The sequence below is a fragment of the Periplaneta americana genome, chromosome 12, assembly GCF_040183065.1.
Source record: "Periplaneta americana isolate PAMFEO1 chromosome 12, P.americana_PAMFEO1_priV1, whole genome shotgun sequence".
Classification (NCBI taxonomy): Eukaryota; Metazoa; Arthropoda; class Insecta; order Blattodea; family Blattidae; genus Periplaneta; species Periplaneta americana.
In genome coordinates, this window is record NC_091128.1 from 15551819 (window position 1) to 15623907 (window position 72089).

Consider the following 72089-nt stretch of genomic DNA (forward strand, 5'->3'; position numbering starts at 1 on the left):
ATTTCGAGGTAAAAATAGTTCCGGAGCCGGGTATCGAACCCGGTACCTTTGGATTAACGTACCAACGCTCTACCACTGAGCTACTCGGGAACTCTAACCGACACCGATCCAATTTTTCCATCTATATCTACAGACCTCAAAGTGAGCTGACAACCATCAAGCAACCAACTTCGAGTGCACACTATCTCCTTGTGACTTAAATTGTGGTTTTCTGTTAAGGAACAGTGACGTGTATTATGCAAATCAAGATTTCATGTATAACTGCCTGTAAAGTTCATTTTAATAATTACGAGGGAAAATGTGTTCCGGAGCCGGTTATCGAACCCGGGACCTTTGGTTTAACGTACCAACGCTCTACCACTGAGCTACTCGGGAACTCTATCCGACACCGATCCAATTTTTCTCTCTATATCCACGGACCTCAAATTGGGCTGACAACCGTCAAGCAACTATCTTCGAGTGCACACTTAGTCCGTGTGACTTAAATTGTGGTCTTGTGTTAACGAACAGTGACGTGTATTATGCAAATCAAGATTTCTGGTATGACTCCCTGTAAAGTTGATTTGAATAATTTCGAGGTAAAAATAGTTCCGTAGCCGGGTATCGAACCCGTGACCTTTGGTTTAACGTTTCAACGCTTTACCACTGAGCTACTCGGGAACTATAACACACATCGATCCAATTTTTCCCTCTATATCCACAGACCTCAAAGTGGGCTGACAACCGTCAAGCAACCAACGTCGTGTGCACACTAACTCCGTGTGACTTAAATTGTGGTTTTCTTTAAACGAACAGTGACGTGTATTATGCAAATCGAGATTCCAGGTATGAATTCCTGTAAAGTTGATTTAAAAAATTTCGAGGGAAAAATTGTTTCGGAGCCGGGTATCGAACGCGGGACCTTTGTTTTAGCGTACCAACGCTCTACCACTGAGCTACTCGGGAACTCTAACCCACACCGATCCAATTTTTCCCTCTATATCCACAGACCTCAAAGTGGGCTGACAACCGTCAAGCAACCAACGTCGAGTGCACACTAACTCCGTGTGCCTTAAATTGTGGTTTTCTTTTAACGAACAGTGACGTGTACTATGCAAATCAAGATTTCAGGTATGACTCCCTGTAAAGTTGATTTGAATAATTTCGAGGGAAAAATTGTTCCGGAGCCGGGTATCGAACGCGGGACCTTTGTTTAACGTAGCAACGCTCTATCACTGAGCTACTCGGGAACTCTAACCGACACCGATCCAATTTTTCCCTCTATATCCACGGACCTCAAATTGGCTGACAACAGTCAAGCAACCATCTTCGAGTGCACACTAACTCCGTGTGACTTAAATTGTGGTCTTGTGTTAACGAACAAGACGTGTATTATGCAAATCAAGATTTCAGGCATAACTCCCTATAAAATTGATTAGAATAATTTCGAGAGAAAAATTGTTCCGGAGCCTTGTATCGACCCCGGGTTCTTTGGTTTAACGTACCAATGCTCTAACACTGAGCTACTCGGGAACTCTCACCTACACCGATCCAATTTTTCCCTCTATATCCACAGACCTCAAAGTGGGGTGACAACCGTCAAGCAAACCAACTTCGAGTGCACACTAACTCCGTGTGACTTAAATTGTGGTTTTCTGTTAACGAACAGTGACGTGTGTTGTGGAAATCAAGATTTCAGGTATGACTCCCTGTAAAGTTGATTTGAATAATTTCGAGAGAAAAATTGTTCCGGAGCCGGGTATCGAACCCAGTACCTTTGGATTAACGTACCAACGCTCTACCACTGAGCTACTCGGAAACTCTAACCGACACCGATCCAATTTTTCCCTCTATATCTAAAGATTTCAAAGTGATCTGACCACCATCAGGCAACCAACTTTGAGTGCACACTAACTTTTTGTGACTTAAATTGTGGTTTTCTGTTAACGAACAGTGACGTGTATTATGTAAATCAAGATTTCAGGTATAACTCCCTGTTAAGTTGATTTGAATATTTTCGAGGGAAAAATTGTTCCGGAGCCGGGTATCGAAACCGGGACCTTTGGTTTAACGTACTAACGCTCTACCACTGAGCTACTCGGGAACTCTAACCGACACCGATCCAATTTTTCCCTCTTTATCCACAGACCTCAGAGTGCGCTGAAAACCGTCAAGCAACCAACTTCGAGTGCACACTAACTCCGTGTGACTTAAATTGTGGTTTTCTGTTAACGAACAGTGACGAGTATTATGCAAATCAAGATTTCAGGTATGACTCCCTGTAAAGTTGATTTGAATAATTTCGAGGGACAAATTGTTTCGAAGCCGGATATCGAAACCGGGACCTTTGGTTTAACGTACTAACGCCCTACCACTGAGCTACTCGGGAACTCTAACAGACACCGATCCAAATTTTCCCTCTATATCCACAGACCTCAAAGTGGGCTGACAACCGTCAAGCAACCAACGTCGAGTGCACACTAACTCCGTGTGACTTAAATTGTGGTTTGCTGTTAACGAACAGTGAGGTGTATTATGCAAATCAAGATTTCAGGTATAACTCCATGTTAAGTTGATTTGAATAATTTCGAGGAAAAATTGTTCCGGAGCCGGGTATCGAACCCGGGACATTTAGTTTAACGTACCAACGCTCTACCACTGAGCTACTCGGGAACTCTAACCGACACCGATCCTTTTTTTCCCTCTTTATCTACAGACCTCAAAGTGGGCTGACAACCGTCAAGCAACCAACTTCGAGTGCACACTAACTCCGTGTGTCTTAAATTGTGGTTTTCTTTAACAAACAGTGACGGTATCGGAGCCGGGTATCGAACCCGGGACCTTTTGTTTAACGTACGAACTCTCTACCAGTGAGCTACTTGGGAACTCTAACCGACACCGATCTAATTTTTCCCTCTATATACACGGACCTCAAATTGGGCTGACAACCGTCAAGCAACCATCTTCGAATGCACACTAACTCCGTGTGACTTAAATTGTGGTCTTGTGTTAACGAACAGTGACGTGTATTATGCAAATCAAGATTTCAAGTATAACTCCCTGTAAAGTTGATTTTAATAATTTCGAGGGAAAAATTGTTCCGGAGCCGGGTATCGAACGCGGGACCTTTGTTTTAACGTACCAACGCTCTACCACTGAGCTACTCGGGAACTCTAACCCACACCGACCCAATTTTTCCATCTATAACCACAGACCTCAAAGTGGGCTGACAACCGTCAAGCAACCAAGGTCGAGTGCACACTAACTCCGTGTGACTTAAATTGTGGTTTTCTGTTAACGAACAGTGACGAGTATTATGCAAAACAAGATTTCAGGTATGACTCATTGTAAAGTTGATTTGAATAATTTCGAGAGAAAAATTGTCCCGGAGCCGGGTATCGAACCCGGGACCTTTGGTTTTACGTACCAACGCTCTACCTCAGAGCTACTCGGGTACTCTAACCGACACCGATCCAATTTTTCCCTCTGTATCCACGGACCTCAAATTGGGCTGCAACCGTCAAGCAACCATCTTCGAGTGCACACTAAATCAGTGTGACTTAAATTGTGGTTTTCTGTTAACGAACATTGACGGGTATTATGGAAATCAAGATTTCAGGTATGACTCCCTGTAAAGTTGATTTGAATAATTTCGAGGGAAAAATTATTCCGAAGCCGGGTATCGAACGCGGGACCTTTGTTTTAACGTACCAACGCTCTACCACTGAGCTACTCGGGAACTCTAACCCACACCGATCCAATTTTTCTCTCTATATCCACAGACCTCAGAGTGCGCTGACAACCGTCAAGCAAGCAACGTCGAGTGCACACTAACTCCGTGTGACTTAAATTGTGGTTTTCTTTTAACGAACAGTGACGTGTATTATGCAAATCTAGATTTCAGGTATGACTCCCTGTAAAGTTGATTTGAATAATTTCGAGGGAAAAATTGTTCCGGAGCCGGGTATCGGAAGGTGGACCTTTGTTTTAACGTACCAACGCTCTACCACTGAGCTACTCGGGAACTCTAACCGACACCGATCCAATTTTTCCCTCTATATCCACAGACCTCAAAGTGGGCTGACAACCGTGAAGCAACCAACGTCGCGTGCGCACTAACTCCGTGTGACGTAAATTGTGGTTTTCTGTTAACGAACAGTGACGTGTATTATGCATATCAAGATTTCAGGTATAACTCCCTGTAAAGTAGATTTGATTATTTTCGAGGGAAAAATTGTTCCGGAGCCGGGTATCGATCCCGGGACCTTTGGTTTAACGTACTAACGCTCTACCACTGAGCTACTCGGGAACTCTAACCGACACCGATCCAATTTTTCCCTATATATCCACAGATCACAGAGTGCGCTGACAACCGTCAAACAACCAACTTCGAGTGCACACTAACTCCGTGTGACTTAAATTGTGGTTTTCTTTTAACGAACAGTGACGTGTATTATGCAAATCAAGATTTCAGGTATGACTCCCTGTAAAGTTGATTTGAATAATTTCGAGAGAAAAATTGTCTCGGAGCCGGGTATCGAACCCGGGTCCTTTGGTTTAACGTACCAACGCTCTACCACAGAGCTACTAGGGAACTCTAACCGACACCGATCCAATTTTTCCCTCTATATCCACGGACCTCAAATTGGGCTGAAACCGTCAAGCAACCATCTTCGAGTGCACACTAACTCCGTGTAACTTAAATTCTGGTCTTGTGTTAACGAACAGTGACGTGTATTATGCAAATCAAGATTTCAGGTATAACTCCCTATAAATTTGATTAGAATAATTTCGAGGGAAAAATATTTCCGGGACCGGGTATCGAACCCGGGTTCTTTGGTTTAACGTACCAATGCTCTACCACAGATCTACTCGGGAACTCTAACCTACACCGATCCAAATTTTCCCTCTATATCCACAGACCTCAAAGTGGGCTGACAACCGTCAAGCAAACCAACTTCGAGTGCACACTAACTCCGTGTGACTTAAATTGTGGTTTGCTGTTAACGAACAGTGACGTGCATTATGGAAATCAATATATCAGATATGATTCCCTGTAAATTTGATTTAAATAATTTCGAGAGAAAAATTTTTCCGGAGCCGGTTATCGAACCCGGGACCTTTGGAATAACGTACCAACGCTCTACCACTGAGCAACTCGGGAACTCTAACCGACACCGATCCAATTTCTCCCTCTATATCCACGGACCTCAAATTGGGCTGACAACCGTCAAGCAACCATCTTCGAATGCACACTAACTCCGTGTGACTTAAATTGTGGTCTTGTGTTAACGAACAGTGACGTGTATTATGCAAATCAAGATTTCAGGTATAACTCCCTGTAAAGTTGATTTGAATAATTTGGAGGGAAAAATTGTTCCGGAGCCGGGTATCGAACCAGGGATCATTGGTTTAAGGTACCAATGCTCTACCACTGAGCTACTCGGGAACTCTAACCTACACCGATCCAATTTTTCCCTCTTTATCCACAGAACTTAAAGTGGGCTGACAACTGTCAAGCAAACCATCTTCGAGTGCACACTAACTCCGTGTGACTTAAATTGTGGTTTTCTGTTAACGAACAGTGACGTGTATTATGGAAATCAAGATTTCAGGTATGACTCAAAGTAAAGTTGATTTGAATAATTTCGAGAGAAAGATTGTTCCGGAGCCGGGTAACGAACCCGGGAACTTTGGTTTAACGTACCAACGCTCTACCACTGAGCTACTCGGGAACTCTAACCGACACCGATTCAATTTTTCCCTCTATATCTACAGAACTCAAAGTTGGCTGACAACCGTCAAGCAAACTACTTCGAGTGCACACTAACTCCGTATGACTTAAATTGTGGTTTTCTGTTAACGAACAGTGACGTGTATTATGCAAATCAAGATTTCATGTATAATACCCTGTAAAGTTGATTTGAATAATTTCGAGGGAAAAATTGTTCCGGAGCCGGGTATCGACCCCGGGACATTTGGTTTAACGTACCAACGCTCTACCACTGAGCTATTCGGGAACACTACCCGACACCGATCCAATTTTTCCCTCTAAATCCACAGACCTCAGGGTGCGCTAACAACCGTCAGGCAACCAATTTCGAGTGCACACTAACTCCGTTTGACTTAAATTGTGGTTTTCTGTTAACGAACAGTGACGTGTATTATGCAAATCAAGATTTCGGGTATGATTTCCTGTAAAGTTGATTTGAATATTTTCGAGAGAAAAATTTTTCCTGAGCCGGGTATCGAACCCGGGACCTTTGGTTTAACGTACCAACGCTCTACCACTGAGCTACTCGGGAACTCTAACCGACACCGATCCAATTTTTCCCTCTATATCCACGGAACTCAAATTGGGCTGACAACCGTCAAGCAACAATCTTCGAGTGCACACTAACTCCGTGTGACTTAAATTGTGGTCTTGTGTTAACGAACAGTGACGTGTATTATGCAAAACAAGATTTCATGTATAACTCCCTATAAAATTGATTAGAATAATTTCGAGGGAAAAATTGTTCCGGAGCCGGGTATCGACACCGGGATTTTTGGTTTAACGTACCAATGCTCTACAACTGAGCTACTCGGGAACTCTAACCTACACCGATCCAATTTTTCCCTCTATATCCACAGACCCCGAAGTGGGCTGACAACAGTCAAGCAAACCAAATTCGAGTGCACACTAACTCCGTGTGACTTAAATTGTGGTTTTCTGTTAACGAACAGTGACGTGTATTATGCAAACAAGATTTCTGGTATGACTCCCTGTAAAGTTGATTTGAATAATTTCGAGGTAAAAATAGTTCCGGAGCCGGGTATCGAACCCGGTACCTTTGGATTAACGTACCAACGCTCTACCACTGAGCTACTCGGGAACTCTAACCGACACCTATCCAATTTTTCCATCTATATCTACAGACCTCAAATTGAGCTGACAACCATCAAGCAACCAACTTCGAGTGCACAATATCTCCTTGTGACTTAAATTGTGGTTTTCTGTTAACGAACAGTGAAGTGTATTAGGCAAATCAAGATTTCATGTATAACTCCCTGTAAAGTTGATTTTAATAATTACGAGGGAAAAAGTGTTCCGGAGCCGGGTATCGAACCCGGGACCTTTGGTTTAACGTACCAACGCTCTACCACTGAGCTACTCGGGAACTCTTACCGCCACCGATCCAATTTTTCTCTCTATATCCACGGACCTCAAATTGGGCTCACAACCGTCAAGCAACTATCTTCGAGTGCACACTAAGTCCGTGTGACTTAAGTTGTGGTCTTGTGTTAACGAACAGTGACGTGTATTATGCAAATCAAGATTTCAGGTATAAATCCCTATAAAGTTGATTAGAATAATTTCGAGGGAAAAATTTTTCCGGAGCCGGGTATCGAACCTGGGATCTTTGGTTTAACGTACCAATGCTCTACCACTGAGCTACACGGGAACTCTAACATACACCGATCCAATTTTTTCCTCTATATCCACAGACCTCAAAGTGGGCTGACAACCGTCAAGGAAACCAAATTCGAGTGCACTCTAACTCCGTGTGACTTAATTTGTGGTTTTCTGTTAACGAACAGTGACGTGTATTATGCAAATCAAGATTCCAGGTATGACTTCCTGTAAAGTTGATTTGAAAAATTTCGAGGGAAATATTGTTTCGGAGCCGGGTGTCGAACGCGGGACCTTTGTTTTAGCGTACCAACGCTCTACCACTGAGCTACTCGGGAACTCTAACCCACACCGATCCAATTTTTCCCTCTATATCCACAGACCTCAAAGTGGGCTGACAACCGTCAAGCAACCAACGTCGAGTGCACACTAACTCCGTGTGCCTTAAATTGTGGTTTTCTTTTAACGAACAGTGACGTGTACTATGCAAATCAAGATTTCAGGTATGACTCCCTGTAAAGTTGATTTGAATAATTTCGAGGGAAAAATTGTTCCGGAGCCGGGTATCGAACGCGGGACCTTTGTTTTAACGTACCTACTCTCTATCACTGAGCTACTCGGGAACTCTAACCGACACCGATCCAATTTTTCCCTCTATATCCAGGGACCTCAAATTGGCTGACAACAGTCAAGCAACCATCTTCGAGTGCACACTAACCCCGTGTGACTTAAATTGTGGTCTTGTGTTAACGAACAGTGACGTGTATTATGCAAATCAAGATTTCAGGTATAACTCCCTATAAAATTGATTAGAATAATTTCGAGAGAAAAATTGTTCCGGAGCCCGGTATCGACCCCGGGATCTTTGGTTTAACGTACCAATGCTCTAACACTGAGCTACTCGGGAACTCTCACCTACACCGATCCAATTTTTCCCTCTATATCCACAGACCTCAAAGTGGGGTGACAACCGTCAAGCAAACCATCTTCGAGTGCACACTAACTTCTTGTGACTTAAATTGTGGTTTTCTGTAAACGAACAGTGACGTGTGTTGTGGAAATCAAGATTACAGGTATGACTCCCTGTAAAGTTGATTTGAATAATTTCGAGAGAAAAATTGTTCCGGAGCCGGGTATCGAACCCAGTACCTTTGGATTAACGTACCAACGCTCTACCACTGAGCTACTCGGCAACACTAAACGACACCGATCCAATTTTTCCCTCTATATCTACAGACTTCAAAGTGAGCTGACAACCATCAAGCAACCAACTTCGAGTGCACACTAACTTCTTGTGACTTAAATTGTGGTTTTCTGTTAACGAACAGTGACGTGTATTATGTAAATCAAGATTTCAGGTATAACTCCCTGTTAAGTTGATTTGAATAATTTCGAGGGAAAAATTGTTCCGGAGCCGGGTATCGAACCCGGGACCTATGGTTTAACGTACTAACGCTCTACTACTGAGCTACTCGGGAACTCTAACCGACACCGATCCAATTTTTCCCTCTTTATCCACAGACATCAGGGTGCAATGAAAACCGTCAAGCAACCATCTTCGAGTGTACACTAACTCCGTGTGACTTAAATTGTGGTTTTTTGTTAACGAACAGTGACGAGTATTATGCAAATCAAGATTTCAGGTATGACTCATTGTTAAGTTGATTTGAATAATTTCGAGGAAAAAAATGTTCCGGAGCCGGGTATCGAACATGGGACCTTTGGTTTAACGTACCAACGCTCTACCACTGAGCTACTCGGTAACTGTAACAGGCACCGATCCAAGTTTTCCCTCTATATCCACAGACCTCAAAGTGGGCTGACAACCGTCAAGCAACCAACGTCGAGTGCACACTAACTCCGTGTGACTTAAATTGTGGTTTTCTGTTAACGAACAGTGACGTGTATTATGCAAATCAAGATTTCAGGTATAACTCCATGTAAAGTTGATTTGAATAATTTCGAGGAAATATTGTTCCGGAGCCGGGTATCGAACCGGGACATTTGGTTTAACGTACCAACGCTCTACCACTGAGCTACTCGGGAACTCTAACCGACACCGATCCTTTTTTTCCCTCTTCATCTACAGACCTCAAAGTGGGCTGACAACCGTCAAGCAACCAACTTCGAGTACACACTAACTCCGTGTGTCTTAAATTGTGGTTTTCTTTAACAAACAGTGACGGTATCGGAGCCGGGTATCGAACCCGGGACCTTTTGTTAAACGTACGAACGCTCTACCAGTGAGCTACTGGGGAACTCTAACCGACACCGATCTAATTTTTCCCTCTATATCCACGGACTTCAAATTGGGCTGACAACCGTCAAGCAACCATCTTCGAATGCACACTAACTCCGTGTGACTTAAATTGTGGTCTTGTGTTAACGAACAGTGACGTGTATTATGCAAATCAAGATTTCAGGTATAACTCCCTGTAAAGTTGATTTTAATAATTTCGAGGGAAAAATTGTTCCGGAGCCGGGTATCGAACGCGGGACCTTTGTTTTAACGTACCAACGCTCTACCACTGAGCTACTCGGGAACTCTAACTCACACCGACCCAATTTTTCCCTCTATAATCACAGACCTCAAAGTGGGCTGACAACCGTCAAGCAACCAAGGTCGAGTGCACACTAACTCGCTGTGACTTAAATTGTGGTTTTCTGTTAACGAACTGTGACGTGTATTATGCAAATCAAGATTTCAGGTATAACTCCCTGTAAAGTTGATTTGAATAATTTCGAGGGAAAAATTGTTCCGGAGCCGGGTATCGAACCCGGGACATTTGGTTTAACGTACCAACGCTCTACCACTGAGCTACTCGGGAACTCTAACCGACACCGATCCAATTTTTCCCTCTATATCCACTGACCTCAGAATGCGCTGAAAACCGTCAAGCAACCAACTTCGAGTGCACACTAACTCCGTGTTACTTAAATTGTGGTTTTCTGTTAACGAACAGTGACGAGTATTATGCAAATCAAGATTTCAGGTATGACTCATTGTAAAGTTGATTTGAATAATTTCGAAAGAAAAATTGTTCCGGAGACGGGTATCGAACCCGGGACCTTTGGTTTTACGTACCAACGCTCTACCACAGAGCTACTCGGGAACTCTAACCGACACCGATCCAATTTTTCCCTCTGTATCCACGGACCTCAAATTGGGCTGAAACCGTCAAGCAACCATCTTCGAGTGCACACTAAATCCGTGTGACTTAAATTGTGGTTTTCTGTTAACGAACAGTGACGGGTATTATTGAAATCAAGATTTCAGGTATGACTCCCTGTAAAGTTGATTTGAATAATTTCGAGGGAAAAATTGTTCCGAAGCCGAGTATCGAACGCGGGACCTTTGTTTTAACGTACCAACGCTCTACCACTGAGCTACTCGGGAACTCTAACCCACACCGATCCAATTTTTCCCTCTATATCCACAGACCTCAGAGTGCGCTGACAACCGTCAAGCAAGCAACGTCGAGTGCACACTAACTCCGTGTGACTTAAATTGTGGTTTTCTTTTAACGAACAGTGACGTGTATTATGCAAATCTAGATTTCAGGTATGACTCCCTGTAAAGTAGAATTGAATAATTTCGAGGGAAAAATTGTTCCGGAGCCGGGTATCGGACGGGGGACCTTTGTTTTAACGTACCAACGCTCTACCACTGAGCTACTCGGGAACTCTAACCGACACCGATCCAATTTTTCCCTTTATATCCACAGACCTCAAAGTGGGCTGACAACCGTCAAGCAACCAACGTCGCGTGCGCACTAACTCCGTGTGACGTAAATTGTGGTTTTCTGTTAACGAACAGTGACGTGTATTATGCATATCAAGATTTCAGGTATAACTCCCTGTAAAGTAGATTTGATTATTTTCGAGGGAAAAATTGTTCCGGAGCCGGGTGTCAATCCCGGGACCTTTGGTTTAACGTACTAACGCTCTACCACTGAGCTACTCGGGAACTCTAACCGACACCGATCCAATTTTTCCCTCTATATCCACGGACCTCAAATTGGCTGACAACAGTCAAGCAACCATCTTCGAGTGCACACTAACCCCGTGTGACTTAAATTGTGGTCTTGTGTTAACGAACAGTGACGTGTATTATGCAAATCAAGATTTCAGGTATAACTCCCTATAAAATTGATTAGAATAATTTCGAGAGAAAAATTGTTCCGGAGCCCGGTATCGACCCCGGGATCTTTGGTTTAACGTACCAATGCTCTAACACTGAGCTACTCGGGAACTCTCACCTACACCGATCCAATTTTTCCCTCTATATCCACAGACCTCAAAGTGGAGTGACAACCGTCAAGCAAACCATCTTCGAGTGCACACTAACTTCTTGTGACTTAAATTGTGGTTTTCTGTAAACGAACAGTGACGTGTGTTGTGGAAATCAAGATTACAGGTATGACTCCCTGTAAAGTTGATTTGAATAATTTCGAGAGAAAAATTGTTCCGGAGCCGGGTATCGAACCCAGTACCTTTGGATTAACGTACCAACGCTCTACCACTGAGCTACTCGGCAACACTAAACGACACCGATCCAATTTTTCCCTCTATATCTACAGACTTCAAAGTGAGCTGACAACCATCAAGCAACCAACTTCGAGTGCACACTAACTTCTTGTGACTTAAATTGTGGTTTTCTGTTAACGAACAGTGACGTGTATTATGTAAATCAAGATTTCAGGTATAACTCCCTGTTAAGTTGATTTGAATAATTTCGAGGGAAAAATTGTTCCGGAGCCGGGTATCGAACCCGGGACCTATGGTTTAACGTACTAACGCTCTACTACTGAGCTACTCGGGAACTCTAACCGACACCGATCCAATTTTTCCCTCTTTATCCACAGACATCAGGGTGCAATGAAAACCGTCAAGCAACCATCTTCGAGTGTACACTAACTCCGTGTGACTTAAATTGTGGTTTTTTGTTAACGAACAGTGACGAGTATTATGCAAATCAAGATTTCAGGTATGACTCATTGTTAAGTTGATTTGAATAATTTCGAGGGAAAAAATGTTCCGGAGCCGGGTATCGAACATGGGACCTTTGGTTTAACGTACCAACGCTCTACCACTGAGCTACTCGGTAACTGTAACAGGCACCGATCCAAGTTTTCCCTCTATATCCACAGACCTCAAAGTGGGCTGACAACCGTCAAGCAACCAACGTCGAGTGCACACTAACTCCGTGTGACTTAAATTGTGGTTTTCTGTTAACGAACAGTGACGTGTATTATGCAAATCAAGATTTCAGGTATAACTCCATGTAAAGTTGATTTGAATAATTTCGAGGAAATATTGTTCCGGAGCCGGGTATCGAACCGGGACATTTGGTTTAACGTACCAACGCTCTACCACTGAGCTACTCGGGAACTCTAACCGACACCGATCCTTTTTTTCCCTCTTCATCTACAGACCTCAAAGTGGGCTGACAACCGTCAAGCAACCAACTTCGAGTGCACACTAACTCCGTGTGTCTTAAATTGTGGTTTTCTTTAACAAACAGTGACGGTATCGGAGCCGGGTATCGAACCCGGGACGTTTTGTTAAACGTACGAACGCTCTACCAGTGAGCTACTGGGGAACTCTAACCGACACCGATCTAATTTTTCCCTCTATATCCACGGACTTCAAATTGGGCTGACAACCGTCAAGCAACCATCTTCGAATGCACACTAACTCCGTGTGACTTAAATTGTGGTCTTGTGTTAACGAACAGTGACGTGTATTATGCAAATCAAGATTTCAGGTATAACTCCCTGTAAAGTTGATTTTAATAATTTCGAGGGAAAAATTGTTCCGGAGCCGGGTATCGAACGCGGGACCTTTGTTTTAACGTACCAACGCTCTACCACTGAGCTACTCGGGAACTCTAACTCACACCGACCCAATTTTTCCCTCTATAATCACAGACCTCAAAGTGGGCTGACAACCGTCAAGCAACCAAGGTCGAGTGCACACTAACTCGCTGTGACTTAAATTGTGGTTTTCTGTTAACGAACTGTGACGTGTATTATGCAAATCAAGATTTCAGGTATAACTCCCTGTAAAGTTGATTTGAATAATTTCGAGGGAAAAATTGTTCCGGAGCCGGGTATCGAACCCGGGACATTTGGTTTAACGTACCAACGCTCTACCACTGAGCTACTCGGGAACTCTAACCGACACCGATCCAATTTTTCCCTCTATATCCACTGACCTCAGAATGCGCTGAAAACCGTCAAGCAACCAACTTCGAGTGCACACTAACTCCGTGTGACTTAAATTGTGGTTTTCTGTTAACGAACAGTGACGAGTATTATGCAAATCAAGATTTCAGGTATGACTCATTGTAAAGTTGATTTGAATAATTTCGAGAGAAAAATTGTTCCGGAGACGGGTATCGAACCCGGGACCTTTGGTTTTACGTACCAACGCTCTACCACAGAGCTACTCGGGAACTCTAACCGACACCGATCCAATTTTTCCCTCTGTATCCACGGACCTCAAATTGGGCTGAAACCGTCAAGCAACCATCTTCGAGTGCACACTAAATCCGTGTGACTTAAATTGTGGTTTTCTGTTAACGAACAGTGACGGGTATTATTGAAATCAAGATTTCAGGTATGACTCCCTGTAAAGTTGATTTGAATAATTTCGAGGGAAAAATTGTTCCGAAGCCGAGTATCGAACGCGGGACCTTTGTTTTAACGTACCAACGCTCTACCACTGAGCTACTCGGGAACTCTAACCCACACCGATCCAATTTTTCCCTCTATATCCACAGACCTCAGAGTGCGCTGACAACCGTCAAGCAAGCAACGTCGAGTGCACACTAACTCCGTGTGACTTAAATTGTGGTTTTCTTTTAACGAACAGTGACGTGTATTATGCAAATCTAGATTTCAGGTATGACTCCCTGTAAAGTAGATTTGAATAATTTCGAGGGAAAAATTGTTCCGGAGCCGGGTATCGGACGGGGGACCTTTGTTTTAACGTACTAACGCTCTACCACTGAGCTACTCGGGAACTCTAACCGACACCGATCCAATTTTTCCCTCTATATCCACAGACCTCAAAGTGGGCTGACAACCGTCAAGCAACCAACGTCGCGTGCGCACTAACTCCGTGTGACGTAAATTGTGGTTTTCTGTTAACGAACAGTGACGTGTATTATGCATATCAAGATTTCAGGTATAACTCCCTGTAAAGTAGATTTGATTATTTTCGAGGGAAAAATTGTTCCGGAGCCGGGTGTCAATCCCGGGAACTTTGGTTTAACGTACTAACGCTCTACCACTGAGCTACTCGGGAACTCTAACCGACACCGATCCAATTTTCCCTATATATCCACAGATCACAGTGTGCGCTGACAACCGTCAAACAACCAACTTCGAGTGCACACTAACTCCGTGTGACTTAAATTGTGGTTTTCTGTTAACGAACAGTGACGAGTATTATGCAAATCAAGATTTCAGGTATGACTCCCTGCAAAGTTGATTTGAATAATTTCGAGAGAAGAATTGTCTCGGAGCCGGGTATCAAACCCGGGACCTTTGGTTTAAAGTACCAACGCTCAACCACAGAGCTACTAGGGAACTCTAACCCACACCGACCCAATTTTTCCCTCTATAACCACAGACCTCAAAGTGGGCTGACAACCGTCAAGCAACCAAGGTCGAGTGCACACTAACTCGCTGTGACTTAAATTGTGGTTTTCTGTTAACGAACAGTGACGCGTATTATGCAAATCAAGATTTCAGGTATAACTCCCTGTAAAGTTGATTTGAATAATTTCGAGGGAAAAATTGTTCCGGAGCCGGGTATCGAACCCGGGACATTTGGTTTAACGTACCAACGCTCTACCACTGAGCTACTCGGGAACTCTAACCGACACCGATCCAATTTTTCCCTCTATATCCACAGACCTCAGAATGCGCTGAAAACCGTCAAGCAACCAACTTCGAGTGCACACTAACTCCGTGTGACTTAAATTGTGGTTTTCTGTTAACGAACAGTGAACGAGTATTATGCAAATCAAGATTTCAGGTATGACTCATTGTAAAGTTGATTTGAATAATTTCGAGAGAAAAATTGTCCCGGAGCCGGGTATCGAATCCGGGACCTTTGGTTTTACGTACCAACGCTCTACCACAGAGCTACTCGGGAACTCTAACCGACACCGATCCAATTTTTCCCTCTGTATCCACGGACCTCAAATTGGGCTGAAACCGTCAAGCAACCATCTTCGAGTGCACACTTAATCCGTGTGACTTAAATTGTGGTTTTCTGTTAACGAACAGTGACGGGTATTATGGAAATCAAGATTTCAGGTATGAATCCCTGTAAAGTTGATTTGAATAATTTCGAGGGAAAAATTGTTCCGAAGCCGGGTATCGAACGCGGGACCTTTGTTTTAACGTACCAACGCTCTACCACTGAGCTACTCGGGAACTCTAACCGACACCGATCCAATTTTCCCCTCTATATTTACAGAACTCAAAGTGAGCTGACAACCATCAAGCAACCAACTTCGAGTGCACACTATCTCCTTGTGACTTAAATTGTGGTTTTCTGTTAACGAACAGTGACGTGTATTGTGCAAATCAAGATTTCATGTATAACTCCCTGTAAAGTTGATTTAAATAATTTCGAGGGAAAAAAAGTGTTCCGGAGCCGGGTTTCGAACCCGGGAACTTTGGTTTAACGTACCAACGATCTACCACTGAGCTACTCGGGAGCTCTTACCGACACCGATCCAATTTTTCTCTCTATATCGACGGACCTCAAATTGGGCTGACAACCGTCTAGGAACTATCTTCGAGTGCACAGTAAGTCCGTGTGACTTAAATTGTGGTCTTGTGTTAACGAACAGTGACGTGTATTATGCAAATCAAGATTTCAGGTATAAATCCCTATAAAATTGATTAGAATAATTTCGAGGGAAAAATTTTTCCGGAGCCGGGTATCGAACCTGGGATCTTTGGTTTAACGTACCAATGCTCTACCACTGAGCTACTCGGGAACTCTAACCCACATCGATCCAATTTTTCCCTCTATATCCACAGACCTCAAATTGGAATGACAACCGTCAAGCAACCAACGTCGATTGCACACTAACTCCGTGTGACTTAAATTGTGGTTTTCTTTAAACGAACAGTGACGTGTATTATGCAAATCAAGATTCCAGGTATGAATTCCTGTAAAGTTGATTTGAAAAATTTCGAGGGAAAAATTGTTTCGGAGCCGGGTATCGAACGCGGGACCTTTGTTTTAGCGTACCAACGCTCTACCACTGAGCTACTCGGGAACTCTAACCCACACCGATCCAATTTTTCCCTCTATATCCACAGACCTCAAATTGGGCTGACAACCGTCTATGAACTATCTTCGAGTGCACAGTAAGTCCGTGTGACTTAAATTGTGGTCTTGTGTTAACGAACAGTGACGTGTATTATGCAAATCAAGATTTCATGTATAACTCCCTGTAAAGTTGATTTGAATAATTTCGAGGGAAAAAGTGTTCCGGAGCCAGGTATCGAACCCGGGACCTTTTGTTTAACGTACCAACGCTCTACCACTGACCTACTCGGGAACTCTTACCGACACCGATCCAATTTTTCTCTCTATATCCACGGACCTCAAATTGGGCTGACAACCGTCAAGCAACTATCTTCGAGTGCACACTAAGTCCGTTTGACTTAAATTGTGGTCTTGTGTTAACGAACAGTGAAGTGTATTATGCAAATCAAGATTTCAGGTATAAATCCCTATAAAGTTGATTAGAATAATTTCGAGGGAAAAATTGTTCCGGAGCCGGGTATCGAACGCGGGACCTTTGTTTTAACGTACCATCGCTCTATCACTGAGCTACTCGGGAACTCTAACCGACACCGATCCAATTTTTCCCTCTATATCCACAGACCTCAAAGTGGGCTGACAACCGTCAAGCAACCAACGTCGCGTGCACACTAACTCCGTGTGACGTAAATTGTGGTTTTCTGTTAACGAACAGTGACGTGTATTATGCATATCAAGATTTCAGGTATAACTCCCTGTAAAATTGATTTGATTATTTTCGAGGGAAAAATTGTTCCGGAGCCGGGTATCGATCCCGGGACCTTTGGTTTAACGTACTAACGCTCTAACACTGAGCTACTCGGGAACTGTAACCGACACCGATCCAATTTTTGCCTATTTATCCACAGATCACAGAGTGCGCTGACAACCGTCAAACAACCAACTTCGAGTGCACACTAACTCCGTGTGACTTAAATTGTGGTTTTCTGTTAACGAACAGTGACGAGTATTATGCAAATCTAGATTTCAGGTATGACTCCCTGTAAAGTTGATTTGAATAATTTCGAGAGAAAAATTGTCTCGGAGCCGGGTATCGAACCCGGGACCTCTGGTTTAACGTACCAACGCTCTACCACAGAGCTACTAGGGAACTCTAACCGACACCGATCCAATTTTTCCCTCTATATCCACGGACCTCAAATTGGGCTGAAACCGTCAAGCAACCATCTTCGAGTGCACACTAACTCCGTGTAACTCAAATTCTGGTCTTGTGTTAACGAACAGTGACGTGTATTATGCAAATCAAGATTTCAGGTATAAGTCCCTATAAATTTGATTAGAATAATTTCGAGGGAAAAATATTTCCGGGACCGGGTATCGAACCCGGGATCTTTGGTTTAACGTACCAATGCTCTACCACAGATCTACTCGGGAACTCTAACCTACACCGATCCAAATTTTCCCTCTATATCCACAGACCTCAAAGTGGGCTGACAACCGTCAAGCAAACCAACTTCGAGTGCACACTAACTCCGTGTGACTTAATTTGTGGTTTGCTGTTAACGAACAGTGACGTGTATTATGGAAATCAAGATATCAGATATGATTCACTGTAAAGTTGATTTGAATAATTTCGAGGGAAAAATTGTTTCGAAGCCGGGTATCGAACCTGGGACCTTTGGTTTAACGTACCAAAGCTCTACCACTGAGCTACTCTGGAACTCTAACAGACACCGATCCAATTTTTCCCTCTATATCCACAGACCTCAAAGTGGTCTGACAATCGTCATGCAACCTACGTCGAGTGCACACTAACTCCGTTTGACTTAAATTGTGGTTTTCTGTTAACGAACAGTGACGTGTATTATGCAAATCAAGATTTCAGGTATATCTCAATGTAAAGTTGATTTGAGTAATTTCGAGGAAAAATTGTTCCGGAGCCGGGTATCAAACCCGGGACCTTTGGTTTAACGTACCAACGCTCTACCACTGAGCTACTCGGGAACTCTAACCGACACCGATCCAATTTTTTCCTCTATATCTACAGACCTCAAAGTGGGCAGACAACCGTCAAGCAACCAACTTCGAATGCACACTAACTCCGTGTGTCTTAAATTGTGGTTTTCTTTAACGTACAGTGACGTTATCGGAGCCGGGTATCGAACCCGGGACCTTTGGTTTAACGTACTAACACTCTACCACTGAGCTACTCGGGAACTCTAACCGACACCGATCCAATTTCTCCCTCTATATCCACGGACCTCAAATTGGGCTGACAACCGTCAAGCAACCATCTTCGAATGCACACTAACTTCGTGTGACTTAAATTGTGGTCTTGTGTTAACGAACAGTGACGTGTATTATGCAAATCAGGATTTCAGGTATAACTCCCTGTAAAGTTGATTTGAATAATTTGGAGGGAAAAAATGTTCCGGAGCCGGGTATCGAACCAGGGATCATTGGTTTAAGGTACCAATGCTCTACCACTGAGCTACTCGGGAACTCTAACCTACACCGATCCAATTTTTCCCTCTTTATCCACAGAACTCAAAGTGGGCTGACAACTGTCAAGCAAACCATCTTCGAGTGCACACTAACTCCGTGTGACTTAAATTGTGGTTTTCTGTTAACGAACAGTGACGTGTATTATGGAAATCAAGATTTCAGGTATGACTCAAAGTAAAGTTGATTTGAATAATTTCGAGAGAAAGATTGTTCCGGAGCCGGCTAACGAACCCGGGACCTTTGGTTTAACGTACCAACGCTCTACCACTGAGCTACTCGGGAACTCTAACCGACACCGATCCAATTTTTTCCTCTATATCTACAGAACTCAAAGTGGGCTGACAACCGTCAAGCAAACTACTTCGAGTGCACACTAACTCCGTATGACTTAAATTGTAGTCTTCTGTTAACGAACAGTGACGTGTATTATGCAAATCAAGATTTCATGTATAATACCCTGTAAAGTTGATTTGAATAATTTCGAGGGAAAAATTGTTCCGGAGCCGGGTATCGAACCCGGGACCTTTGGTTTAACGTTTCGACGCTCTACCACTGAGCTACTCGGGAACTCTAACCGACACCGATTCAATTTTTCCCTCTATATCCTCAGACCTCAAAGTGGGCTGACAACCGTCAAGCAACCAACGTCGCGTGCGCACTAACTCCGTGTGACGTAAATTGTGGTTTTCTGTTAACGAACAGTGACGTGTATTATGCAAATCAAGATTCCAGGTATGAATTCCTGTAAAGTTGATTTGAAAAATTTCGAGGGAAAAATTGTTTCGGAGCCGGGTATCGAACGCGGGACCTTTGTTTTAGCGTACCAACGCTCTACCACTGAGCTACTCGGGAACTCTAACCGACACCGATCCAATTTTTCCCTATATATCCACAGATCTCAGAGTGCGCTGACAACCGTCAAACAACCAACTTCGAGTGCACACTAACTCCGTGTGACTTAAATTGTGGTTTTCTGTTAACGAACAGTGACGAGTATTATGCAAATCAAGATTTCAGGTATGACTCCCTGTAAAGTTGATTTGAATAATTTCGAGAGAAAAATTGTCCCGGAGCCGGGTATCGAACCCGGGACCTTTGGTTTAACGTACCAACGCTCTACCACAGAGGTACTAGAGAACTCTAAACGACACCGATCCAATTTTTCCCTCTATATCCACGGACCTCAAATTGGGCTGAAACCGTCAAGCAACCATCTTCGAGTGCACACTAACTCCGTGTGACTTAAATTGTGGTTTGCTGTTAACGAACAGTGACGTGTATTATGGAAATCAAGATTTCAGATATGATTCCCTGTAAAGTTGATTTAAATAATTTCGAGAGAAAAATTTTTCCGGAGACGGTTATCGAACCCGGGACCTTTGGATTAATGTACCAACGCTCCACCACTGAGCTACTCGGGAACTCTAACCGACACCGATCCAATTTTTCCATCTATATCTACAGACCTCAAATTGGGCTGACAACCGTCAAGCAACCAAATTCGAGTGCACACTAACTCCGTGTGACTTAAATTGTGGTTTTCCGTTAACGAACAGTGACGTGTATTATGCAAATCAAGATTTCAGGTATGACTCCCTGTAAAGTTGATTTGAATAATTTCGAGGGAAAAATTGTTTCTAAGCCGGGTATCGAACCTGGGACCTTTGGTTTAACGTACCAAATCTCTACTACTGAGCTACTCTGGAACTCTAACAGACACCGATCCAATTTTTCCCTCTATATCCACAGACCTCAAAGTGGTCTGACAACCGTCATGCAACCTACGTCGAGTGCACACTAACTCCGTGTGACTTAAATTGTGGTTTTCTGTTAACGAACAGTGACGTGTTTTATGCAAATCAAGATTTCAAGTATAAATCCCTGTAAAGTTGATTTGAATAATTTCGAGGAAAAATTGTTCCGGAGCCGGGAATCGAACCCGGGACCTTTTGTTTAACGTACCAACGCTCTACCACTGAGCTACTCGAGAACTCTAACCGACACCGATCCAATTTTTCCCTCTATATCTACAGACATCAAAGTGGGCAGACAAACGTCAAGCAACCAACTTCGAGTGCACACTAACTCCGTGTGTCTTAAATTGTGGTTTTCTTTAACGTACAGTGACGTTATCAGAGCCGGGTATCGAACCCGGGACCTTTGGTTTAACGTACTAACACTCTACCACTGAGCTACTCGGGAACTCTAACCGACACCGATCCAATTTCTCCCTCTATATCCACGGACCTCAAATTGGGCTGACAACCGTCAAGCAACCATCTCCGAATGCACAATAACTCCGTGTGACCTAAATTGTGGTCTTGTGTTAACGAACAGTGACGTGTATTATGCAAATCAAGATTTCAGGTATAACTCCCTGTAAAGTTGATTTGAATAATTTCGAGGGAAAAATTGTTCCGGAGCCGGGTATCGAACCAGGGATCATTGGTTTAAGGTACCAATGCTCTACCACTGAGCTACTCGGGAACTCTAACCTACACCGATCCAATTTTTCCCTCTTTATCCACAGAACTCAAAGTGGGCTGACAACTGTCAAGCAAACCATCTTCGAGTGCACACTAACTCCGTGTGACTTAAATTGTGGTTTTCTGTTAACGAACAGTGACGTGTATTATGGAAATCAAGATTTCAGGTATGACTCAAAGTAAAGTTGATTTGAATAATTTCGAGAGAAAAATTGTTCCGGAGCCGGGTAACGAACCCGGGACCTTTGGTTTAACGTACCAACGCTATACCACTGAGCTACTCGGGAACTCTAACCGACACCGATCCAATTTTTCCCTCTATATCTACAGACCTCAAAGTGGGCTGACAACCGTCAAGCAAACAACTTCGAGTGCACACTAACTCCGTATGACTTAAATTGTGGTTTTCTGTTAACGAACAGTGACGTGTATTATGCAAATCAAGATTTCAGGTATGACTCCCTGTAAAGTTGATTTGAATAATTTCGAGGGAAAAATTGTTCCGGAGCCGGGTATCGAACGCGGGACCTTTGTTTTAACGTACCAACGCTCTATCACTGAGCTACTCGGGAACTCTAACCGACACCGATCCAATTTTTCCCTCTATATCCACGGACCTCAAATTGGCTGACAACAGTCAAGCAACCATCTTCGAGTGCACACTAACTCCGTGTGACTTAAATTGTGGTTTTCTGTTAACGAACATTGACGTGTATTATGGAAATCAAGATTTCATGTATGACTCAATGTAAAAATGATTTGAATAATTTCGAGAGAAAGATTGTTCCGGAGCCGGGTAACGAACCCGGGACCTTTGGTTTAACGTACAAACGCTCCACCACTGAGCTACTCGGGAACTCTAACCGATACCGATCCAATTTTCCCTCTATATCTACGGACCTCAAAGTGGGCTGACAACCGTCAAGCAACCAACTTCGAGTGCACACTAACTCCGTGTGACTTAAATTGTGGTTTTCTGTTAACGAACAGTGACGTGTATTATGCAAATCAAGATTTCAGGTATAACTCCCTGTAAAGTTGATTTGAATAATTTCGAGGGAAAAATTGTTCCGGAGCCGGGTATCGAACCCGGGATTTTTGGTTTAACGTACCAATGCTCTACCACTGAGCTACTATGGAACTCTAACCGACACCGATCCAATTTTTCCCTCTATATCCACAGACCTCAAAGTGGGCAGACAACCGTCATGCAACCAACTTCGAGTGCACACTAACTCCGTGTGACTTAAATTGTTGTTTTATGTTAACGAACAGTGACGTGTATTATGCAAATCAAGATTTCAGGTATAAATGCCTGTAAAGTTGATTTGAATAATTTCGAGGGAAAAATTTTTCCGGAGCCGGGTATCGAACCCGGGACCTTTGGTTTAACGTACCAACGCTCTACCACTGAGCTACTCGGGAACTCTAACCCACACCGATCCAATTTTTCCCTCTATATCCACAGACCTCAAACTGGGCTGACAACCGTCAAGCAACCAAATTCGAATGAACACTAACCCCGTATGACTTAAATTGTGGTTTTCTGTTAACGAAGAATGACGTGTATTATGCAAATCAAGATTTCAGGAATAACTCCCTGTAAAGTTGCTTTGAATAATTTCGAGGGAAAAATTGTTCCGGAGCCGGGTATCGAACCCGGGACCTTTGGTTTAACGTATCAACGCCTTACCACTGAGCTTCTCGGGAACTCTAACCGACACCAATCCAATTTTTCCCTCTATATCTACAGAACTCAAAGTGAGCTGACAACCATCAAGCAACCAACTTCGAGTGCACACTAACTCCTTGTGACTTAAATTGTGGTTTTCTGTTAACGAACAGTGACGTGTATTATTCAAATCATGATTTCAGGTATAACTCCCTGTAAAGTTGATTTGAATAATTTCGAAGGAGAAATTGTTCCGGAGCCGGGAATCGAACCCGGGACCTTTGGTTTAACGTACCAACGCTCTACCACTGAGCTACTCGGGAACTCTAACCGACACAGATCCAATTTTTCCTTCTATATCCACAGACCTCCAAGTGGGCTGACAAACGTCAAGCAACCAACTTCGAGTGCACACTAACTCCGTGTGACTTAAATTGTGGTTTTCTTTTAACGAACAGTGACGTGTATTATGCAAATCAAGATTTCAGGTATGACCCCTGTAAAGTTGATTTGAATAATTACGAGGGAAAAATTGTTCCGGAGCCGGTTATCGAACGCGGTACCTTTGTTTTAACGTACCAACGCTCTACCACTGAGCTACTCGGGAACTCTAACCCACACCGATCCAATTTTTCCCTCTTTATCCACAGACCTCAAAGTGGGATGACAACCGTCAAGCAAACAACGTCGAGTGCACACTAACTCCGTGTGACTTAAATTGTGGTTTTCTGTTAACGAACTGTGACGTGTATTACGCAAATCATGATTTCAGGTATAAATCCCTGTAAAGTTGATTTGAATAATTTGAGGGAAAAATTGTTCCGGAGCCGGGTATCGAACCCGGGACTTTTGGTTTAACGTAGTAACGCTCTACCACTGAGCTACTCGGGAACTCTAACCGACACCGATCTAATTTTTCCCTGTATATCCATAAACCTCAGAGTGCGCTGACAACCGTCAAGCAACCAACTTCGAGTGCACACTGACTCCGTGTGTCTTAAATTGTGGCTTTCTGTTAACGAACAGTGACGAGTATTATGCAAATCAAGATTTCAGGTATGACTCCTTGTAAAGTTGATTTGAATAATTTCGAGAGAAAAATTGTCCCGGAGCCGGGTATCGAACCCGGGACATTTTTGTTCAACGTACCAACGCTCTACCACTGAGCTACTCGGGAACTCTAACCGACACCGATCCAATTTTTCCCTCTATATACACGGACCTCAAATTGGGCTGAAACCGTCAAGCAATCATCTTCGTGTGCACACTAACTCCGTGTGACTTAAATTGCGGTTTTCTGTTAACGAACAGTGACGGGTATTATGGAAATCAAGATTTCAGGTATGACTCCCTGTAAAGTTGATTTGAATGATTTCGAGAGAAAAATTGTTCCGGAGCCGGATATCGAACCCGGGACCTTTGGATTAACGTACCAACACTCTACCACTGAGCTACTCGGGAACTCTAACCGACACCGATCCAATTTTTCCAACTATATCTACAGAATTCAAAGTGGGCTGACAACCGTAAAGCAACCAACGTCGAGTGCACACTAACACCGTGTGACTTAAATTGTGGTTTTCTTTTAACGAACAGTGACGTGTATTATACAAATCAAGATTTCAGGTATGACTTCCTGTAAAGCTGATTTGAATAATTTCGAGGGAAAAATTGTTCCGGAGCCGGGTATCGAACGCGGGACCTTTGTTTTAACGTACCAACGCTCTACCACTGAGCTACTCGGGAACTCTAACACACACAGATCCAATTTTTCCCTCTATATCCACAGAACTCAAAGTGGGCTGACAACCGTCAAGCAAACAAGGTCGAGTGCACACTAACTCCGTGTGACATAAATTGTGGTTTTCTGTTAACGAACAGTGACGTGTATTATGCAAATCAAGATTACAAGTATAAATCCCTGTAAAGTTGATTTGAATAATTTCGAGGGAAAAATTTTTCCGGTGTCGGGTATCGAACCCGGGACCTTTGGTTTAACGTACTAACGCTCTACCACTGAGCTACTCGGGAACTCTAACCGACACCGATCCAATTTTTCCCTCTATATCCACAGAACTCAGAGTGCGCTGACAACCGTCAGGCAACCAACTTCGAGTGCATACTAACTCCGTGTGACTTAAATTGTGGTTTTCTGTTAACGAACAGTGACGAGTATTATGCAAATCAAGATTTCAGGAATGACTCCCTGTAAAGTTGATTTGAATAATTTCGAGGGAAAAATTGTCCCGGAGTCGGGTATCGTACCCGGGTCCTTTGGTTTAACGTACCAACGCTCTACCACTGAGCTACTCGGGAACTCTAACCGACACCGATCCAATTTTTCCCTCTATATCCACGGACCTCAAATTTGGCTGAAACCGTCAAGCAACCATCTTCGAGTGCACACTAAGTCCGTGTGACTTAAATTCTGGTCTAGTGTTAACGAACAGTGACGTGTATTATGCAAATCAAGTTTTCGGGTATAACTCCCTATAAATTTGATTAGAATAATTTCGAGGGATAAAATATTTCCGGGCCCGGGTATCGAACCCGGGATCTTTGTTTTAACGTACCAATGCTCTACCACTGGGCTACTCGGGAACTCTAACATACACCGATCCAATTTTTCCCTCTATATCCACAGACCTCAAAGTGGGCTGACAAACGTCAAGCAAACCAACTTCGAGTGCACACTAACTCCGTGTGATTTAAATTGTGGTTTTCTGTTAACGAACAGTGACGTGTATTATGGAAATCAAGATTTCAGGTATGATTCCCTGTAAAGTTGATTTAAATAATTTCGAGAAAAAAATTGTTCCGGAGACGGGTATCGAACCCGGGACCTTTGGATTAACGTACCAACGCTCTACCACTGACCTACTCGGGAACTCTAACCGACACCGATCCAATTTTTCCATCTATATCTACAGACCTCAAAGTGGGCTGACAACCGTCAAGCAACCATCTTCGAGTGCACACTAACTACGTGTGACTTAAATTGTGGTTTTCCGTTAACGAACAGTGATGTGTATTATGCAAATCAAGATTTCAGGTATGACTCCCTGTAAAGTTGATTTGAATAATTTCTAGGAAAAAGTGTTCCGGAGCCAGGTATCGAACCTGGGACCTTTGGTTTAACGTACCAACGCTCTACCACTGAGCTACGCGGGAACTCTTACAGACACCGATCCAATTTTTCCCTCTATATCCACAGACCTCAAAGTGGGCTGACAACCGTCAAGCAACCAACTTCGAGTGCACACTAACTCCGTGTGACTTATATTGTGGTTTTCTGTTAACGAACAGTGAAGTGTATTATGCAAATCAAGATTTCAGGTATAACTCCCTGTAAAGTTGATTTGAATAAATTCGAGGGAAAAATTGTTCCGGAGCCGGGTATCGAACCCGGGACCTTTGGTTTAACGTACCAACGCTCTACCACTGTGCTACTCGGGAACTCTAACCGACACCGATCCAATTTTTCCCTCTATATCTACAGAACTCAAAGTGGGCTGACAACCGTCAAGCAAACAACTTCGAGTGCACATTAACTCCGTGTGACTTAAATTGTGGTTTTCTGTTAACGAACAGTGACGTGTATTATGCAAATCAAGATTTCAGGTAAGACTCCCTGTAAGTTGATTTGAATAATTTCGAGGGAAAAATTGTTGCGGAACCGAGTATCGAACCCGGGACTTTTGGTTTAACGTACCATTGCTCTACCACTGACCTACTCGGGAACTCTAACCGACACCGATCCAATTTTTCCCTCTATATCCACACACATCTAAGTGGGCTGACAACCGTCAAACAACCAACTTCGAGTGCACACTAACTCCGTGTGACTTAAATTGTGGTTTTCTGTTAACGAACAGTGACGTGTATTATGCAAATCAAGATTACAGGTATAACTCCCTGTGAAGTTGATTTGAATAATTTCGAGGGATAATTTTTCCGGACCCGGGTATCGAACGCGGGATCTTTGGTTTAACGTCCCAACGCTCTACCACTGAGCTACTCGGGAACTCTAACCGACACCGATCCAATTTTTCCCTCTGTATCCACAGAACTCAAAGTGGGCTGACAACCGTCAAGCAACCAACTTCGAGTGCACACTAACTCCATGTGACTTAAATTGTGGTTTTCTGTTAACGAACAGTGACGTGTATTATGCAAACCAAGATTACAGGTATAACTCCCTGTAAAGTTGATTTGAGTAATTTTGAGGGAAAAATTGTTCGGGAGCCGGGTATCGAACCCGCAATCTTTGGTTTAACGCACCAACGTTCTACCACTGGGCAACTTTGGATCTCTAACCGACACCGATCCAATTTTTTCCTCTATATCCACAGACCTCAAAGTGGGCTGACAACCGTCAAGCAACCAACTTCGAGTGCACACTAACACCGTGTGTCTTAAATTATGGTTTTCTTTAACGAACAGTGACGGTATCGGAGCCGGGTATCGAACCCGGGACCATTGGTTTAACGTACCAACGCTCTACCACTGAGCTACTCGGGAACTCTAACCGACACCGATCCAATTTTTCCCTCTATATCCACGGACCTCAAATTTGGCTGACAACGGTCAAGCATCCATCTTCGAGTGCACAATAACTCCGTGTGACTTAAATTGTGGTCTTGTGTTAACGAAGAGTGACGTGTATTATGCAAATCAAGATTTCAGGTATAACTCCCTGTAAAGTTGATTTGAATAATTTCGAGGGAAAAATTTTTCCGGAGCCGGGTATCGAACCCGGGATCTTTGGTTTAACGTACCAATGCTCTACCACTGAGCTACTCGGGAACTCTAACCTACACCGATCCAATTTTTCTCTCTATATCCACAGAACTCAAAGTGGGCTGACAACTGTGAAGAAAACCATCTTCGAGTGCACACTAACTCCGTGTGACTTAAATTGTGGTTTTCTGTTAACGAACAGTGACGTGTATTATGGAAATCAAGATTTCAGGTATGACTCAATGTAAAGTTGATTTGAATAATTGCGAGAGTTAGATTGTTCCGGAGCCGGGTAACGAACCCGGGACCTTTGGTTTAACGTACCAACGCTCTACCACTGAGCTACTCGGGAACTCTAACCGACACCGATCCAATTTTTCTTTCTATATCTACAGACCTCAAAGTGGGCTGACAACCGTCAAGCAACCATCTTCGAGTGCACACTAACTCCGTGTGACTTAAATTGTGGTTTTCTGTTAACGAAGAGTGACGTGTATTATGCAAATCAAGATTTCATATATAAAACCCTGTCAAGTTGATTTGAATAATTACGAGGGAAATATTATTCCGGAGCCGGGTATTGAACCCGGGACCTTTGGTTTAACGTACCAACGCTCTACCACTGAGCTACTCGGGAACTCTAACCGACACCGATCCAATTTTTCCCTCTATATCCACAGACCTCAGAGTGCGCTGACTACCGTCAAGCAACGAACTTCGAGTGCACAATAACTCCGTGTGACATAATTGTGGTTTTCTGTTAACGAACAGTGCCGTGTATTCTGCAAATCAAGATTTCGGTTATGACTCCCTGTAAAGTTGATTTGAATATTTTCGAGAGAAAAATTGTTCCGGAGCCGGGTATCGAACCCGGGACCTTTGGTTTAACGCACGAACGCTGTACCACTGAGCTACTCGGGAACTCTAACCGACACAGATCCAATTTTTCCCTCTATATCCACGGAACTCAAATTGGGCTGACATCCGTCAAGCAATCATCTGCGAGTACACACTAACTCCGTGTGACTTAAATTGTGATCTTGTGTTAACGAACAGTGACGTGTATTATGCAAATCAAGATTTCAAGTATAACTCCCTATACAATTGATTAGAATAATTTCGAATGAAAAATTTTTCCGGAGCCGGGTATCGACCCCGGGATCTTTGGTTTAACGTACCAATGCTCTACCACAGAGCTACTCGGGAACTGTAACCTACACCGATCCAATTTTTCCCTCTATATCCACAGACCTCAAAGTGGGCTGACAACCGTTAAGCAAATCAACTTCGAGTGCACACTAATTCCGTGTGACTTAAATTGTGGTTTTCTGTTAACGAACAGTGACGTGTATTATGGAAATCAAGATTTCAGGTATGAATCCCTGTAAAGTTGATTTGTATAATTTCGAGAGAAAAACAGTTTCCGGAGACGGGTATCGAACCCGGTGCCTTTGGATTAACGTACCAACGTTCTACCACTGAGCTACTCGGGAACTCTAACCGACACCAATCCAACTTTTCCCTCTATATCTACAGAACTCAAAGTGAGCTGACAACCATCCAGCAACCAACTCCGAGTACACACTAACTCCTTGTGACTTAAATTGTGGTTTTCTGTTAACGAACTGTGACGTGAATTATGAATATCAAGATTTCAGGTATAAATCCCTGTAAAGTTGATTTGAATAATTTCGAAGGAGAAATTGTTCCGGAGCCGGGTATCGAACCCGGGACCTTTGGTTTAACGTACCAACGCTCTACCACTGAGCTACTCGGGAAATCTAACCAACACCGATCCAATTTTTCCCTCTATATCCACAGAACTCAGAGTGGGCAGACAAACTTCAAGCAACCAATTTCGAGTGCACACTAACTGCGTGTGACTTAAATTGTGGTTTTCTTTTAACGAACAGTGACGTGTATTATGCAAATCAAGATTTCAGGTATGACCCCCTGTAAAGTTGATTTGAATAATTTCGAGGGAAAAATTGTTCCGGTGCCGGGTATCGATCGCGGTTCCTTTGTTTTAACGTACCAACGCTCTACAACTGAGCTACTCGGGAACTCTAACCGACACTGATCCAATTTTTCCCTCTTTATCCACAGACCTCAAAGTGGGCTGACAACCGTCAAGCAACCAACGTCGAGTGCACACTAACTCCGTGTGACTTAAATTGTGGTTTTCTGTTAACGAACAGTGACGTGTATTATGCAAATCAAGATTTCAGGTATGACCCCCTGTAAAGTTGATTTGAATAATTTCGAGGGAAAAATTGTTCCGGAGCCGGGTATCGAACCCGGGAACTTTGGTTTAACGAACCAACGCTCTACCACTGAGCTACTAGGGAAATCTAACCGACACCGATCCAATTTTTCCCTCTATATCCACAGACCTCAAAGTGGGCTGACAACCGTCAAGCAACCAACTTCGAGTGCACACTAACTCCGTGTGACTTAAATTGTGGTTTTCTGTTAACGAACAGTGACGTGTATTATGGAAATCAAGATTTCAGGTATGAATCCCTGTAAAGTTGATTTGAATAATTTCGAGAGAAAAATTGTTCCGGATCCGGGTATCGAACCCGGGACCTTTGGTTTAACGAACCAACGCTCTACCATTGGCTACTCGGGAACTCTAACCGACACCGATCCAATTTTTCCCTCTATATCTACAGACCTCAAAGTGGGCTGACAACCGTCAAGCAACCATCTTCGAATGCACACTAACTCCGTGTGACTTAAATTGTGGTTTTCTGTTAACGAACAGTGACGTGTTTTATGCAAATCAAGATTTCAGGTATGAATCCCTGTAAAGTTGATTTGAATAATTTCGAGAGAAAAAATTGTTCCGGAGTCGGGTATCGAACCCGGTGCCTTTGGATTAACGTACCAACGCTCTACCACTCAGCTACTCGGGAACTCTAAACGACATCAATCCAATTTTTCCCTCTATATCTACAGACCTCATAGTGAGCTGACAACCATCAAGCAAACAACTTCGAGTGCACACTAACTCCTTGTGACTTAAATTGTGGTTTTCTGTTAACGAACAGTGACGTGTATTATTAAAATCAAGATTTCAGGTATAACTCTCTGTAAAGTTGAATTCAATAATTTCGAAGGAGAAATTGTTCCGGAGCCGGGTATTGAACCCGGGATCTTTGGTTTAACGTACCAATGCTCTACCACTGAGCTACTCGGGATATCTAACCTACACCGATCCAATTTTTCCATCTATATCCACAGACCTCAAAGTGGGCTGACAACCGTTAAGCAAACCAACTTCGAGTGCACACTAACTCCGTGTGACTTAAATTGTGTTTTTCTGTTAACGAACAGTGACGTGTAGTATGGAAATCAAGATTTCACGTATGAATCCCTGTAAAGTTGATTTGAATAATTTCGAGAGAAAAACAGTTTCCGGAGCCGGGTATCGAACCCGGTGCCTTTGGATTAACGTACCAACGCTCTATCACTGAGCTACTCGGGAACTCTAACCGACACCAATCCAATTTTTTCATCTATATCTACAGAACTCAAAGTGAGCTGACAACCATCCAGCAACCAACTTCGAGTGCACGCTAACTCCTTGTGACTTAAATTGTGGTTTTCTGTTAACGAACAGTGACGTGTATTATGAATATCAAGATTTCAGGTAATAATCCCTGTAAAGTTGATTTGAATAATTCCGAAGGAGAAATTGTTCCGGAGCCGGGTATCGAACCCGGGACCTTTGGTTTAACGTACCAACGCTCTACCACTGAGCTACTCGGGAAATCTAACCTACACCGATCCAATTTTTCCCTCTATATCCACAGAACTCAGAGTGGGCTGACAATCGTCAAGCAACCAACTTCGAGTGCACACTAACTCCGTGTGACTTAATTGTGGTTTTCTTTTAACGAACAGTGACGTGTATTATGCAAATCATGATTTCAGGTATGACCCCCCGTAAAGTTGATTTGAATAATTTCGAGGGAAAAATTGTTCCGGAGCCGGGTATCGAACGCGGTACCTTTGTTTTAACGTACCAACGCTCTACCATTGAGCTACTCGGGAACTCTAACCGACACCGATCCAATTTTTCCCTCTTTATCCACAGACCTCAAAGTGGGCTGACAACCGTCAAGCAACCAACGTCGAGTGCACACTAACTCCGTGTGACTTAAATTGTTGTTTTCTGTTAACGAACAGTGACGTGTATTATGCAAATCAAGATTTCAGGTATGACCCCCTGTAAAGTTGATTTGAATAATTTCAAGGGAAAAATTGTTCCGGAGCCGGGTATCGAACCCGGGACCTTTGGTTTAACGTACAAACGTTAATAAAACTTCTGTATTCCAACCGATTGTGCTAATTCCAGCACAGTGTTTTCAATATACATGATTTAACAGTATTATATCCCTGGTTTCGATTTTCCCCACAAACGAAAATCTTTCAAAAATTTCGTTTTTGCGACATTTATAACTATATAAATATGAATAAAATCTACAAATCCCGTGGGATTTGACTAATTTCTTAAAAAAGTGTTAAATTCGTGTGGAATCACCTATATATAACAACAATATCACGTTCGCATGCAGGGGAATATTGGTTTGTATGTGTAAATCGACCAATTGTAAAAATCGTCGTTTCATGCGGTAAAAACACGATTTTTCTATAAATGTTAATAAAATCTCTATATTCCATCCGATTGTGCTAATTCTTTCACAGAGTGTTTAATATACATGACTAAAAAGTATTTAAGTCACTGGTTTCGATTTTCCCCTCTAACCAAAATCTTTCAAAAAATTTCGTTTTTGCGAGATTTATAACTACATATAAAAATGAATAAAATCTACAAATTAAGTGGGATTTGTCTAACTTCTTAAAAAAGTGTTAAACTCGTGTGGAATCACCTATATATATCAACAATTTCGCGTTCGCATGCAGGGGAATATGGGTTTGTTTGTGTAAAGCGTCCAATTGTATAAATCGTCATTTCTTGCGGTAAAAACACGATTTTTCTATAAACGTTAATAAAATCTCTGTATTCCAACCGATTGTGCTAATTCTTGCATAGAGTGTTTAATATACATGACTAAACAGTATTATATCACTGGTTTCGATTTTCCCCACTAACCAAAATCTTTCAAAAAATTTCGTTTTTGCGAGATTTATAACTATATAAATATGAATAAAATCTACAAATTCCGTGGGATTTGTCTAATTTCTTAAAAAAGTGTTAAATTCGTGTGGATTCACCTTTATATAACAACAATTTCACGTTCGCATGCCGGGGAATATGGGTTTGTTTGTGTAAAGCGCCCAATTGTATAAACCGTCATTTCTTGCGGTAAAAACACGATTTTTCTATAAACGTTAATAAAATCTCTGTTTTCCAATCGATTGTGCTAATTTTTGCACAGGGTATTTAATATACATGACTAAACAGTATTATATCACCGGTTTCGATTTTCCCCACTAAACAAAAATCTTTCAAAAAATTTCGTTTTTGCGAGATTTATAACTATATAAATATGAATAAAATCTACAAATTCCGTGGGATTTGTCTCATTTCTTAAAAAAGTGTTAAATTCGTGTGGAATCACCTATATATCACAACAATTTCACGTTCGCATGCTGAGGAATATGGGTTTGTATGTGTAAATCGTCCAATTGTGAAAATCATCGTTTCTTGAGGTAAAAAAACGATTTTTCTATAAATGTTAATAAAACCTCTGTATTCCAACCGATTGTGCTAAATATTTCACAGAGTGTTTAATATACATGGCTAAACAGTATTATGTCACCGGTTTCGATTTTCCCCACTAATCAAAATCTTTCAAAAAATTTCGTTTTTGCGAGATTTATAATTATATAAATATGAATAAAATCTACAAATTCCGTGGGATTTGTCTAATTTCTTAAAAAAGTGTAAAATTCGTGTGGAACCACCTATATATAACAACAATTTTACGTTCGCATGCAGGGGAATATGGGTTTGTTTGGGTAAAGCGTCCAATTGTATAAATCGTCGTTTCTTGCGGTAAAAACACGATTTTTCTATAAATGTTAATAAAATCTCTGTATTTAAACCGATTGTGCTAATTCTTGTACAGACTGTTTAATATACATGACTAAACAGTATTATGTTACTGTTTTCGATTTTCCCCACTAACCGAAATATTTAAAAAAATTTCGTTTTTGCGAGATTTATAACTATATAAATATGAATAAACTCTACATATTCCGTGGGATTTGTCTAATTTCTTAAAAAAGTGTTAAATTCGTGTGGAATCACCTATATATAACAACAATTTCACGTTCGCATGCAGGGGAATATGGGTTTTTTTGTGTAAAGCGTCCAATTGTATAAATCGTCATTTCTTGCGGTAAAAACACGATTTTTCTATAAATGTTAATAAAACGTCTGTATTCCAACCGATTGTGCTAATTCTTTCACAAAGTGTTTAATATACATGACTAAACAGTATTATGTCACAGGTTTCGATTTTCCCCACTAACCAAAATCTTTCAAAAAATTTCGTTTTTGCGATATTTATAACTATATAAATCTGAATAAAATTTACAAATTCCGTGGGATTTGTCTCATTTCTTAAAAAAGTGTTAAATTCGTGTGGAATCACCAAAATATATAACAACAATTTCATGTTCGCATGCAGGGGAATATGGGTTTGTTTGTGTAAAGCGTCCAATTGTATAAATCGTCATTTCTTGCGGTAAAAACACGATTTTTCTATAAACGATAATAAGATCTCTGTATTCCAACCGATTGTGCTAATTCTTGAATAGAGTGTTTAATATACATGACTAAACAGTATTATATCACTGGTTTCGATTTTCCAAACTAACCAAAATCTTTCAAAAAATTTCGTTTTTGCGAGATTCATAACTATATAACTATGAATAAAATCTACAAATTCCGTGGGATTTGTCTAATTTCTTAAAAAGTGTTAAATTCGTGTGGAATCACCTATATATAACAACAATTTCACGTTCGCATGCAGGGGAATGTGGGTTTGTTTGTGTAAAGCGTCCAATTGTATAAATCGTCGTTTGTTGCGGTAAAAACACGATTTTTCTATAAACGTTAATAAAATCTCTGTTTTCCAATCGATTGTGCTAATTTTTGCACAGGGTATTTAATATACATGACTAAACAGTATTATATCACCGGTTTCGATTTTCCCCACTAAACAAAAATCTTTCAAAAAATTTCGTTTTTGCGAGATTTATAACTATATAAATATGAATAAAATCTACAAATTCCGTAGGATTTGTCTAATTTCTTAAAAAAGTGTTATATTCGTGTGGAATCACCTATATATCACAACAATTTCACGTTCGCATGCCGAGGAATATGGGTTTGTATATGTAAATCGTCCAATTGTGAAAATCGTCGTTTCTTGCGGTAAAAAAACGATTTTTTTATAAATGTTAATAAAATCTCTGTATTCCAACCGATTGTGCTAATTATTTCACAGAGTGTTTAATATACATGACTAAACAGTATTATGTCACCGGTTTCGATTTTCCCCACTAATCAAAATCTTTCAAAAAATTTCGTTTTTGCGAGATTTATAATTATATAAGTATAAATAAAATCTACAAATTCCGTGGGATTTGTCTAATTTCTTAAAAAAGTGTTAAATTCGTGTGGAATCACCTATATATAACAACAATTTCACGTTCGCATGCAGGGGAATATGGGTTTGTTTGGGAAAAGCGTCCAATTGTATAAATCGTCGTTTCTTTCCGGTAGAAACACGATTTTTCTATAAACGTTAATAAAATCTTTGTATTCCAACCGAATGTGCTAATTCTTGCACAGAGTGTTCAATATACATGATTGAACAGTATTATATCCCTGGTTTCGATTTTCCCCACAAACGAAAATCTTTCAAAAAATCGTTTTTGCGAGATTTATAACTATATAAATATGAATAAAATCTACAAATTCCGTGGGATTTGTCTCTTTTCTTAAAAAAGTGTTAAATTCGTGTGGAATCACCTATATATAACAACAATTTCACGTTCGCATGCAGGGGAATATGGGTTTGTATGTGTAAATCGTCCAATTGTAAAAATCGTCGTTTCTTGCGGTAAAAACACGATTTATCTATAAATGTTAATAAAATCTCTGTATTTAAACCGATTGTGCTAATTTTTTCACAGACTGTTTAATATACATGACTAAACAGTATTATGTCACTGGTTTCGATTTTCCCCTCTAACCAAATTCTTTCAAAAAATTTCGTTTTTGCCAGATTTATAACTATATAAATATGAATAAAATCTACAAATTCATTGGGATTTGTCTAATTTTTTAAAAAAGTGTTAAATTCCCGTGGAATCACCTATATATAACAACAATTTCACGTTCGCATGCTGGAGAATGTAGGTTTGTTTGTGTAAAGCGTCCAATTGTATAAATCGTCGTTTCTTGCGGTAAAAACACGATTTTTCTATAAACGTTAATAAAATCTCTGTATTCCAACCGATTGTGCTAATTTTTGCACAGAGTGTTTAATATACATGACTAAACAGTATTATATCACCGGTTTCGATTTTCCCTACTAACCAAAAATCTTTCAAAAAATTTCGTTTTTGCGAGATTTATAACTATATAAATATGAGTAAAATTTACAAAATCAGTGGGATTTGTCTAATTTCTTAAAAAAGTGTCAAATTCGTGTGGGATCACCTATATATCACAATAATTTCACGTTCGCATGCTGAGGAATATGGGTTTGTATGTGTAAATCGTCCAATTGTGAAAATCGTCGTTTCTTGCGGTAAAAAAACGATTTTTTTATAAATGTTAATAAAACCTCTGTATTTAAACCGATTGTGCCAATTCTTGCACAGACTGTTTAATATACATGACTAAACAGTATTATGTCACTGGTTTCGATTTTCCCCACTAACCAAAGTCTTTCAAAAAATTTCGTTTTTGCGAGATTTATAACTATATAAATATGAATAAAATCTAAAAATTCCGTAGGATTTGTCTAATTTCTTAAAAAATTGTTAAATTCGTGTGGAATCACCTATATATCACAACAATTTCACGTTCTCATGCTGAGGAATATGGGTTTGTATGTGTAAATCGTCCAATTGTGAAAATCGTCGTTTCTTGCGGTAAAAAAACGATCTTTCTATAAATATTAATAAAATCTCTGTATTCCAACCGATTGCGCTAATTCTTTCACAGAGTGTTTAATATACATGACTAAACAGTATTATGTCACCGGTTTCGATTTTCCCTACTAAGCAAAAATCTTTCAAAATATTTCGTTTTTGCGAGATTTATAACTATATAAATATGAATAAAATCTACAAATTCCGTGGGATTTGTCTAATTTCTTAAAAAAGTGTTAAATTCGTGTGGAATCACCTATATATAACAACAATTTCACGTTCGCATGCAGGGGATTGTGAGTTTGTTTGTGTAAAGCGTCCAATTGTATAAATCGTCATTTCTTGCGGTAAAAACACGATTTTTCTATAAACGTTAATAAAATCTCTGTATTCCAACCGATTGTGCTAATTCTTGAATAGAATGTTTAATATACATGACTAAACAGTATTATATCACTGGTTTCGATTTTCCCCACTAACCAAAATCTTTCAAAAAATTTCGTTTTTGCGAGATTTATAACTATATAAATATGAATAAAATCTACAAATTCCGTGGGATTTGTCTAATTTCTTAAAAAAGTGTTAAATTCGAGTGGAATCACCTATATATAACATCAATTTCACGTTCGCATGCTGGGGAATGTGGGTTTGTTTGTGTAAAGCGTCCAATTGTATAAATCGTCATTTCTTGCGGTAAAAACACGATTTTTCTATAAACGTTAATAAAATCTCTGTATTCCAACCGATTGTGCTAATTCTTGCATAGAGTGTTTAATATACATGACTAAACAGTATTATATCACTGGTTTCGATTTTCCCCTCTAACCAAAATCTTTCAAAATTTTCGTTTTTGCGAGATTTATAACTATATAAATATGAATAAAATCTACAATTTCCGTGGGATTTGTCTAATTTCTTAAAAAAGTGTTAAATTCGTGTGGAATAACCTATATATAACAACAATTTCACGTTCGCATGCAGGGGAATGTGAGTTTGTTTGTGTAAAGCGTCCAATTGTGTAAATCGTCGTTTCTTGCGGTAAAAACACGATTTTTCTATAAACGCTAATAAAATCTCTGTGTTCCAACCGATTGTGCTAATTTTTGCACAGGGTGTTTAATATACATGACTAAACAGTATTATATCACCGGTTTCGATTTTCCCCACTAACCAAAAATCTTTCAAAATATTTCGTTTTTGCGAGATTTATAACTATATAAATATGAATAAAATCTACAAATTCCGTAGGATTTGTCTAATTTCTTAAAAAAGTGTTAAATTCGTGTGGAATCACCTATATATCACAACAATTTCACGTTCGCATGCTGAGGAATATGGGTTTGTATGTGTAAATCGTCCAATTGTGAAAATCATCGTTTCTTGAGGTAAAAAAACGATTTTTCTATAAATGTTAATAAAATCTCTGTATTCCAACCGATTGTGCTAAATATTTCACAGAGTGTTTAATATACATGGCTAAACAGTATTATGTCACCGGTTTCGATTTTCCCCACTAATCAAAATCTTTCAAAAAATTTCGTTTTTGCGAGATTTATAATTATATAAATATGAATAAAATCTACAAATTCCGTGGGATTTGTCTAATTTCTTAAAAAGTGTAAAATTCGTGTGGAACCACCTATATATAACAACAATTTTACGTTCGCATGCAGGGGAATATGGGTTTGTTTGGGTAAAGCGTCCAATTGTATAAATCGTCGTTTCTTGCGGTAAAAACACGATTTTTCTATAAATGTTAATAAAATCTCTGTATTTAAACCGATTGTGCTAATTCTTGCACAGACTGTTTAATATACATGACTAAACAGTATTATGTCACTGTTTTCGATTTTCCCCACTAACCGAAATATTTAAAAAAATTTCGTTTTTGCGAGATTTATAACTATATAAATATGAATAAAATCTACAAATTCCGTAGGATTTGTCTAATTTCTTAAAAAAGTGTTATATTCGTGTGGAATCACCTATATATCACAACAATTTCACGTTCGCATGCCGAGGAATATGGGTTTGTATATGTAAATCGTCCAATTGTGAAAATCGTCGTTTCTTGCGGTAAAAAAACGATTTTTTTATAAATGTTAATAAAATCTCTGTATTCCAACCGATTGTGCTAATTATTTCACAGAGTGTTTAATATACATGACTAAACAGTATTATGTCACCGGTTTCGATTTTCCCCACTAATCAAAATCTTTCAAAAAATTTCGTTTTTGCGAGATTTATAATTATATAAATATAAATAAAATCTACAAATTCCGTGGGATTTGTCTAATTTCTTAAAAAGTGTTAAATTCGTGTGGAATCACCTATATATAACAACAATTTCACGTTCGCATGCAGGGGAATATGGGTTTTTTTGGGAAAAATCGTCCAATTGTATAAATCGTCGTTTCTTTCCGGTAGAAACACGATTTTTCTATAAACGTTAATAAAATCTTTGTATTCCAACCGAATGTGCTAATTCTTGCACAGAGTGTTCAATATACATGATTGAACAGTATTATATCCCTGGTTTCGATTTTCCCCACAAACGAAAATCTTTCAAAAAATCGTTTTTGCGAGATTTATAACTATATAAATATGAATAAAATCTACAAATTCCGTGGGATTTGTCTCTTTTCTTAAAAAAGTGTTAAATTCGTGTGGAATCACCTATATATAACAACAATTTCACGTTCGCATGCAGGGGAATATGGGTTTGTATGTGTAAATCGTCCAATTGTAAAAATCGTCGTTTCTTGCGGTAAAAACACGATTTATCTATAAATGTTAATAAAATCTCTGTATTTAAACCGATTGTGCTAATTTTTTCACAGACTCTTTAATATACATGACTAAACAGTATTATGTCACTGGTTTCGATTTTCCCCTCTAACCAAATTCTTTCAAAAATTTCGTTTTTGCCAGATTTATAACTATATAAATATGAATAAAATCTACAAATTCAGTGGGATTTGTCTAATTTTTTAAAAAAGTATTAAATTCCCGTGGAATCACCTATATATAACAACAATTTCACGTTCGCATGCTGGAGAATGTAGGTTTGTTTGTGTAAAGCGTCCAATTGTATAAATCGTCGTTTCTTGCGGTAAAAACACGATTTTTCTATAAACGTTAATAAAATCTCTGTATTCCAACCGATTGTGCTAATTTTTGCACAGAGTGTTTAATATACATGACTAAACAGTATTATATCACCGGTTTCGATTTTCCCTACTAACCAAAAATCTTTCAAAAAATTTCGTTTTTGCGAGATTTATAACTATATAAATATGAGTAAAATTTACAAAATCAGTGGGATTTGTCTAATTTCTTAAAAAAGTGTCAAATTCGTGTGGGATCACCTATATATCACAATAATTTCACGTTCGCATGCTGAGGAATATGGGTTTGTATGTGTAAATCGTCCAATTGTGAAAATCGTCGTTTCTTGCGGTAAAAAACGATTTTTTTATAAATGTTAATAAAACCTCTGTATTTAAACCGATTGTGCCAATTCTTGCACAGACTGTTTAATATACATGACTAAACAGTATTATGTCACTGGTTTCGATTTTCCCCACTAACCAAAGTCTTTCAAAAAATTTCGTTTTTGCGAGATTTATAACTATATAAATATGAATAAAATCTACAAATTCCGTAGGATTTGTCTAATTTCTTAAAAAATTGTTAAATTCGTGTGGAATCACCTATATATCACAACAATTTCACGTTCTCATGCTGAGGAATATGGGTTTGTATGTGTAAATCGTCCAATTGTGAAAATCGTCGTTTCTTGCGGTAAAAAACGATCTTTCTATAAATATTAATAAAATCTCTGTATTCCAACCGATTGCGCTAATTCTTTCACAGAGTGTTTAATATACATGACTAAACAGTATTATGTCACCGGTTTCGATTTTCCCTACTAAGCAAAAATCTTTCAAAATATTTCGTTTTTGCGAGATTTATAACTATATAAATATGAATAAAATCTACAAATTCCGTGGGATTTGTCTAATTTCTTAAAAAAGTGTTAAATTCGTGTGGAATCACCTATATATAACAACAATTTCACGTTCGCATGCAGGGGAATATGGGTTTGTCTGGGTAAAGCGTCCAATCGTCGTTTCTTGCGGTAAAAACACGATTTTTCTATGAACGTTAATAAAATCTCTGTATTTCAACCGATTGTGCTAATTCTTGCACAGAGTGTTCAATATACATGATTGAACAGTATTATATCCCTGGTTTCGATTTTCCCCACAAACGAAAATCTTTCAAAAAATCGTTTTTGCGAGATTTATAACAATATAAATGTGATTAAAATCTACAAATTCCGTGGGATTTGTCTCATTTCTTAAAAAAGTGTTAAATTCGTGTGGAATCACCTATATATAACAACAATTTCACGTTCGCATGCAGGGGAATATGGGTTTGTATGTGTAAATCGTCCAATTGTAAAAATCGTCGTTTCTTGCGGTAAAAACACGATTTTTCTATAAATGTTAATAAAATCTCTGTATTTAAACCGATTGTGCTAATTTTTTCACAGACTGTTTAATATACATGACTAAACAGTATTATGTCACTGGTTTCGATTTTCCCCTCTAACCAAAATCTTTCAAAAAATTTCGTTTTTGCGAGATTTATAACTATATAAATATGAATAAAATCTACAAATTCAGTGGGATTTGTCTAATTACTTAAAAAAGTGTTAAATTCGTGTGGAATCACCTATATATAACAACAATTTCACGTTCGCATGCTGGGGAATGTAGGTTTGTTTGTGTAAAGCGTCCAATTGTATAAATCGTCGTTTCTTGCGGTAAAAACACGATTTTTATATAAACGTTAATAAAATCTCCGTATTCCAACCGATTGTGCTAATTTTTGCACAGAGTGTTTAATATACATGACTAAACAGTATTATGTCTCCGGTTTCGATTTTCCCCACTAAACAAAATCTTTCAAAAAATTTTGTTTTTGCGAGATTTATAACTATATAAATATGAATAAAACCTATAAATTCCGTGGGATTTGTCTAATTTCTTAAAAAAGTGTTAAATTCGTGTGGAATCACCTATATATAACAACAATTTCACGTTCGCATGCAGGGGAATGTGGGTTTGTTTGTGTAAAGCGTCCAATTGTTTAAATCGTCATTTCTTGCGGTAAAAACACAATTTTTTCTATAAACGTTAATAAAATCTCTGTATTCCAACCGATTGTGCTAATTCTTGCATAGAGTTTTTAATATACATGACTAAACAGTATTATGTCACTGGTTTCGATTTTCCCCACTAACCAAAATCTTTCAAAAAATTTCGTTTTTGCGAGATTTATAACAATATAAATATGAATAAAATCTACAAATTCCGTAGGATTTGTCTAATTTCTTAAAAAATTGTTAAATTCGTGTGGAATCACCTATATATAACAACAATTTCACGTTCTCATGCTGAGGAATATGGGTTTGTATGTGCAAATCGTCCAATTGTGAAAATCGTCGTTTCTTGCGGTAAAAAAACGATCTTTCTATAAATGTTAATATAATCTATGTATTCCAACCGATTGTGCTAATTCTTTCACAGAGTGTTCAATATACATGACTAAACAGTATTATGTCTCCGGTTTCGATTTTCCCTACTAACCAAAAATCTTTCAAAAAATTTCGTTTTTGCGAGATTTATAACTATCTAAATATGAATAAAATCTACAAATTCCGTGGGATTTGTCTAATTTCTTAAAAAAGTGTTAAATTCGTGTGGAATCACCTATATATAACAACAATTTCACGTTCGCATGCAGGGGATTGTGGGTTTGTTTGTGTAAAGCGTCCAATTGTATAAATCGTCATTTCTTGCGGTAAAAACACGATTTTTCTATAAACGTTAATAAAATCTCTATATTCCAACCGATTGTGCTAATTCTTTCACAGAGTGTTTAATATACATGACTGAACTGTATTATATCACTGGTTTCGATTTTCCCCACTAACCAAATTCTTTCAAATATTTCCTTTTGCGAGTTTTATAACTATATAAATCTGAATAAAATCTACAAATTCCGTGGGATTTGTCTAATTTCTAAAAAAAAGTGCTAAATTCGTGTGGAATCACCTATATATAACAACAATTTTACGTTCGCATGCAGGGGAATATGGGTTTGTTTGTGTAAAGCGTCCAATTGTATAAATCGTCATTTCTTGCGGTAAAAACACGATTTTTCTATAAATGTTAATAAAACGTCTGTATTCCAACCGATTGTGCTAATTCTTTCACAAAGTGTTTAATATACATGACTAAACAGTATTATGTCACTAGTTTCGATTTGCCCCACTAACCAAAATCTTTAAAAAAATTTCGTTTTTGCGAGATTTATAACTATATAAATCTGAATGAAATTTACAAATTCCGTGGGATTTGTCTCATTTCTTAAAAAAGTGTTAAATTCGTGTGGAATCACCAAAATATATAACAACAATTTCACGTTCGCATGCGGGGGAATATGGGTTTGTTTGTGTAAAGCGTCCAATTGTATAAATCGTCATTTCGTGCGGTAAAAACACGACTTTTCTATAAACGTTAATAAAATCTATGTATTCCAACCGATTGTGCTAATTCTTGAATATAGTGTTTAATATACATGACTAAACATTAGTTTATCACTGGTTTCGATTTTCCCCACTAACCAAAATCTTTCAAAAAATTTCGTTTTTGCGAGATTTATAACTATATAAATATGAATAAAATCTACAAATTCCGTGGGATTTGTCTAATTTCTTAAAAAAGTGTTAAATTCGTGTGGTATCACCTATATATAACAACAATTTCACGATCGCATGCAGGGGAATCTGGGTTTGTTTGTGTAAAGCGTCCAATTGTATAAATCGTCGTTTCTTGCGGTAGAAACACGATTTTTCTATAAACGTTAATAAAATCTCTGTATTCCAACCGATTGTGCTAATTCTTGCATAGAGTTTTTAATATACATGACTAAACAGTATTATGTCACTGGTTTCGATTTTCCCACTAACCAAAATCTTTCAAAAAATTTCGTTTTTGCGAGATTTATAACAATATAAATATGAATAAAATCTACAAATTCCGTAGGATTTGTCTAATTTCTTAAAAATTGTTAAATTCGTGTGGGATCACCTATATATAACAACAATTTCACGTTCTCATGCTGAGGAATATGGGTTTGTAAGTGTAAATCGTCCAATTGTGAAAATCGTCGTTTCTTGCGGTAAAAAAACGATCTTTCTATAAATGTTAATAAAATCTATGTATTCCAACCGATTGTGCTAATTCTTTCACAGAGTGTTCAATATACATGACTAAACAGTATTATGTCTCCGGTTTCGATTTTCCCTACTAACCAAAAATCTTTCAAAAAATTTCGTTTTTGCGAGATTTATAACTATATAAATATGAATAAAATCTACAAATTCCGTGGGATTTGTCTAATTTCTTAAAAAAGTGTTAAATTCGTGTGGAATCACCTATATATAACAACAATTTCACGTTCGCATGCAGGGGATTGTGGGTTTGTTTGTGTAAAGCGTCCAATTGTATAAATCGTCATTTCTTGCGGTAAAAACACGATTTTTCTATAAACGTTAATAAAATCTCTGTATTCCAAACGATTGTGCTAATTCTTTCACAAAGTGTTTAATATACATGACTGAACTGTATTATATCACTGGTTTCGATTTTCCCCACTAACCAAAATCTTTCAAAAATTTCCTTTTTGCGAGATATATAACTATATAAATCTGAATAAAAACCACAAATTCCGTGGGATTTGTCTAATTTCTTAAAAAAGTGTTAAATTCGTGTGGAATCTCCTATATATAACAACAATTTTACGTTCGCATGCAGGGGAATATGGGTTTTTTTGTGTAAAGCGTCCAATTGTATAAATCGTCATTTCTTGCGGTAAAAACACGATTTTTCTATAAATGTTAATAAAACGTCTGTATTCCAACCGATTGTGCTAATTCTTTCACAAAGTGTTTAATATACATGACTAAACAGTATTATGTCACTGGTTTCGATTTTCCCTACTAACCAAAAATCTTTCAAATAATTTCGTTTTTGCGAGATTTATAACTATATAAATATGAATAAAATCTACAAATTCCGTGGGATTTGTCTAATTTCTTAAAAAAGTGTTAAATTCGTGTGGAATCACCTATATATAACAACAATTTCACGTTCGCATGCAGGGGAATATGGGTTTGTTTGTGTAAAGCGTCCAATTGTATAAATCGTCATTTCTTGCGGTAAAAACACGATTTTTCTATAAACGATAATAAGATCTCTGTATTCCAACCGATTGTGCTAATTCTTGAATAGAGTGTTTAATATACATGACTAAACAGTATTATATCACTGGTTTCGATTTTCCCCACTAAACAAAATCTTTCAAAAAATTTCGTTTTTGCGAGATTTATAACTATATAAATATGAATAAAACTTATAAATTCCGTGGGATTTGTCTAATTTCTTAAAAAAGTGTTAAATTCGTGTGGAATCACCTATATATCACAACAATTTCTCGTTCGCATGCTGAGGAATATGGGTTTGTATGTGTAAATCGTCCAAATGTGAAAATTGTGGTTTCTTGCCGTAAAAAAACGATCTTTCTATAAATGTTAATAAAATCTCTGTATTCCAACCGATTGTGCTAATTCTTTCACAGAGTGTTTAATATACATGACTAAACAGTATTATGTCACCGGTTTCGATTTTCCCTACTAACCAAAAATCTTTCAAAAAATTTCGTTTTTGCGAGATTTATAACTATATAAATATGAATAAAATCTACAAATTCCGTGGGATTTGTCTAATTTCTTAAAAAAGTGTTAAATTCGTGTGGAATCACCTATATATAACAACAATTTCACGTTCGCAAGCAGGGAATTGTGGGTTTGTTTGTGTAAAGCGTCCAATTGTATAAATCGTCATTTCTTGCGGTAAAAACACGATTTTTCTATAAACGTTAATAAAATCTCTGTATTCCAACCGATTGTGCTAATTCTTTCACAGAGTGTTTAATATACATAACTGATCTGTATTATATCACTGGTTTCGATTTTCCCCACTAACCAAAATCTTTCAAAAAATTTCCTTTTTGCGAGTTTTATTACTATATAAATCTGAATAAAATCTACAAATTCCGTGGGATTTGTCTAATTTCTAAAAAAAAGTGTTAAATTCGTGTGGAATCACCTATATATAACAACAATTTCACGTTCGCATGCGGGGGAATATGGGTTTGTTTGTGTAAAGCGTCCAATTGTATAAATCGTCATTTCGTGCGGTAAAAACACGACTTTTCTATAAACGTTAATAAAATCTCTGTATTCCAACCGATTGTGCTAATTCTTGAATAGAGTGTTTAATATACAGGACTAAACATTATTATATCACTGGTTTCGATTTTCCCCACTAACCAAAATCTTTCAAAAAATTTCGTTTTTGCGAGATTTATAACTATATAAATATGAATAAAATCTACAAATTCCGTGGGATTTGTCTAATTTCTTAAAAAAGTGTTAAATTCGTGTGGAATCACCTATATATAACAACAATTTCACGATCGCATGCAGGGGAATCTGGGTTTGTTTGTGTAAAGCGTCCAATTGTATAAATCGTCGTTTCTTGCGGTAGAAACACGATTTTTCTATAAACGTTAATAAAATCTCTGTTTTCCAACCGATTGTGCTAATTTTTGCACAGGGTGTTTAATATACATGACTAAACAGTATTATATCTCCGGTTTCGATTTTAACCACTAACCAAAAATGTTTGAAAAAATTTCGTTTTTGCGAGATTTATAACTATATAAATATGAATAAAATCTACAAATTCCGTAGGATTTGTCTAATTTCTTAAAAAAGTGTTAAATTCGTGTGGAATCACCTATATATCACAACAATTACACGTTCGCATGCTGAGGAATATGGGTTTGTATGTGTAAATCGTCCAATTGTGAAAATCGTCGTTTCTTGCGGTAAAAAAACGATTTTTTTTAAATGTTAATAAAACCTCTGTATTCCAAACGATTGTGCTAATTATTTCACAGAGTCTTTAATATATATGACTAAACAGTATTATGTCACCGGTTTCGATATTCCCCACTAATCAAAATCTTTCAAAAAATTTCGTTTTTGCGAGATTTATAATTATATAAATAAGATTAAAATCTACAAATTCCGTGGGATTTGTCTAATTTCTTAAAAAAGTGTTAAATTCGTGTGAAATCTTCTATATATAACAACAATTTCACTTTCGAATGCAGGGGAATATGGGTTTGTTTGGGTAAAGCGTCCAATCGTCGTTTCTTGCGGTAAAAACACGATTTTTCTATAAACGTTAATAAAATCTCTGTATTCCAACCGATTGTGCTAATTCTTGCACAGAGTGTTCAATATACATGATTGAACAGTATTATATCCCTGGTTTCGATTTTCCCCACAAACGAAAATCTTTCAAAAAATCGTTTTTGCGAGATTTATAACAATGTAAATATGATTAAAATCTACAAATTCCGTGGGATTTGTCTCATTTCTTAAAAAAGTGTTAAATTCGTGTGGAATCACCTATATATAACAACAATTTCACGTTCGCATGCAGGGGAATATGGGTTTGTATGTGTAAATCGTCCAATTGTAAAAATCGTCGTTTCTTGCGTTAAAAACACGATTTTTCTATAAATGTTAATAAAGTCTCTGTATTTAAACCGATTGTGCTAATTTTTTCACAGACTGTTTAATATACATGACTAAACAGTATTATGTCACTGGTTTCGATTTTCCCTTCTAACCAAAATCTTTCAAAAAATTTCGTTTTTGCGAGATTTATAACTATATAAATATGAATAAAATCTACAAATTCAGTGGGATTTGTCTAATTACTTAAAAAAGTGTTAAATTCGTGTGGAATCACCTATATATAACAACAATTTCACGTTCGCATGCTGGGGAATGTAGGTTTGTTTGTGTAAAGCGTCCAATTGTATAAATCGTCGTTTCCTGCGGTAAAAACACGATTTTTCTATAAACGTTAATAAAATCTCTGTATTCCAACCGATTGTGCTAATTTTTGCACAGAGTGTTTAATATACATGACTAAATAGTATTATATCACCGTTTTCGATTTTCCCTACTAACCAAAAGTCTTTCAAAAAATTTCCTTTTTGCGAGATTTATAACTATATAAATATGAGTAAAATTTACAAAATCAGTGGGATTTGTCTAATTTCTTAAAAAAGTGTCAAATTCGTGTGGGATCACCTATATATCACAACAATTTCACGTTCGTGTGCTGAGGAATATGGGTTTGTATGTGTAAATCGTCCAATTGTAAAAATCGTCGTTTCATGGGGTAAAAAAACGATTTTTTTATAAATGTTAATAAAATCTCTGTATTCCAACCGATTGTGCTAATTCTTTAACAGAGTGTTTAATATACATGACTAAACAGTATTATGTCACCGGTTTCGATTTTCCCCACTAATCAAAATCTTTCAAAAAATTTCGTTTTTGCGAGATTTATAACTATATAAATATGAATAAAATCTACAAATTCCGTGGGATTTCTCTAATTTCTTAAAAAAGTGTAAAATTCGTGTGGAATCACCTATATATTACAACAATTTCACGTTCGCATGTAGGGGAATATGGGTTTGTTTGGGTAAAGCGTCCAATTGTATAAATCGTCGTTTCTTGCGGTAAAAACACGATTTTTCTATAAATGTTAATAAAATCTCTGTATTTAAACCGATTGTGCTAATTCTTGCACAGACTGTTTAAAATACATGACTAAACAGTATTATGTCACAGGTTTCGATTTTCCCCACTAACCAAAATCTTTCAAAAAATTTCGTTTTTGCGAGATTTATAACTATATAAATATGAATAAACTCTACAAATTCCGTGGGATTTGTCTAATTTCTTAAAAAAGTGTTAAATTCGTGTGGAATCACCTATATATAACAACAATTTCACGTTCGCATCCAGGGTTATGTGGGTTTTGTTTGTGTAAAACGTCCAATTGTATAAATCGTCATTTCTTGCGGTGAAAACACGATTTTTTCTATAAACGTTAATAAAATCACTGTATACCAACCGATTGTGCTAATTCTTGCACAGAGTTTTTAATATATATGACTAAACAGTATTATGTCACTGGTTTCGATTTTCCCCACTAACCAAAATCTTTCAAAAAATTTCGTTTTTGCGAGATTTATAACTATATAAATATGAATAAAATCTACAAATTCCGTAGGATTTGTCTAATTTCTTAAAAAATTGTTAAATTCGTGTGGAATCACCTATATATCACAACAATTTCACGTTCTCATGCTGAGGAATATGGGTTTGTATGTGTAAATCGTTCAATTGTGAAAATCGTCGTTTCTTGCCGTAAAAAAACGATCATTCTATAAATGTTAATAAAATCTCTGTATTCCAACCGATTGTGCTAATTCTTTCACAGAGTGTTTATTATACATGACTAAACAGTATTATGTCACCGGTTTCGATTTTCCCCACTAACCAAAAATCTTTCAAAAAATTTCGTTTTTGCGAGATTTATAACTATATAAATATGAATAAAATCTACAAATTCCGTGGGATTTGTCTAATTTCTTAAAAAAGTGTTACATTCGTGTGGAATCACCTATATATAACAATAATTTCACGTTCGCATGCAGGGGAATATGGGTGTGTTTGTGTAAAGCGTCCAATTGTATAAATCGTCATTTCTTCCGGTAAAAACACGATTTTTCTATAAACGTTAATAAAATCTCTGTATTCCAACCGATTGTGCTAATTCTTTCACAGAGTGTTTAATATACATGTCTGAACTGTATTATATCACTGGTATCGATTTTCCCCACTAACCAAAATCTTTCAAAAAATTTCCTTTTTGCGAGATTTATAACTATATAAATCTGAATAAAATCTACAAATTCCGTGGGATTTGTCTAATTTCTTAAAAAAGTGTAAAATTCGTGTGGAATCACCTATATATAACAACAATTTTACGTTCGCATGCAGGGGAATGTGGGTTTGTTTGTGTAAAGCGTCCAATTGTATAAATCGTCATTTCTTGCGGTAAAAACACGATTTTTCTATAAATGTTAATAAAACGTCTGTATTCCAACCGATTGTGCTAATTCTTTCACAAAGTGTTTAATATACATGACTAAACAGTATTATGTCACTGGTTTCGATTTTCCCCACTAACCAAAATCTTTCAAAAAATTTCGTTTTTGCGAGATTTATAACTATATAAATCTGAATAAAATTTACAAATTCCGTGGGATTTGTCTCATTTCTTAAAAAAGTGTTAAATTCGTGTGGAATCACCAAAATATATAACAGCAATTTCACGTTCGCATGCAGGGGAATATGGGTTTGTTTGTGTAAAGCGTCCAATTGTATAAATCGTCATTTCGTGCGGTAAAAACACGATTTTTCTATAAACGTTAATAATATCTCTGTATTCCAACCGATTGTGCTAATTCTTGAATAGAGTGTTTAATATACATGACTAAACAGTATTATATCACTGGTTTCGATTTCCCCACTAACCAAAATCTGTCAAAAAATTTCGTTTTTGCGAGATTTATAACTATATAAATATGAATAAACTCTACAAATTCCGTGGGATTTGTCTAATTTCTTAAAAAAGTGTTAAATTCGTGTGGAATCACCTATATATCACAACAATTTCACGTTCGCATGCTGAGGATTATGGGTTTGAATGTGCAAATCGTCCAATTGTGAAAATCGTCGTTTCTTGCGGTAAAAAAACGAATTTTTCTATAAACGTTAATAAAATCTCTGTATTCCAACCGATTGTGCTAATTTTTGCACAGGGTGTTTAATATACATGACTAAACAGTATTATATCACCGGTTTCGATTTTCCCCACTAACCAAAAATGTTTCAAAAAATTTCGTTTTTGCGAGATTTATAACAATATAAATATGAATAAAATCTACAAATTCCGTAGGATTTGTCTAATTTCTTAAAAAAGTGTTAAATTCGTGTGGAATCACCTATTAATGACAACAATTTCACGTTCGCATGCTGAGGATTATGGGTTTGAATGTGTAAATCGTCCAATTGTGAAAATCGTCGTTTCTTGCGGTAAAAAAACGATTTTTCTATAAATGTTAATAAAATCTCTGTATTCCAACCGATTGTGCTAATTATTTCACAGAGTGTTTAATATACATGACTATACAGTATTATGTCACCGGTTTCGATATTCCCCACTAATCAAAATCTTTCAAAAAATTTCGTTTTTGCGAGATTTATAATTATATAAATATGAATAAAATCTACAAATTCCGTGGGATTTGTCTAATTTCTTAAAAAAGTGTTAAATTCGTGTGAAATCATCTATATATAACAACAATTTCACGTTCGCATGCAGGGGAATATGGGTTTGTTTGGGTAAAGCGTCCAATCGTCGTTTCTTGCGGTAAAAACTAGATTTTTCTATAAACGTTAATAAAATCTCTGTATTAAATCCGATTGTGCTAGTTCTTGCACAGACTGTTCAATATACATGATTGAACAGTATTATATCCCTGGTTTCGATTTTCCTCACAAACGAAAATCTTTCAAAAAATCGTTTTTGCGAGATTTATAACAATATAAATATGATTAAAATCTACAAATTCCGTGGGATTTGTCTCATTTCTTAAAAAAGTGTTAAATTCGTGTGGAATCACCTATATATAACAACAATTTCACGATCGCATGCAGGGGAATCTGGGTTTGTTTGTGTAAAGCGTCCAATTGTATAAATCGTCGTTTCTTGCGGTAGAAACACGATTTTTCTATAAACGTTAATAAAATCTCTGTATTCCAACCGATTGTGCTAATTTTTGCACAGGGTGTTTAATATACATGACTAAACAGTATTATATCACCGGTTTCGATTTTAACCACTAACCAAAAATGTTTGAAAAAATTTCGTTTTTGCGAGATTTATAACTATATAAATATGAATAAAATCTACAAATTCCGTAGGATTTGTCTAATTTCTTAAAAAAGTGTTAAATTCGTGTGGAATCACCTATATATCACAACAATTACACGTTCGCATGCTGAGGAATATGGGTTTGTATGTGTAAATCGTCCAATTGTGAAAATCGTCGTTTCTTGCGGTAAAAAAACGATTTTTTTATAAATGTTAATAAAACCTCTGTATTCCAAACGATTGTGCTAATTATTTCACAGAGTCTTTAATATATATGACTAAACAGTATTATGTCACCGGTTTCGATATTCCCCACTAATCAAAATCTTTCAAAAAATTTCGTTTTTGCGAGATTTATAATTATATAAATAAGATTAAAATCTACAAATTCCGTGGGATTTGTCTAATTTCTTAAAAAAGTGTTAAATTCGTGTGAAATCTTCTATATATAACAACAATTTCACTTTCGAATGCAGGGGAATATGGGTTTGTTTGGGTAAAGCGTCCAGTCGTCGTTTCTTGCGGTAAAAACACGATTTTTCTATTAACGTTAATAAAATCTCTGTATTCCAACCGATTGTGCTAATTCTTGCACAGAGTGTTCAATATACATGATTGAACAGTATTATATCCCTGGTTTCGATTTTCCCCACAAACGAAAATCTTTCAAAAAATCGTTTTTGCGAGATTTATAACAATATAAATATGATTAAAAACTACAAATTCCGTGGGATTTGTCTCATTTCTTAAAAAAGTGTTAAATTCGTGTGGAATCACCTATATATAACAACAATTTCACGTTCGCATGCAGGGGAATATGGGTTTGTATGTGTAAATCGTCCAATTGTAAAAATCGTCGTTTCTTGCGTTAAAAACACGATTTTTCTATAAATGTTAATAAAATCTCTGTATTTAAACCGATTGTGCTAGTTTTTTCACAGACTGTTTAATATACATGACTAAACAGTATTATGTCACTGGTTTCGATTTTCCCTTCTAACCAAAATCTTTCAAAAAATTTCGTTTTTGCGAGATTTATAACTATATAAATATGAATAAAATCTACAAATTCAGTGGGATTTGTCTAATTACTTAAAAAAGTGTTAAATTCGAGTGGAATCACCTATATATAACAACAATTTCACGTTCGCATGCTGGGGAATGTAGGTTTGTTTGTGTAAAGCGTCCAATTGTATAAATCGTCGTTTCTTGCGGTAAAAACACGATTTTTCTATAAACGTTAATAAAATCTCTGTATTCCAACCGATTGTGCTAATTTTTGCACAGAGTGTTTAATATACATGACTAAATAGTATTATATCACCGGTTTCGATTTTCCCTACTAACCAAAAGTCTTTCAAAAAATTTCGTTTTTGCGAGATTTATAACTATATAAATATGAGTAAAATTTACAAAATCAGTGGGATTTGTCTATTTTCTTAAAAAAGTGTCAAATTCGTGTGGGATCACCTATATATCACAACAATTTCACGTTCGCGTGCTGAGGAATATGGGTTTGTATGTGTAAATCGTCCAATTGTAAAAATCGTCGTTTCATGGGGTAAAAAAACGATTTTTTTATAAATGTTAATAAAATCTCTGTATTCCAACCGATTGTGCTAATTCTTTAACAGAGTGTTTAATATACATGACTAAACAGTATTATGTCACCGGTTTCGATTTTCCCCACTAATCAAAATCTTTCAAAAATTTCGTTTTTGCGAGATTTATAACTATATAAATCTGAATAAAATTTACAAATTCCGTGGGATTTGTCGCATTTCTTAAAAAAGTGTAAAATTCGTGTGGAATCACCTATATATTACAACAATTTCACGTTCGCATGTAGGGGAATATGGGTTTGTTTGGGTAAAGCGTCCAATTGTATAAATCGTCGTTTCTTGCGGTAAAAACACGATTTTTCTATAAATGTTAATAAAATCTCTGTATTTAAACCGATTGTGCTAATTCTTGCACAGACTGTTTAAAATACATGACTAAACAGTATTATGTCACAGGTTTCGATTTTCCCCACTAACCAAAATCTTTCAAAAAATTTCGTTTTTGCGACATTTATAACTATATAAATATGAATAAACTCTACAAATTCCGTGGGATTTGTCTAATTTCTTAAAAAAGTGTTAAATTCGTGTGGAATCACCTATATATAACAACAATTTCACGTTCGCATCCAGGGTTATGTGGGTTTGTTTGTGTAAAGCGTCCAATTGTATAAATCGTCATTTCTTGCGGTGAAAACACGATTTTTTCTATAAACGTTAATAAAATCACTGTATACCAACCGATTGTGCTAATTCTTGCATAGAGTTTTTAATATATATGACTAAACAGTATTATGTCACTGGTTTCGATTTTCCCCACTAACCAAAATCTTTCAAAAAATTTCGTTTTTGCGAGATTTATGACTATATAAATATGAATAAAATCTACAAATTCCGTAGGATTTGTCTAATTTCTTAAAAAATTGTTAAATTCGTGTGGAATCACCTATATATCACAACAATTTCACGTTCTCATGCTGAGGAATATGGGTTTGTATGTGTAAATCGTTCAATTGTGAAAATCGTCGTTTCTTGCCGTAAAAAAACGATCATTCTATAAATGTTAATAAAATCTCTGTATTCCAACCGATTGTGCTAATTCTTTCACAGAGTGTTTATTATACATGACTAAACAGTATTATGTCACCGGTTTCGATTTTCCCCACTAACCAAAAATCTTTCAAAAAATTTCGTTTTTGCGAGATTTATAACTATATAAATATGAATAAAATCTACAAATTCCGTGGGATTTGTCTAATTTCTTAAAAAAGTGTTACATTCGTGTGGAATCACCTATATATAACAATAATTTCACGTTCGCATGCAGGGGAATATGGGTGTGTTTGTGTAAAGCGTCCAATTGTATAAATCGTCATTTCTTCCGGTAAAAACACGATTTTTCTATAAACGTTAATAAAATCTCTGTATTCCAACCGATTGTGCTAATTCTTTCACAGAGTGTTTAATATACATGTCTGAACTGTATTATATCACAGGTATCGATTTTCCCCACTAACCAAAATCTTTCAAAAAATTTCCTTTTTGCGAGATTTATAACTATATAAATCTGAATAAAATCTACAAATTCCGTGGGATTTGTCTAATTTCTTAAAAAAGTGTAAAATTCGTGTGGAATCACCTATATATAACAACAATTTTACGTTCGCATGCAGGGGAATGTGGGTTTGTTTGTGTAAAGCGTCCAATTGTATAAATCGTCATTTCTTGCGGTAAAAACACGATTTTTCTATAAATGTTAATAAAACGTCTGTATTCCAACCGATAGTGCTAATTCTTTCACAAAGTGTTTAATATACATGACTAAACAGTATTATGTCACTGGTTTCGATTTTCCCCACTAACCAAAATCTTTCAAAAAATTTCGTTTTTGCGAGATTTATAACTATATAAATATGAATAAACTCTACAAATTCCGTGGGATTTGTCTAATTTCTTAAAAAAGTGTTAAATTCGTGTGGAATCACCTGTATATCACAACAATTTCACGTTCGCATCCAGGGGAATGTGGGTTTGTTTGTGTAAAGCGTCCAATTGTATAAATCGTCATTTCTTGCGGTAAAAACACGATTTTTTGTATAAACGTTAATAAAATCTCTGTATTCCAACCGATTGTGCTAATTCTAGCATAGAGATTTTAATATACATGACTAAACAGTATTTTGTCACTGGTTTCGATTTTCCCCACTATCCAAAATCTATCAAAAAATTTCGTTTTTGCGAGATTTATAACTATATAAATATGAATAAAATCTTCAAATTCCGTAAGATTTGTCTAATTTCTTAAAAAATTGTTAAATTCGTGTGGAATCACCTATATATAACAACAATTTCACGTTCGCATGCTGAGGATTATGGGTTTGAATGTGTAAATCGTCCAATTGTGAAAATCGTCGTTTCTTGCGGTAAAAAAACGATTTTTCTACAAACGTTAATAAAATCTCTGTATTCCAACCGATTGTGCTAATTTTTGCACAGGGTGTTTAATATACATGACTAAACAGTATTATATCACCGGTTTCGATTTTCCCCACTAACCAAAAATGTTTCAAAAAATTTCGTTTTTGCGAGATTTATAACAATATAAATATGAATAAAATCTACAAATTCCGTAGGATTTGTCTAATTTCTTAAAAAAGTGTTAAATTCGTGTGGAATCACCTATTAATGACAACAATTTCACGTTCGCATGCTGAGGATTATGGGTTTGAATGTGTAAATCGTCCAATTGTGAAAATCGTCGTTTCTTGCGGTAAAAAAACGATTTTTCTATAAATGTTAATAAAATCTCTGTATTCCAACCGATTGTGCTAATTATTTCACAGAGTGTTTAATATACATGACTATACAGTATTATGTCACCGGTTTCGATATTCCCCACTAATCAAAATCTTTCAAAAAATTTCGTTTTTGCGAGATTTATAATTATATAAATATGAATAAAATTTACAAATTCCGTGGGATTTGTCTAATTTCTTAAAAAAGTGTTAAATTCGTGTGAAATCATCTATATATAACAACAATTTCACGTTCGCATGCAGGGGAATATGGGTTTGTTTGGGTAAAGCGTCCAATCGTCGTTTCTTGCGGTAAAAACTAGATTTTTCTATAAACGTTAATAAAATCTCTGTATTAAAACCGATTGTGCTAGTTCTTGCACAGACTGTTCAATATACATGATTGAACAGTATTATATCCCTGGTTTCGATTTTCCCCACAAACGAAAATCTTTCAAAAAATCGTTTTTGCGAGATTTATAACAATATAATTATGATTAAAATCTACAAATTCCGTGGGATTTGTCTCATTTCTTAAAAAAGTGTTAAATTCGTGTGGAATCACCTATATATAACAACAATTTCACGATCGCATGCAGGGGAATCTGGGTTTGTTTGTGTAAAGCGTCCAATTGTATAAATCGTCGTTTCTTGCGGTAGAAACACGATTTTTCTATAAACGTTAATAAAATCTCTGTATTCCAACCGATTGTGCTAATTTTTGCACAGGGTGTTTAATATACATGACTAAACAGTATTATATCACCGGTTTCGATTTTAACCACTAACCAAAAATGTTTGAAAAAATTTCGTTTTTGCGAGATTTATAACTATATAAATATGAATAAAATCTACAAATTCCGTAGGATTTGTCTAATTTCTTAAAAAAGTGTTAAATTCGTGTGGAATCACCTATATATCACAACAATTACACGTTCGCATGCTGAGGAATATGGGTTTGTATGTGTAAATCGTCCAATTGTGAAAATCGTCGTTTCTTGCGGTAAAAAAACGATTTTTTTATAAATGTTAATAAAACCTCTGTATTCCAAACGATTGTGCTAATTATTTCACAGAGTCTTTAATATATATGACTAAACAGTATTATGTCACCGGTTTCGATATTCCCCACTAATCAAAATCTTTCAAAAAATTTCGTTTTTGCGAGATTTATAATTATATAAATAAGATTAAAATCTACAAATTCCGTGGGATTTGTCTAATTTCTTAAAAAAGTGTTAAATTCGTGTGAAATCTTCTATATATAACAACAATTTCACTTTCGAATGCAGGGGAATATGGGTTTGTTTGGGTAAAGCGTCCAGTCGTCGTTTCTTGCGGTAAAAACACGATTTTTCTATTAACGTTAATAAAATCTCTGTATTCCAACCGATTGTGCTAATTCTTGCACAGAGTGTTCAATATACATGATTGAACAGTATTATATCCCTGGTTTCGATTTTCCCACAAACGAAAATCTTTCAAAAAATCGTTTTTGCGAGATTTATAACAATATAAATATGATTAAAAACTACAAATTCCGTGGGATTTGTCTCATTTCTTAAAAAGTGTTAAATTCGTGTGGAATCACCTATATATAACAACAATTTCACGTTCGCATGCAGGGGAATATGGGTTTGTATGTGTAAATCGTCCAATTGTAAAAATCGTCGTTTCTTGCGTTAAAAACACGATTTTTCTATAAATGTTAATAAAATCTCTGTATTTAAACCGATTGTGCTAGTTTTTTCACAGACTGTTTAATATACATGACTAAACAGTATTATGTCACTGGTTTCGATTTCCCTTCTAACCAAAATCTTTCAAAAAATTTCGTTTTTGCGAGATTTATAACTATATAAATATGAATAAAATCTACAAATTCAGTGGGATTTGTCTAATTACTTAAAAAAGTGTTAAATTCGAGTGGAATCACCTATATATAACAACAATTTCACGTTCGCATGCTGGGGAATGTAGGTTTGTTTGTGTAAAGCGTCCAATTGTATAAATCGTCGTTTCTTGCGGTAAAAACACGATTTTTCTATAAACGTTAATAAAATCTCTGTATTCCAACCGATTGTGCTAATTTTTGCACAGAGTGTTTAATATACATGACTAAATAGTATTATATCACCGGTTTCGATTTTCCCTACTAACCAAAAGTCTTTCAAAAAATTTCGTTTTTGCGAGATTTATAACTATATAAATATGAGTAAAATTTACAAAATCAGTGGGATTTGTCTAATTTCTTAAAAAAGTGTCAAATTCGTGTGGGATCACCTATATATCACAACAATTTCACGTTCGCGTGCTGAGGAATATGGGTTTGTATGTGTAAATCGTCCAATTGTAAAAATCGTCGTTTCATGGGGTAAAAAAACGATTTTTTTATAAATGTTAATAAAATCTCTGTATTCCAACCGATTGTGCTAATTCTTTAACAGAGTGTTTAATATACATGACTAAACAGTATTATGTCACCGGTTTCGATTTTCCCCACTAATCAAAATCTTTCAAAAATTTCGTTTTTGCGAGATTTATAACTATATAAATCTGAATAAAATTTACAAATTCCGTGGGATTTGTCGCATTTCTTAAAAAAGTGTAAAATTCGTGTGGAATCACCTATATATTACAACAATTTCACGTTCGCATGTAGGGGAATATGGGTTTGTTTGGGTAAAGCGTCCAATTGTATAAATCGTCGTTTCTTGCGGTAAAAACACGATTTTTCTATAAATGTTAATAAAATCTCTGTATTTAAACCGATTGTGCTAATTCTTGCACAGACTGTTTAAAATACATGACTAAACAGTATTATGTCACAGGTTTCGATTTTCCCCACTAACCAAAATCTTTCAAAAAATTTCGTTTTTGCGACATTTATAACTATATAAATATGAATAAACTCTACAAATTCCGTGGGATTTGTCTAATTTCTTAAAAAAGTGTTAAATTCGTGTGGAATCACCTATATATAACAACAATTTCACGTTCGCATCCAGGGTTATGTGGGTTTGTTTGTGTAAAGCGTCCAATTGTATAAATCGTCATTTCTTGCGGTGAAAACACGATTTTTTCTATAAACGTTAATAAAATCACTGTATACCAACCGATTGTGCTAATTCTTGCATAGAGTTTTTAATATATATGACTAAACAGTATTATGTCACTGGTTTCGATTTTCCCCACTAACCAAAATCTTTCAAAAAATTTCGTTTTTGCGAGATTTATGACTATATAAATATGAATAAAATCTACAAATTCCGTAGGATTTGTCTAATTTCTTAAAAAATTGTTAAATTCGTGTGGAATCACCTATATATCACAACAATTTCACGTTCTCATGCTGAGGAATATGGGTTTGTATGTGTAAATCGTTCAATTGTGAAAATCGTCGTTTCTTGCCGTAAAAAAAACGATCATTCTATAAATGTTAATAAAATCTCTGTATTCCAACCGATTGTGCTAATTCTTTCACAGAGTGTTTATTATACATGACTAAACAGTATTATGTCACCGGTTTCGATTTTCCCCACTAACCAAAAATCTTTCAAAAAATTTCGTTTTTGCGAGATTTATAACTATATAAATATGAATAAAATCTACAAATTCCGTGGGATTTGTCTAATTTCTTAAAAAAGTGTTACATTCGTGTGGAATCACCTATATATAACAATAATTTCACGTTCGCATGCAGGGGAATATGGGTGTGTTTGTGTAAAGCGTCCAATTGTATAAATCGTCATTTCTTCCGGTAAAAACACGATTTTTCTATAAACGTTAATAAAATCTCTGTATTCCAACCGATTGTGCTAATTCTTTCACAGAGTGTTTAATATACATGTCTGAACTGTATTATATCACAGGTATCGATTTTCCCCACTAACCAAAATCTTTCAAAAAATTTCCTTTTTGCGAGATTTATAACTATATAAATCTGAATAAAATCTACAAATTCCGTGGGATTTGTCTAATTTCTTAAAAAAGTGTAAAATTCGTGTGGAATCACCTATATATAACAACAATTTTACGTTCGCATGCAGGGGAATGTGGGTTTGTTTGTGTAAAGCGTCCAATTGTATAAATCGTCATTTCTTGCGGTAAAAACACGATTTTTCTATAAATGTTAATAAAACGTCTGTATTCCAACCGATAGTGCTAATTCTTTCACAAAGTGTTTAATATACATGACTAAACAGTATTATGTCACTGGTTTCGATTTTCCCCACTAACCAAAATCTTTCAAAAAATTTCGTTTTTGCGAGATTTATAACTATATAAATATGAATAAACTCTACAAATTCCGTGGGATTTGTCTAATTTCTTAAAAAAGTGTTAAATTCGTGTGGAATCACCTGTATATCACAACAATTTCACGTTCGCATCCAGGGGAATGTGGGTTTGTTTGTGTAAAGCGTCCAATTGTATAAATCGTCATTTCTTGCGGTAAAAACACGATTTTTTGTATAAACGTTAATAAAATCTCTGTATTCCAACCGATTGTGCTAATTCTAGCATAGAGATTTTAATATACATGACTAAACAGTATTTTGTCACTGGTTTCGATTTTCCCCACTATCCAAAATCTATCAAAAAATTTCGTTTTTGCGAGATTTATAACTATATAAATATGAATAAAATCTTCAAATTCCGTAAGATTTGTCTAATTTCTTAAAAAATTGTTAAATTCGTGTGGAATCACCTATATATAACAACAATTTCACGTTCGCATGCTGAGGATTATGGGTTTGAATGTGTAAATCGTCCAATTGTGAAAATCGTCGTTTCTTGCGGTAAAAAAACGATTTTTCTACAAACGTTAATAAAATCTCTGTATTCCAACCGATTGTGCTAATTTTTGCACAGGGTGTTTAATATACATGACTAAACAGTATTATATCACCGGTTTCGATTTTCCCCACTAACCAAAAATGTTTCAAAAAATTTCGTTTTTGCGAGATTTATAACAATATAAATATGAATAAAATCTACAAATTCCGTAGGATTTGTCTAATTTCTTAAAAAAGTGTTAAATTCGTGTGGAATCACCTATTAATGACAACAATTTCACGTTCGCATGCTGAGGATTATGGGTTTGAATGTGTAAATCGTCCAATTGTGAAAATCGTCGTTTCTTGCGGTAAAAAAACGATTTTTCTATAAATGTTAATAAAATCTCTGTATTCCAACCGATTGTGCTAATTATTTCACAGAGTGTTTAATATACATGACTATACAGTATTATGTCACCGGTTTCGATATTCCCCACTAATCAAAATCTTTCAAAAAATTTCGTTTTTGCGAGATTTATAATTATATAAATATGAATAAAATTTACAAATTCCGTGGGATTTGTCTAATTTCTTAAAAAAGTGTTAAATTCGTGTGAAATCATCTATATATAACAACAATTTCACGTTCGCATGCAGGGGAATATGGGTTTGTTTGGGTAAAGCGTCCAATCGTCGTTTCTTGCGGTAAAAACTAGATTTTTCTATAAACGTTAATAAAATCTCTGTATTAAAACCGATTGTGCTAGTTCTTGCACAGACTGTTCAATATACATGATTGAACAGTATTATATCCCTGGTTTCGATTTTCCCCACAAACGAAAATCTTTCAAAAAATCGTTTTTGCGAGATTTATAACAATATAAATATGATTAAAATCTACAAATTCCGTGGGATTTGTCTCATTTCTTAAAAAAGTGTTAAATTCGTGTGGAATCACCTATATATAACAACAATTTCACGTTCGCATGCAGGGGAATATGGGTTTGTATGTGTAAATCGTCCAATTGTAAAAGTCGTCGTTTCTTGCGTTAAAAACACGATTTTTCTATAAATGTTAATAAAATCTCTGTATTTAAACCGATTATGCTAATTTTTCCACAGACTGTTTAATATACATGACTAAACAGTATTATGTCACTGGTTTCTATTTTCCCCTCTAAACAAAATCTTTCAAAAATTTCGTTTTTGCGAGATTTATAACTATATAAATATGAATAAAATCTACAAATTCAGTGGGATTTGTCTAATTACTTAAAAAAGTGTTAAATTCGTGTGGAATCACCTATATATAACAACAATTTCACGTTCGCATGCTGGGGAATGTAGGTTTGTTTGTGTAAAGCGTCCAATTGTGTAAATCGTCGTTTCTTGCGGTAAAAACACGATTTTTTTTTAAACGTTAATAAAATCTCTGTATTCCAACCGATTGTGCTAATTTTTGCACAGAGTGTTTAACATACATGACTAAATAGTATTATATCACCGGTTTCGATTTTCCCTACTAACCAAAAATCTTTCAAAAAATTTCGTTTTTGCGAGATTTATAACTATATAAATATGAGTAAAATTTACAAAATCAGTGGGATTTGTCTAATTTCTTAAAAAAGTGTCAAATTCGTGTGGGATCACCTATATATCACAACAATTTACCGTTCGCGTGCTGAGGAATATGGGTTTGTATGTGTAAATTGTCCAATTGTGAAAATCGTCGTTTCATGCGGTAAAAAAAACGATTTTTTTATAAATGTTAATAAAATCTCTGTATTCCAACCGATTGTGCTAATTCTTTAACAGAGTGTTTAATATAAATGACTAAACAGTATTATGTCACCGGTTTCGATTTTCCCCACTAATCAAAATCTTTGAAAAAATTTTGTTTTTGCGAGTTTTATAACTATATAAATATGAATAAAATCTACAAATTCCGTGGGATTTGTCTAATTTCTTAAAAAAGTGTAAAATTCGTGTGGAATCACCTATATATTACAACAATTTCACGTTCGCATGCAGGGGAATATGGGTTTGTTTGGATAAAGCGTCCAATTGTATAAATCGTCGTTTCTTGCGGTATAAACACGATTTTTCTATAAATGTTAATAAAATCCCTGTATTTAAACCGATTGTGCTAATTCTTGCACAGACTGTTTAATATACATGACTAAACAGTATTATGTCACTGGTTTCGATTTTCCCCACTAACCAAAATCTTTCAAAAAATTTCGTTTTTGCGAGATTTATAACTATATAAATATGAATAAACTCTACAAATTCCGTGGGATTTGTCTAATTTCTTAAAAAAGTGTTAAATTCGTGTGGAATCATCTATATATCACAACAATTTCACGTTCGCATCCAGGGGAATGTGGGTTTGTTTGTGTAAAGCGTCCAATTGTATAAATCGTCATTTCTTGCGGTAAAAACACGATTTTTTGTATAAACGTTAATAAAATCTCTGTATTCCAACCGATTGTGCTAATTCTAGCATAGAGATTTTAATATACATGACTAAACAGTATTTTGTCACTGGTTTCGATTTTCCCCACTATCCAAAATCTATCAAAAAATTTCGTTTTTGCGAGATTTATAATTATATAAATATGAATAAAATCTACAAATTCCGTGGGATTTGTCTAATTTCTTAAAAAAGTATTAAATTCGTGTGAAATCATCTATATATAACAACAATTTCACGTTCGCATGCAGGGGAATATGGGTTTGTTTGGGTAAAGCGTCCAATCGTCGTTTCTTGCGGTAAAATCTAGATTTTTCTATAAACGTTAATAAAATCTCTGTATTAAAACCGATTGTGCTAGTTCTTGCACAGACTGTTCAATATACATGATTGAACAGTATTATATCCCAGGTTTCGATTTTCCCCACAAACGAAAATCTTTCAAAAAATCGTTTTTGCGAGCTTTATAACTATATAAATATGAATAAAATCTACAAATTCAGTGGGATTTGTCTAATTACTTAAAAAAGTGTTAAATTCGTGTGGAATCACCTATATATAACAACAATTTCACGTTCGCATGCTGGGGAATGTAGGTTTGTTTGTGTAAAGCGTCCAATTGTATAAATCGTCGTTACTTGCGGTAAAAACACGATTTTTCTATAAACGTTAATAAAATCTCTGTATTCCAACCGATTGTGCTAATTTTTGCACAGAGTGTTTAACATACATGACTAAATAGTATTATATAACCGGTTTCGATTTTCCCTACTAACCAAAAATCTTTCAAAAAATTTCGTTTTTGCGAGATTTATAACTATATAAATATGAGTAAAATTTACAAAATCAGTGGGATTTGTCTAATTTCTTAAAAAAGTGTCAAATTCGTGTGGGATCACCTATATATCACAACAATTTACCGTTCGCGTGCTGAGGAATATGGGTTTGTATGTGTAAATTGTCCAATTGTGAAAATCGTCGTTTCATGCGGTAAAAAAAACGATTTTTTTATAAATGTTAATAAAATCTCTGTATTCCAACCGATTGTGCTAATTCTTTAACAGAGTGTTTAATATAAATGACTAAACAGTATTATGTCACCGGTTTCGATTTTCCCCACTAATCAAAATCTTTGAAAAAAATTTTGTTTTTGCGAGATTTATAACTATATAAATATGAATAAAATCTACAAATTCCGTGGGATTTGTCTAATTTCTTAAAAAAGTGTAAAATTCGTGTGGAATCACCTATATATTACAACAATTTCACGTTCGCATGCAGGGGAATATGGGTTTGTTTGGGTAAAGCGTCCAATTGTATAAATCGTCGTTTCTTGCGGTATAAACACGATTTTTCTATAAATGTTAATAAAATCTCTGTATTTAAACCGATTGTGCTAATTCTTGCACAGACTGTTTAATATACATGACTAAACAGTATTATGTCACTGGTTTCGATTTTCCCCACAAACCAAAATCTTTCAAAAAATTTCGTTTTTGCGAGATTTATAACTATATAAATATGAATAAACTCTACAAATTCCGTGGGATTTGTCTAATTTCTTAAAAAAGTGTTAAATTCGTGTGGAATCACCTATATATCACAACAATTTCACGTTCGCATCCAGGGGAATGTGGGTTTGTTTGTGTAAAGCGTCCAATTGTATAAATCGTCATTTCTTGCGGTAAAAACACGATTTTTTGTATAAACGTTAATAAAATCTCTGTATTCCAACCGATTGTGCTAATTCTTGCATAGAGATTTTAATATACATGACTAAACTGTATTTTGTCACTGGTTTCGATTTTCCCCACTATCCAAAATCTATCAAAAAATTTCGTTTTTGCGAGATTTATAACTATATAAATATGAATAAAATCTACAAATTCCGTAAGATTTGTCTAATTTCTTAAAAAATTGTTAAATTCGTGTGGAATCACCTATATATCACAACAATTTCACGTTCTCATGCTGAGGAATATGGGTTTGTATGTGTAAATCGTCCAATTGTGAAAATCGTCGTTTCTTGCGGTAAAAAAAACGATCTTTCTATAAATGTTAATAAAATCTCTGTATTCCAACCGATTGTGTAAATTCTTTCACAGAGTGTTTAATATACATGACTAAACAGTATTATGTCACCGGTTTTGATTTTCCCCACTAAACAAAAATCTTTCAAAAAATTTCGTTTTTGCGAGATTTATAACTATATAAATATGAATAAAATCTACAAATTCCGTGGGATTTGTCTAATTTCTTAAAAAAGTGTTAAATTCGTGTGGAATCACCTATATATAACAACAATTTCACGTTCGCAAGCAGGGGATTGTGGGTTTCTTTGTGTAAAGCGTCCAATTGTATAAATCGTCATTTCTTGCGGTAAAAACACGATTTTTCTATAAACGTTAATAAAATCTCTGTATTCCAACCGATTGTGCTAATTCTTTCACAGAGTGTTTAATATACATGTCTGAACTGTATTATATCACTGGTTTCGATTTTACCCACTAACCAAAATCTTTCAAAAATTTTCCTTTTTGCGAGATTTATAACTATATAAATCTGAATAAAATCTACAAATTCCGTGGGATTTGTCTAATATCTTAAAAAAGTGTTAAATTCATGTGGAATCACCTATATATAACAACAATTTTACGCTCGCATGCAGGGGAATGTGAGTTTGTTTGTGTAAAGCGTCCAATTGTATAAATCGTCATTTCTTGCGGTAAAAACACGATTTTTCTATAAATGTTAATAAAACGTCTGTATTCCAACCGATTGTGCTAATTCTTTCACAAAGTGTTTAATATACATGACTAAACAGTATTATGTCACTGGTTTCGATTTTCCCCACTAACCAAAATCTTTCAAAAAATTTCGTTTTTGCGAGATTTATAACTATATAAATCTGAATAAAATTTACAAATTCCGTGGGATTTGTCTCATTTCTTAAACAAGTGTTAAATTCGTGTGGAATCACCAAAATATATAACAACAATTTCACATTCGCATGCAGGGGAATATGGGTTTGTTTGTGTAAAGCGTCCAATTGTATAAATCGTCATTTCTTGCGGTAAAAACACGATTTTTCTATAAACGTTAATAAAATCTCTGTATTCCAACCGATTGTGCTAATTCTTGAATAGAGTGTTTAATATACATGACTAAACAGTATTATATCACTGGTTTCGATTTTCCCACTACCCAAAATCTTTCAAAAAATTTCGTTTTTGCGAGATTTATAACTATATAAATATGAATAAAATCTACAAATTCCGTGGGATTTGTCTAATTTCTTAAAAATGTGTTAAATACGTGTGGAATCACCTATATATAACAACAATTTCACGTTCGCATGCAGGGGAATGTGGGTTTGTATGTGTAAATCAACCAATTGTAAAAATCGTCGTTTGATGCGGTAAAAACACGATTTTTCTATAAATGTTAATAAAATCTCTGTATTGCAACCGATTGTGCTAATTCTTTCACAGAGTGTTTAATATACATTAATAAACAGTATTATGTCCCTGGTTTCGATTTTCCCCACAAACGAAAATCTTTCAAAAAATTTCGTTTTTGCGAAAATTTTAACTACATAATTATGAATAAAATCTACAAATTCCGTGGGATTTGTCTAATTTCTTAAAAAAGTGTTAAATTCGTGTGGAATCACCTATATATAACATCAATTTCACTTTCGCATTCAGGGGAATATGGGTTTGTTTGTGTAAAGCGTCCAATTGTGTAAATCGTCGATTCTAGCGGTAAAAACACGATTTTTCTATAAACGTTAATAAAAACTCTGTATTCCAACCGATTGTGCTAATTCTTGCATAGAGTGTTCAATATACATGATTGAACAGTATTATATCCCTGGTTTCGATTTTCCCCACTAACCAAAAATCTTTAAATAAATTTCGTTTTTGCGAGAATTATAACTATATAAATATGAATAAAATCTACAAATTCCGTGGGATTTGTCTAATTTCTTAAAAAAGTGTCAAATTCGTGTGGGATCACCTATATATCACAACAATTTACCGTTCGCGTGCTGAGGAATATGGGTTTGTATGTGTAAATTGTCCAATTGTGAAAATCGTCGTTTCATGCGGTAAAAAAACGATTTTTTTATAAATGTTAATAAAATCTCTGTATTACAACCGATTGTGCTAATTCTTTAACAGAGTGTTTAATATAAATGACTAAACAGTATTATGTCACCGGTTTCGATTTTCCCCACTAATCAAAATCTTTGAAAAAAATTTTGTTTTTGCGAGATTTATAACTATATAAATATGAATAAAATCTACAAATTCCGTGGGATTTGTCTAATTTCTTAAAAAAGTGTAAAATTCGTGTGGAATCACCTATATATTACAACAATTTCACGTTCGCATGCAGGGGAATATGGGTTTCTTTGGGTAAAGCGTCCAATTGTATAAATCGTCGTTTCTTGCGGTATAAACACGATTTTTCTATAAATGTTAATAAAATCTCTGTATTTAAACCGATTGTGCTAATTCTTGCACAGACTGTTTAATATACATGACTAAACAGTATTATGTTACTGGTTTCGATTTTCCCCACTAACCAAAATCTTTCAAAAAATTTCGTTTTTGCGAGATTTATAACTATATAAATATGAATAAACTCTACAAATTCCGTGGGATTTGTCTAATTTCTTAAAAAAGTGTTAAATTCGTGTGGAATCACCTATATATCACAACAATTTCACGTTCGCATCCAGGGGAATGTGGGTTTGTTTGTGTAAAGCGTCCAATTGTATAAATCGTCATTTCTTGCGGTAAAAACACGATTTTTTGTATAAACGTTAATAAAATCTCTGTATTCCAACCGATTGTGCTAATTCTTGCATAGAGATTTTAATATACATGACTAAACAGTATTTTGTCACTGGTTTCGATTTTCCCCACTATCCAAAATCTATCAAAAAATTTCGTTTTTGCGAGATTTATAACTATATAAATATGAATAAAATCTACAAATTCCGTAAGATTTGTCTAATTTCTTAAAAAATTGTTAAATTCGTGTGGAATCACCTATATATCACAACAATTTCACGTTCTCATGCTGAGGAATATGGGTTTGTATGTGTAAATCGTCCAATTGTGAAAATCGTCGTTTCTTGCGGTAAAAAAAACGATCTTTCTATAAATGTTAATAAAATCTCTGTATTCCAACCGATTGTGCTAATTCTTTCACAGAGTGTTTAATATACATGACTAAACAGTATTATGTCACCGGTTTTGATTTTCCCCACTAAACAAAAATCTTTCAAAAAATTTCGTTTTTGCGAGATTTATAACTATATAAATCTGAATAAAATCTACAAATTCCGTGGGATTTGTCTAATATCTTAAAAAAGTGTTAAATTCATGTGGAATCACCTATATATAACAACAATTTTACGCTCGCATGCAGGTTAATGTGGGTTTGTTTGTGTAAAGCGTCCAATTGTATAAATCGTCATTTCTTGCGGTAAAAACACGATTTTTCTATAAATGTTAATAAAACGTCTGTATTCCAACCGATTGTGCTAATTCTTTCACAAAGTGTTTAATATACATGACTAAACAGTATTATGTCACTGGTTTCGATTTTCCCCACTAACCAAAATCTTTCAAAAAATTTCGTTTTTGCGAGATTAATAACTATATAAATCTGAATAAAATTTACAAATTCCGTGGGATTTGTCTCATTTCTTAAACAAGTGGTAAATTCGTGTGGAATCACCAAAATATATAACAACAATTTCACGTTCGCATGCAGGGGAATATGGGTTTGTTTGTGTAAAGCGTCCAATTGTATAAATCGTCATTTCTTGCGGTAAAAACACGATTTTTCTATAAACGTTAATAAAATCTCTGTATTCCAACCGATTGTGCTAATTCTTGAATAGAGTGTTTAATATACATGACTAAACAGTATTATATCACTGGTTTCGATTTTCCCACTACCCAAAATCTTTCAAAAAATTTCGTTTTTGCGAGATTTATAACTATATAAATATGAATAAAATCTACAAATTCCGTGGGATTTGTCTAATTTCTTAAAAATGTGTTAAATACGTGTGGAATCACCTATATATAACTACAATTTCACGTTCGCATGCAGGGGAATGTGGGTTTGTATGTGTAAATCATCCAATTGTAAAATTCGTCGTTTGATGCGGTAAAAACACGATTTTTCTATAAATGTTAATAAAATCTCTGTATTGCAACCGATTGTGCTAATTCTTTCACAGAGTGTTTAATATACATTAATAAACAGTATTATGTCCCTGGTTTCGATTTTCCCCACAAACGAAAATCTTTCAAAAAATTTCGTTTTTGCGAAAATTTTAACTACATAATTATGAATAAATTTTACAAATTCCGTGGGATTTGTCTAATTTCTTAAAAAAGTGTTCAATTCGTGTGGAATCACCTATATATAACATCAATTTCACTTTCGCATTCAGGGGAATATGGGTTTGTTTGTGTAAAGCGTCCAATTGTGTAAATCGTCGATTCTAGCGGTAAAAACACGATTTTTCTATAAACGTTAATAAAAACTCTGTATTCCAACCGATTGTGCTAATTCTTGCATAGAGTGTTCAATATACATGATTGAACAGTATTATATCCCTGGTTTCGATTTTCCCCACTAACCAAAAATCTTTAAAAAATTTCGTTTTTGCGAGAATTATAACTATATAAATCTGAATAAAATCTACAAATTCCGTGGGATTTGTCTAATTTCTTAAAAAAGTGTTATATTCGAGTGGAATCACCTATATATCACAACAATTTCACGTTCGCATGCTGAGGAATATGGGTTTGTATGTGTAAATCGTCCAATTGTGAAAATCGTCGTTTCTTGCGGTAAAAAAAACGATTTTTTTATAAATGTTAATAAAATCTCTGTATTCCAACCGATTGTGCTAATTCTTTCACAGAGTGTTTAATATACATGACTAAACAGTATTATGTCACCGGTTTCGATTTTCCCCACTAATCAAAATCTTTCAAAAAATTTCGTTTTTGCGAGATTTATAACTATATAAATATGAATAAAATCTACAAATTCCGTGGCATTTGTCTAATTTCTTAAACAAGTGTTAAATTCGTGTGGAATCACCTACATATAACAACAATTTCACGTTCGCATGCAGGGGAATGTGGGTTTGTTTGTGTAAAGCGTCCAATTGTATAAATCGTCGTTTCTTGCGGTAAAAACACATTTTTCTATAAACGTTAATAAAACCTCTGTATTCCAACCGATTGTGCTAATTCTTGCACAGATATTCAATATACATGATTGAACAGTATTATATCCCTGGTTTCGATTTTCCCCACAAACGAAAATGTTTCAAAAAATTTCGTTTTTGCGAGATTTTTAACTACATAATAATGAATAAAATTTACAAATTCTGTGGGATTTATCTAATTTCTTAAAATTGTTATATTCGTGTGGAATCACCTATATATCACAACAATTTCACGTTCGCATGCTGAGGAATATGGGATTTGTATGTGTAAACCGTCCAATTGTGAAAATCTTCGTTTCTTGCGGTAAAAACACGATTTTTCTATAAATGTTAATAAAATCTCTGTATTCCAACCGATAGTGCTAATTCTTTCACAGATTGTTTAATATACATGACTAAACAGTCACTGGTTTCAATTTTCCCCACTAACCAAAATCTTCCAAAAAATTTCGTTTTTGCGAGATTTATAACTATATAAATATGAATAAACTCTACAAATTCCGTGGGATTTGTCTAATTTCTTAAAAAAGTGTTAAAATCGTGTGGAATCACCTATATATCACAACAATTTCACGTTCGCATGCTGAGGAATATGGGTTTGTATGTGTAAATCGTCCTATTGTGAAAATCTTCGTTTCTTGCGGTAAAAACACGACTTTTCCATAAATGTTAATAAAATCTCAGTATTCCAACCATTAGTGCTAATTCTTTCACAGAGTGTTTAATATACATGACTAAACAGTATTATATCACCGGTTTCGATTTTCCCCACTAATCAAAAATCTTTAAAAAAATTTCGTTTTTGCGAGATTTATAACTAAATAAATATGAATAAAATCTACAAAATCCGTAGGATTTGTCTATTTTCTTAAAAAAGTGTTAAATTCGTTTGGAATCACCTATATATCACAACAATTTCACGTTCGCATGCTGAGGAATATGGGTTTGTATGTGTAAATCGTCCAAATGTGAAAATCGTCG

At 36.3% G+C, this 72089-nt stretch overlaps 2 non-coding genes across 2 annotated transcripts; both read right to left on the minus strand.

The window, feature by feature from the left end:
* Positions 1-6212: 6212 nt before the first annotated feature.
* TRNAN-GUU (transfer RNA asparagine (anticodon GUU)) lies at positions 6213-6284 on the minus strand. The gene has a single exon. It is a non-coding gene; the product is annotated as a tRNA-Asn (tRNA).
* Positions 6285-23583: 17299 nt separating this feature from the next.
* TRNAN-GUU (transfer RNA asparagine (anticodon GUU)) lies at positions 23584-23655 on the minus strand. Its single transcript has one exon. It is a non-coding gene; the product is annotated as a tRNA-Asn (tRNA).
* Positions 23656-72089: the final 48434 nt, after the last annotated feature.